Below are 72089 nucleotides of genomic sequence, written 5' to 3' on the forward strand. Positions count from 1 at the left end.
AAAAAGCTCAAATAAATAACTTAATCCTGCATCTAAAAGAACTAGAAAAAGAACAGCAAGTAAAGCCCAGAGGAAGTAGAAGAAAGGAAATAATAAAAATCAGAGTGGAAATAAATTACAATACAGAGGATCAGTGAAACCAAGAGCTGGTTCTTAGAAAAGGTAAACAAGATAGATGAACCTCTAACTAGACTCACCAAGAAAAAAAAGAGAGAGGAATCAAATAAATAAAATTAGAAATGAGAGTGGAGAAATAACAACTGACACAACAGAAATACAAAGGATTGTAAGAAAATACTATGAAGAACTGTATGCCAAAAAATTAGACAACCTAGGTGAAATGGACAAATTCTTTGAATCATATAATCTTTTAAAAATTAATCTGGAAGAATCAGAAAACCTAAACAGACTGATTACAACAAATGAGATAGAAACAGTTATCAAAAAACTGCCAACAAACAAAAGCCCTGGGCCAGATGGCTTCACAGACGAATCCTACCAAATATTCCAAGAAGAACTAACTTCTATCCTTCTCAAGCTATTCAAAAAAAATTCAAGAGGAGGGAAGAATTCCAAGCTCCTTTTATGGGGTGAGCATAATTCTGATTCCAAAACCAGGCAAAGACAACACAAAGAAAGAAAATTATAGGCCAATATCCCTGATGAATTTAGATGGTAAAATTTTCAACAAAATATTAGCAAACCAGATCCAGCAATACATGAAAAAAATCATTCATCATGATCAAGTAGGATATATTCTGGGGAGGCATGGCTGGTACAATATTCACAAATCAATCAGTGTGATTCATCATATAAACAAAAGGAAGAAGAAAAACCACATGATAATTTCAATAGATGCAGAAAAAACATTTGATAAAATCCAGCACCCATTTATGATCAAAACTCTCAGCAAGGTGGGAATACAGGGAACATAACTCAACATGATAAAGGCCATTTATGACAAACCCACAGCCAACATCATACACAATGGGCAAAAATTAAAAGCAATCCCCTTAAGATCAGGAGCAAGGCAGTGGTGCCCCCTTTCATTACTATTATTCAACATAGTTCTGGAAGTCATAGCCACAGCAATCAGACAAGAAGAAGAAATAAAAGTCTTCCAAAATGGAAAAGAAGTAAAACTATCATTATTTGCTGATGATATGATACAATACATAGAAAACCCTAAAGTCTCAGTCAAAAAACTACTGGACCTGATAAATGAATTCAGCAAGGTGGCAGAATATAAAAATTAATACTCAGAAATCAGAAGCATTTTTATACACCAACAATGAACTGTCTGAAAGAAAAATTAAGGAAACAATCCCCTTCACTATTGCAACAACAACAAAAAATAAAGTACTTAGGAATAAATTTAACCAAGGAGGTTAAAGACTTGTACTTGGAAAATTATAAAACATTGATAAAAGAAATCAAGGAAGTTCAAACAAGTGGAAGCATATACCGTGTTCATGGATAGGAAGAATAAACATCATTAAAATGTCTATATTACCCAAAGCAACTTATAAATTCAATGGAATATCAATTAAAATACCAGTGACATACTTCAAAGATATAGAACACATATTTCAAAAATATATATGGAACCAAAAAAGACCACGAGTAGCTTCAGCAATCTTGAAAAAGAAGAATAAGTGGGTAGTATCACACTTCCTCATATCAAGTTAAACTACAAGGCCATTGTACTCAAAACAGCTTAGTACTGGCATAAGAACAGGCATATAGACAAATGCAACAGAACAGAGATCCCAGAAATAAAGCCACACCTTTATGAACAATTGATATTTGACAAAGGAGGTAAGAGCATACAATTGAGTAAAGACAGTGTCTTTAACAAAAAGTGTTGGGATAATTGGACAGCTGCAAAAAAATGAAACTAGACCACCAACTTACACCATTCACAAAAATAAACTCAAAATGGATAGAAGACTTAAATGTAAGTTGTGAAACCATAAGCATCTTAGAAGAAAACATAGGCAGTAAGCTCTTCAACATCTCTCGCAGCAATATATTTGCTGATTTATCTCCACAGGCAAGTGAAATAAAAGACAGGATGAACAAATGGAACTATATCAAACTAAAAAGTTTTGCACAGATAAAGACAATACAAACAGAATAAAAAGACAAACCACACAATGGGAGAACATATTCAACAATATGTCTGATAAGGGGTTAATAACCAAAATTTATAAAGAACTTGTAAAACTCAACACCAGGAATATAAACAATCCAATAAAAAATGGGCAAAAGAAATAGACATTTCTTCAAAGAGATGGCCAATAGGCAGATGAGAAAATGTTCATCTAATCATTAGAGAAATGCAAATTAAAACCACAATGAGATATCACCTCACACCAGTCAGAATTGCGCTCATCAACAAAACAACACAGAATAAGTGCTGGCGAGGATGTGGAGAAAAGGAAACCCTCCTGCACTGCTGGTGGGAACGCAGACTGGTGCAGCCACTGTGGAAAACAATATGGAGATTCCTCAAAAACTTAATAATGGAACTGCCTTTGACCCAGCTCTCCCACTTTTAGGAATATATCCCAAGAACACCATATCACTTATTCAAAAGGAGAAATGCACCCTCATGTTTATGGTAGCATTTTTCACAATAGCAAAGATCTGCAAACAGCCCAAGTGTCCATCAGTGGACGAGTGAATTAAAAAGCAATGGTACACATACACAACGGAATACTATGGGGCCATGAAAAAGAAGGAAATCTTACCTTTTGTGACAACATGGATGGACGTGAAATAAGCCAGGCAGAGAAAGAAAAATAACACATGACCTCACTCATTTGAGGAATCCGATGAATATTATGAACTGAGGAATGGAATTGAGACAGAGAAGGGATCAAAGGAACCAGAGGGAAAGGACGCAAAAGGAAAGGGGATAATAGGATGGGATAATCCTGAAGGGAATGGGGGAGGGTGTTCTCGGGAGGGGGGCAAGGGAGATATTGAGGGGAATATGGAGAGTAGGGATGCATTCAGGGTGACTGTACTAGAATCTATATAAACATAGTAAATTAAAATCAATTATAAAAACATATGGAAGTTGATCAACATAATACACCACTTCAACAAAACAAATAAAAAAAATCATATGATCCTATGAATAGATGTAGAAAAGGCATTTGCTAAGACACAGCATCCCCTGATGTTTAAAACATTCAATAAAGTCAGAATCAAAGGAAATTATCACAACATAATAAAGGTTATATATGACAAGCCATCAGCTAATATCATGCTAAATGAAAAAATGGAGACTTTTTCTCTAAAATTAGGAACAGGACAAGGCTGTCCACTCTCTCCACTCTTATTCAACATAATTCTGGAAGTTTTAGCCAAAACAATCAGGTAAGAGAAAGGAATAAAGTCATCTGTATTGGGAAAGAAGTAAAGGTATCAATTTTTGCAGATGACATGATCTGGTTTATAAAATATCCCAAAGATTCCACCAAAAAACTATTAGAAACATTAAACCGATACAGTAAAGTCACAGGATACAAAATCAACATAAAAAAATCTATTGCTTTTCTATATGCCAATGATGAAACTTCAGAAAATGAACTCAAATAAACAATCTCTTTTACAATTGCAACAACAACAAAAAATACCTAGGAATAAACTTAACAAAGGATGTGAAGGACCTATATACTGAAAACTACAAAACATTATTGAAAAAAATTGAAGAAGGCACAATAAAATGAAAAAAATATTCCATGTTCATGGATTGGAAGACTCAATGTTAACATGGCCATATTCCCAAAGCAATATACAAATTTAATGAAATTCCCATCAAAATCCCAATGTCATTTTTTAAAGAAATAGAACAAAAAAAAAATTACCTGGCTTAGATGGAAGTAAAAAAAAAAACCCCAAATAGTGAAAACAATCCTAAGCAAAAAGTATGAAGCTGGAGGTATCCCACTACCTTACTTCAAATTATACTATAGAGCCACAATAATCAAAACAGCATGGTACTGGCAGAAAAACAGACATACAAACCAATGGAATAGAATCAAGAGCCCAGAAATAAACCACATATATATGGACAAATTATCTTCAACAAAGGAGCCAAAATTACACAATAGAGAAAAGAAAGCCTCTTCAATAAATGGTGCTGGGAAAACTGGAAAGTCACATGCAAAAAAAATGAAACTTGACTATAGTTTGTCCCCCTGCACAAAAATCAATGCAAAATAGACAAAGACCTAAATATAATATCTGAAACAATAAATTACATAGAAGAAAACATAGGTACTAAACTCATGAGCCTCAACCATAGAGAACAATTTTTGAATTTTACACCAAAGGCAAGGGAAGTAAATGCAAAAAATAAGTGAATGGGACTATATCAAACTAAAAAGTTTCAAGATGGATGGACCTGGAAACTATTACGTTGAGTGAAATAAGTCAAGCAGAGAAAGAAAAATATCATATGACCTCAATCATTTGAGGAATCCAAGGAACAATGTGAACTGAGGAATGGAATTAAACCTGAAGGGAAGGGGGGAGGGAGCTGTTGACAAGGGGTAGGGGAGATGTTGGGGGTATATAGGGGAGGGGGGATGCTTTTGGGGAGACGCTAAAATCTATGTAAACACAATAAATAAATTAATAAATAAAAATTAAAAGTTCTTTTACAGAAAAAAAATTGACAACAAAACAAATAGCCAACTAAATGGAAGATGATATTTGCAAACACCAGCTCTGATAAGGGCTTAATATTCAGAATACATAAAAAACTCACAAAGCTCAGCAACAGACAAGCAAAAATCCAATTTAATAATGGGGAGAGGACCTGAACAGACACTTTTCCCAGAGGATATACAAATGGCCAACAGATATATGAAAATATGCCCATGTTCATTAGTCTGTCTGCCTCCCCTCCTCTCACTTAATAATAATAATAATAATAATAATAAATGACCGATCTATATGCTACTTACAAAATACTCACCTTAGATCAAAATACACACAAAGATGGAAAATAAAGAGATGGAAAATGATATTCCATGCAGATGGAAACATAAAGAAAGCAGAGATAGCCATACTTATATGAGATGAAATAGACTTCAAAACAAAGAATTTAAAGAGACAAAAAAGTAAGATGACCAACTTTTTTACAATGAAAAAGAAGACAAAAATAAATAGAAAAAAACAATATCAGAAATAAAAGAAACATTTTATTCATTGCAACATTAATACATTAAATATGATAAATGTATAAAAACATTTTTAATATTTTATATTGTAATTATACTTACTTCCTATTAATTTTTAATAATAATTGTAAGAAAAAAGTACTCATTTAGATACAAATACATTACATCACTTGCAATGGATCAACTCTGCATGGATTAAATATGGACATTTACAAATTAGTCTTCCAATATCAAAAAGGAGGATATTTTTCAAGGGAGAATGGAACTTACAAAAGAAGGACTGTCATCCCTAAAGGAGAACGATTGGTCACCTTAAAAGAAAGGATCCAAAATGGAAACAAAGTAGGCAGACATTCCAATTGCCTTTTCTGAGGACCAAACTGGATTTATAACTAAAATTACAAACAATCATCCTGAAAAACCAACTCAGGACTAAATGAAGAGGAGTCCGTAGAAGAAGACACATCTAGACTAGTAGGAAGGGCAGAGATGTAAAAAAGGCTACCCACACTCCCACAAGTGGCGGCTGAGGTTCCAGAGGGACATCTCAGCTTTGGGAAAGGTTATTGAGAGATGTAGGTCTTAAACCTCAGGAAGGGAGCCCTAGCCTATAGCACCAGAGCCTACAAGAGGTGTCCACATAGCATTTGATGGTGAAAAGAGGTGAGGTTTCTGTCTGCAAGAGAGCAATGGGAGGTTTCAGAGACACAGGGATTCTCTTAAAGGGCCAGTGCAAAAATTCTTGTTCATAGCCACTTACCCTGGGCTCTGATCAAGGGAGGATTGAACAGACTAGAGTCAGGAGAGATGAGTGAGAAATTGGCAGCCCAGGGAGGAACACAGTAGGGAAACAGCCACCAAGACCTCTGTGCTGAATCATTCTCCAATACCACAGTTGCCATCTTTCTTGGGTGGAGCAATCCCCTCCTTGCTGCATCAGCCTGGGGGTAAGGAACTGCTCCACACTAGGGAATATTTCTTGCCCCACCCTATTTAGGTTAGACTCTGCTGAGAAGTAAGCAGCCTTGGCCAAGAAGCAGGAGGCTGAAAAGATTCAGTGGTTGATAGTGACTCAATTGTCTGGCATCGACGCTGGAACTTTTCTGCCCACTTTCTTAAGAATATGACTGGTGCTTCAACCTCATGGGGAGATTCAATAGAAACTGTCCAGAGTATGGGAACATCAAATCTCTGGGTTTTAGAGGCCACACTCATCAGACTCCTAGTGGCCACACCCTACTGAGGTCTGTGAAAAAAATCAAAATGGACTGACATCTGGGGCCCTGAGGTGGTATCTACCCACTACCTTTATTGATACCTGATTAGCTACAGCCTCTATACTTTGTCAGAGTTTTTTTCAGCGGCTAAACTTAACAAGCAGCCAGAAGAAGCAGGCGGAGGATCTCAGGGAACCTTTGGACTTTTGCTGACTTGCTGCCAGGCCAAGTGCTGGTGATAGCCAGACTAGGTTTGCAGCTTGGTCCCTGTGAATGTACATGTAGACTCAGCAAAGGCAGCCACAAACTCTGGATCACTTATAATTCCAAAAAGGTTGCTGAAGTCCAGTCACGATTAGTGTGCTACACTTGATCCTCACCAGGTTTCCTCTTAAGAGACCTAGAACCAATACATTCAGTGGCTGGCTACAGACATCATCAGAGCATGATTCAACTAGCATTACTAGCAGCATATCCAAAGGGAGAACTTGTCAGGCACCACACCGAGCTGAGGTAAATTTCACTCCAGTCCTGGCTGGATAACTCAGTTGGTTAGAGCATTGTCCTAATATGGCAAGGTTGTGGGTTCAATCCTCAGTCAGGGCACATACAAGAATCAACCAAGGAATGCATAAATAAGTGGAACAATAAAACAATGCTTCTCACTTTCTCTAAAATCAATAAATACAACTTTAAAAAAGGTCACCAGATAACATGTGTTGGAAAAGTTGTGCACTGTTGGTGGGGACTGAATAATGGTGGAGCCACTGTGGACAACAAAATTGAGACTTTTCAAAAAACTAAAAGTAAATTTACCCTGTGACCCAGCAATTCCACTTCTGGATATTTATTCAAAGGAAAGAAAAACACTAAATTGAAAAGACATGCACCCCTATGTTTATTGCAGCATTGCTTACAATAGTCAAGATATGAAGGCAACCTGTTTATCAATTGATGCATGGATAAGGAAGTAGTAAAAAAATATGCACACACAAAATAGAATTCTAGTCAGCCATAAAAAGATGAAATACTGCCGTTTGTTACAACATTGATGGACCATGAGGGTATTATGCTAAATGAAATAAGTCAGAGAAAGACAAATACCATATGATTTCGGGTATTATATGTGAAATCTAAAAAAATAATAATAACAAAACAAAACAGACTCATAAAAACGAAGACCTAAGGGATGGTTACCAGAACAGATGAGATGGAAGGGATAAGTAAAAAAGGTAAAGGGGAATGATATTGTAGTAAGTTCACACGCTGACAGATGATTATTAGAATTAGTGGGGTGATCATATTCTAAAATATAAAAGTGCCAAATCATTTTGTACAGCTGAAACTAATAACTAGCATGCCCAATATATTGTATACCAACTACATTTAGAAAAAAGAAGTGCACCTTGTTGAGAGTATTCAGGAACTTGATATCTCTGCACATGATGTACAGGAAGAGAAGTGACCAGCAAAAAATAATGCCTCTTCAGAGCTAAGCCCACATGAATTCCACAGCTCCAGCATCCTTGCCACCCTATCCTTCAGCAGAGTAGGTCAGGATCCAGAGAAAAGAAAAAAGTAGTTGCAAAGACCCTTCTGGTCAGGACTTCCAAGGCTCCCGCCCTCTATGGGACTCAGCTTAGGGAGTCTGAGTTGAGCCAAACATTGCAATGGCTCGCTACATGTGATACTCTCTTTTCCTTACAGTGTAGCTGAGGATTGTGCACTGTGGTCTCTGCTTTCTAGGTGAGAAGGCCAAGACGTTTTTGATCACTGAGGCACTACATGGAATAACATGTAATTATTCCTTATGTAATGACAATTACCTCCTTAGTTCATAGTTTTAAGAAATTCACACACTAACATATGGAGAACTGAAAAGTAGCAAGTGGTAGGAAATAACTTGTCTGAAACTGAAAATAGAGACACAATTTGTAAACTGGTGGTACTTCACCAGTGTTATGAGATTGTAATTTGAATTTGATTTGGTATTGCTATTATTTTAGTTTCAAAAATTATGCCTGCTTTTCGTCTAAAGTGAAAATACTGCAGAAGTGTGTAAAATTGTTTTAGTGCCTTTAAAAAATTTTTTTTTTCTGAAGCTGGAAACGGGGAGAGACAGTCAGACAGACTCCCGCATGCGCCCGACCGGGATCCACCCGGCACGCCCACCAGGGGCGACGCTCTGCCCCTCCGGGGCGTCGCTCTATTGCGACCAGAGCCACTCTAGCGCCTGGGGCAGAGGCCAAGGAGCCATCCCCAGCACCCGGGCCATCTTTGCTCCAATGGAGCCTCGCTGCGGGAGGGGAAGAGAGAGACAGAGAGGAAGGAGAGGGGGAGGGGTGGAGAAGCAGATGGGCGCTTCTCCTGTGTGCCCTGGCCGGGAATCGAACCCGGGTCCACCGCACGCCAGGCCGATGCTCTACCACTGAGCCAACCGGCATGGCCGCCTTTTTAAATTTTTACCTGCAATTCTGAACTGCTAATTGTCAGGCAATACGAAAGAACCCACAGGACTGACCATTGTGAGATTCCATCCTATTGTTGTTTGGAAGTGAAAAAGAATGACTTAACCCTCTTAAGCACATGGACACAGAGCATCCAGTGTTAGCTCTCTGATAAATGCACTGGGAAGACTGGCTGACTCTCCTTCACTCTCAGGTGCTGATGTGGAAGTCCACCCACCATGTACTTTCAGAAAAGGGGAGGAGGCTGTAGAGTGGGTGGATAAGAACACAAATGAAAGCATGATGAGGTGTGAAAAGGTCCATTTCCCATTCATCTGTGTGCAAATCATAAACTTGTTCACCATACAGTCTTTGAAAACACTCAGATGATTAAGAAGTAAAATATGTAAGTCCCTTCTTCCTTCCTTCTACGATCCTCACTATGCGGTATGCATCCCTAGCAAAATCCCTTTGTGCCAGGTCCCATGCCTGCTTCTGCAAGCCTCTAGGCAGAGCATCTGACTGAGTCACACTGTCTCCAAAGGCCAAATTCCTGGAAGCAGCAAGTGTTTATTTCATTAGAATTTATTGACAAACTACCTATGGAATCAAGCCAGATGTATCTGTCACAGACTGCTAGGGTCAATGGGAACTCATGGTTGGACAGAGAAAGAGTGATACAAGACACACAAAGTACAACCTGTAACATCACTCTTTATTATGAAAATAAACAGCTGTCATTAGTGCAGAAAATAAACTGACACTTCAAGTGCTTAGGTAACAGACTTCTTGTCTGCTAGGTCTCCAGGTCATGAGCCTGGTAAAACGATATAAGTGAAGACACAGATGACATCCAGAAGCTATTTTCAAGAGATCTATTTGAAGGCCTCTTCTGGGATCGTGCCCTCGGTCTGCAGGGGAGGAATAAGAATGTCAGAAAAGCCAGCTCTGTAAGTTTCATTCCAGGTCACCAGCCTCCACCTTCTTGGCCTTCCCAAAGACCCCAAACCATCCATCTTTAACCCACCTGATACACAGAACTCACCTTGAACTTAATGAAAACCTCAGCAGCTTTAGTGTAGTTCCAGTCATTTTCCTGTAGGCACCTGGAATGGGAGAAGAACAGGTGATCTTCATTAGTATTACAGGACAGACACGCTGACCATGCAATTCCACTACTAAATCTGCGCCACTTAGTCTATGACGGAACATATGTATCAGAATGAGCACTACGTAATGAGGAAGAAAGACCTAGTGAAACCAAAACCTGTCACTAGCATTCATGCCCACTAGAATTCAAAACAGAAAAATGGAGATATTCAAAAGAACAAGGGAGCTTATTATACATTGATAAAGATGTTTAAGAAAAGAACAAACAGAAACTTAAAAAATATATGCTTTTAATTATATCTTATTGCTATAGTGAACATACCATAGCATTCACCATTTTAAAGTGTACAATTCAGTGCTTTTTAGTATATTGCAAGAATGTGCAACCATCACAAGTAACTAATCCCAAAATATTTTCATCACCTCAAAAAGAAACTCCTTACGCATAAGAGATCATTCTATTCCTCCCCCTTCTGTAGACCCTGGTAATCACAAGTCTGTTTTCAGTACTTATGGACTTGCTTATAATGGACATTTCATGTAAGTAAAATCACACAATATGTGACCTTTTGTGACTGGCTTCTTTTTTTAAATTTTTTTATTTATTCATTTTAGAGAATAGAGAGAGAGAGAAAGAGAGAGAGAAAGAGAGAGAGAGAGAGAGAGAGAGAGAGAGAGAGATGGGGGAAGAAGAGGAAGCATCAACTCCCATATGTGCCTTGACCGGGCAGGCCCAGGGTTTCGAACCGGCAACTTCAGCATTCCAGGTCAACGCTTTATCCACTGTGCCACCACAGGTCAGGCCGTTTTATCTTTTGATACTGGCTTCTTTTATTACGTATAATGTTCTCAATGTTTGTCTATGTCATGACATAAATAAGAACTGTGTTCTTTTTATGACGGAACAATATTCTACAATATGGTTGTACTGGATTTATTTATCCATTCATCAGCTAAAACACATTTAGGCTATTCCTGCCAGTGGTGCAATGGATAAGAGTATCATACCAGAGTGTCATGGTCACTGGTTTGATCCCAGGGTTAATGGCTTGACACCGAGATCATCAGTTGGAACTTGATTCAAAGTACGATTTACTTCTGGACTCTCGATTCTTTATGCTGACATATATGTCTACCCCAGTGTTAGTACCAATACATGCTTGCTTACATTAACTTTGCAGTAAGCTTTGAAGTTGTGGGAATTGAGAATTATGAGTCCTCCAACATTATTCTTCCCATTCAATATTGTTTTTGATATTCTAAGTCCACTGCATTTCCATGTGAATTTTAGAATCACTTTATTAATTTTTTTAAAAAGAATTCAGCTGGGAATTAGATAAGAATGGTGTTGAATTTGTGGGCCAGTTTGAATAGCATTACTATCTGAACAATATTAAGTCTTGCAAATCATAAACAGAGTATGTCTTTCCATTTTTACGTCTAAATTCTTTTTTGAAAAAAAATTAGAAAATTAAATTTTGCAAGGTGACATTGATCAACAAGAGTACACAGGTTTCAGTTAAACATTTCTATAGCATTTGAACACTTGATTATGTTGTGTACGCATCACCCAAAGTCAAATTGTTTTCCATCACCATGTATTTGCTCCTCTTTACAATCTTTTGCCAACGCTCCCCTACATCTCCTCCCCCTGGTAACCACTTCACTCTTATCTATGTCCACGAGTCTCAGTTTTATATCCCACCTATATGTGAAGTCAAACAGTTCTTAGCTTTTTCTGATTTACTTATTTCATTCAGTATAATGTTCTCAAGGTCCATCTATGTTGTCATAAGCTCTTATTTAATTCCAAAAATATTTTGAAGATTTTTAGTCTTCCTAAGAACTTATTCTTTGCGTTTCTATTACAAACAAAATCAGTTTCTTAATTTCACTTTAAGATTATTCATTATATATAGTACATAGAAGTATAATTTTTGTATATTGATCTCATATCCTGAAACTGTGCTACACTTGTTTATCTATTCTAACAGTTTCTTAGCAGATTACTTAAGATTTCAATATAAAAAATCATATCATCTGAATACACTGTCTAAAAAATTTTTACATATAACATCAGAAAATTAGGATATCTTCTTCATGGGCCTACTATTTCTGGAGGCAAAATATCCAAATGTTTATTTTTTTAAATTTCATATGTGTTTATTATTCTTCCCACAACCCGAGCTATGTCCTATCCTGGTGTACACCTAATACTCACTTTTCAGACCATGGCAGATTCATCCCAGATTGGATGGAGAAAACCTGAACCATTTCTTGTTGCTTCTGAGAGAGGGTAGGCCCAGAGCTAGAGGAGGGTGTGGACACTTCGATGGACATTGGAGTCTCCTTGGGGGTGATATCTTTCACAAACAGCTCGTCATTCATGATGACCGCCCTGGAGAAAAGGAGCCCTCAGAAAACTGATGGATGGATAACCTCATCCCTCCAAAATGATCCTGCATCCACAGGATCATTTTCATAGCCTGACTAAGCCTGCCCCAATATTCCTTGCCTGGTAGCTCTGCCCTCCCACTAAGCTCACCCTAGGAGAGACTGCCTACCAGTCTACTAGATACCTACATTAAACCCCATTGCATTTACTCTGCAAGACAGCCCAAGGGAGAGCACAGTCTAATCCCGTTTTCAGAGAAAGACACAGAGAGTTCATGTGATTTCCCAAAGGTATAATTCTAGTGAGGTCTGGGATCACAAAGATTCCAGTGTTCTAAATCCACAGCCCATGTTCTTAACCCCTATGCCAGACTGTTCCTTGGACCCATCTGGTGGATTCCTACCATGAGAAACCCCGAGGACATGCACTGTCACATTCCCACACCCTGTACCCAGGCTGAACTGCGTGTTCCCACCCAGAGCATGGCACTCACCCAGAATTGCTGGCAAGGTTAACGATGAAGGTCCGAGTGAAGGCACGCACAGAACCCTGAGACTTGCCTTCAACTTCAAAAACAAACAACAAGACCCCATTAGTCACAAATGTTTTATATGCTCACACAGCATTCCCAAGTCAGGGTGTTGGGAATAGGAGGGGCGATAACAGGAGCAAACTGAGCCTACTATGTGCTGGACTCCGGGAATACCACTTCAAGTTTATTTCATTCAATTTTTCGTAGCTTCCTGAAAGGTGGATGTTGTTAGCCCCATTTGCAAATGAGAAGAATGAGAGGTTCAGTAACGATTCCAAGTTCACACATTAAGAGTCGGAGATAACAACCACCAAACCTCATAGCTGATGCCCCCAACGCCCCAGCTGTGCAGGACTGACAGGCATGGATGCAGGTCAGACCAGGGAGTTTTGAGGGCAGCGTGGAGGCACGAGAACACAGGGAATAGGAAGGAAAGGGAAGGAACCAGGGAAGCCGTGAGAGTTCCGAAAGGGAGCCCAGCCAGGCACAGGAGCAGTGAGACATCAGAGGTGGGAACTCTACACACACTCACCTTCCTTGAACACCCCATAGATAGAGAAACAGAGCAGGTTTCCCTGAAAGAGAAGAGTGCAGGTGCTCAGTCACTGTCTACGTCACCACCCACCTGCATCTTTCTGGGCCGGCACGAGGGAGAAAGTGGTGCTCACCAAGCTGAGCCACATGTCCACCACAAAGGAGCTGGTGTCATGCTGAGTTTTGGGCAATCGACAGAGAGAGCAAACAATGTCATGTTTTGTATGTTTCAGCAGCTGAAAACACAGGTCTGTAGCGAAAGAACAACAAAGGTCAGGGCTGTGACACTCTGGGCCCTAAGATTGACCCCTTCATGCCCCCTTTCCCTGCCCAACCGTCCTCATCCCACACGCACTGGGGTCCTTGATGTTCTTCATATTCCTGTTATCCTTGAGGTACTCAAACAAGCTGCTTCTAGATGGAAAAAAAGAAAACAAAGTGGAGGTGGTGGTCAGACCAGTGTAGGTGTTTCTATGAGATGGTTGTTTTTTGTCATAGGAACTCAGGCCACAGAATCAGGGTCTAAGTTGTGATACTTACGAGTCTGGTTCCTCAGGGTTGAAGGGAATTGTCAGGGAGAAGCAGGCCTCATCATCATAAGCACCAAGGAGACTCTGTCTGTCTCCAGAGTCATAGACTAAGTAATACCTGCGAGGGGACAAGAAAGAGAGTCTATTTCCATGGTCTGGACCCCAATGATACTTCAAATATTGCATGAGCAGTCCTGTTCCTGGGTGGGCAGTTCTGTCCCAGCCTTCTCCATGCCTGGTGTTCCAGGGGTACTTACTGCTGCAAGAACTGCAAGATTAGATTCTTCACCATCTCAGTTGCTTGACATTTTTCCTGTAATCAAAGACATTTGAGACCATGTGGCTGATAAAGCTTACTTTGCAATACTTACAATGTTGATCTTTCTTACTCACCTTGCTTGATGTTTGTAAGAGTTGTGTGTTAGTATCAGTGGTATTTGGTGGTGATAAATCTTGGCCATCCTGAAGAAAGAAAGAGTGAGTTAGCAGTGTAGACCAGAAAAGTGGTCCTGGATGATTAGGGAAAAGGATGAGCCTAGGAGATAGTGAAGGTTAGAGGTCAGGATTGAAAGGCCCTCGAAATTTCATGAGCAAGATTACAGTGAGCATCTGCATTAAGAGATATTGGAACTTTCTATTGCTTTATATAATTTGTGTGTGTGTGTGTGTGTACGTGCGTGTGCGCCTCTGTGCACACGCGCGCACACACACACACACACACACCTCTCCCTTCCTGTCCTCCTACAAGTTTTCACAGAGATAATTTGACTGTCTTTTTCAAAAATCCATGTCCCACAAAATAGATAAGGGTCTGAAGCAAACATGTAATCTATGTAAAACACAAAGGTTTGAGGGCAGGTCTGGAGGAGGACAATGCTACTAAGAGGATGAGGAATGTAGGTACTTACCAAGCGTAACAGCTCGGGGAAACATTTCCTGATGGCACTGTCCAAATCCAAAAACAGAAAGTAGTGGTTGATAGTTTGGGTTGCAGCACTTCCGGTTAGTTAAAACACCAAGAGCATGAAGAGACACAGGTGTTCTGCCCACCCAGGAGCCCCCTTTGCCCTCCTCAGCCTCTGACATCCAGAGTTCTGAGTCCACTTCTCTGTTGAGCCCTGACCATCTGCCATACGGAATCTCTGAAATGTATCATCTCTGTCCACACCTTCACATTCATATTCCCTCCCTCTCTCTCACACACTTTCCCCCCACCATTATCTGTCTCCCTCTCCATCCCCCTGGTTAGATCCCGCCTACAAGGTCCTTTCCAGTGCCACAGGACACAGCATTTGATCCCAGACTCCAACACTTCATCCCCTTCCCTGTCTCCCTGCCTTCCTTCAGGTCCTCATCGAAGACTCCAGAAAGAAGAGACAATGGGGTGGAAGCCCAGGGCTCTGCTATCACACTGGGGGTCCAGCACCCTGCCAGGACCAGGGCACATCCTGGGATGGCCCAAGGTGCTGGGGTAGGGAGGTGAGTGTGGGAGGCATCAGGGGGCAGGAGAGAAAGGAAGGGGGAAGAAGACAGAAAGGGAGTGAAGAGAGGAGCAGACATGGGGAGATGTAGAAGAGACAAAGGAGAAAAAGCAAGCAAAGCAAAGGGAAGCGAAGAAGCTCTACCATGGGGTGGGATCAGGGAAGTAGAGAGAAGGGGGCATGGCTCTCCTGAAGCAGCCCTGTCCTTCCTCTTCCTCTGCCTCTAGCTGGCCCTGGGTCTCCAGATAGGAATCGAAAACGTGCCCTTGTTGGCCTGAGCACCATGGCATGCTGGTGGAGTCTTTGTCACCTGTGGGAGCTCAGTCTGAACCGGGCATAGGAAATGCAGCGGCTAAGGGATCGGGACACTTTCCTCAGTAATAAAGGTCAGCCCTCACCTCAGCATGAGGTTGGGAGTCTGTGGCCCCCTCCTTTGATCACTGCCTTCTCTCCTCATGGCCCCCATGCACATGTACCTGTCTTAGTTGTTCATTGCCTCAAATATCCCACCTGGCTCAGGCTACCCAGGGCTCCTCTGAGGGACTAGCAAGGGATATGACGTGTGGAGAGAAGGAGTGTCCCTGAGAGGACTGCCCTTCTGTCTCTCCTGCCCTCTGCCCTCTGCCTTCCACTGCTGCCTCGGGAGGCCCTGTGTTCAGTGATGGCGTCCCACTTCTGGCCCCATCTCAGGAAATGCTGGATTCTCCTAAGGATTGCCCATCCCAGGCATTGCACTGGAAAGAACAGATGTCTTGATGACAGTCACCTGGGGCCTGGGCCCTTGGTATGATGTGGAGATACCTCATGTTAACCTGGAAATCGAGTGGAGACCCTTTTGAAGGAAGGAAAGGAAGGCTTCTCCCACAGTAAGATAGGAACACTGGTATATTCTCAGAACCATGACTCTGTGGTGGAGGATGTTCCTTAGTTCGGGTCAGCAGTGTCTGCCTTGAAACTCGACACTCTGAGTCCTGGTGAAGAGGGGGACCCCTGCGTCCTGGGGCACATTCTTGGATGCATGCTAGAGAAAACTAAATGCAGACTCGAGAACCAGCCCCCAGACCAGAACAGGTGAACAGGTCAGAGGACGGATAGGAGACTTCTAAGCACAGGCCGGGAATATAGAAATGGGAAGGTGGGGCTGTGATCCTCCCAGAGGACTAGGCTGTCTGTCACCTTTTGTGGTAGGGAACTGTCAGGGATAGTTCAGGCTGCTGAGGTGAATGGAACCGAGGAAGCTGACAGGGCTGATACTGACCTTATGTAGGAGGGCTGGTCTGGGAAGGTGCCACACAAAGGGTTCCCTTCCAGCCAGAGCTCTTTGAGCTTTAGGCCTTTGATCTTCTCCAACTCACAGGCTGAGTTCAGCTGAGGAATATGGGGAGGTAACTGAAAATAGTCTCAGGGGAAGAGGAACATCCAAGCCCCTGCCCACCATCAACACTCTGATATCCACTATCACCCACACTCGACCCAACTTTGATCTGTCCCTCTTCTCACCTCATTTTTGGACAGGTTCAGGATCTTGATTGTGGGAGCTATGTCTATAATGCCAGATAAGCCATCCAGCTGGTACAGCCTGTTCTTGCGCAAGTTCAAGGACAACAGCTTTGGGGAAGAAGAGTTAGAGTGACAGTTACTATGACCTCAAAGACAAAAGTACCCTCTGTCCCATCTGCTGCACCAGCACTGGTCTAAGGCCTCACCTCGGGGAAACTCTTTTCAATGATCTGCAGGGTGGCCGCCATGCAGTTTCTCCGATTCAGGATTATTTCAATTTCAAGACATGCAAGGCCTTAAGGAAGATGAGAGAAGGGAACTATACATCTGAGAAGCATTCAAGAGCAACACCAACCAATCCTACTGTTACCAACCCTAAGCCTACCCCCACATGGAAACCTCTTCTCTCACCTTCCCTAGAATTACTTCTTTCAGCCGTACCTGGGTCAAAGCGAAGACACTGGAGATCAAGAGATTTCTGGGAGACATCATATCGTTTGCTCATGATCAACTGCAGAGGGACATAGAGAAAGAGAGAGCTCTGAGGCTGTGGTGGTGACAGGGAAATTTGGGACTTTAGAAAGAACAAGTGAGTCTGAGTGTGTGCACATACATTCCTTTTGTCTGCTTTACCTTTAGCTGTTCCATTTCTTTTGGCTCCAACTTATGTTGCACAGAGTGGGGTACAGAAAAATTATTGATAAAGATAGGTATCTGCAGGAAGAAAGGGTAGGATAAGCACCAGGAACTTTAGTTCCAAAGAAGCTGATCACAACTGCTGGTCCTCCTGCCCAAGCACTAAGTACAAATAATGACCTCAACACATACCTTTCGGTTCTCCTCATCACGAATCTTATAGGAGACATCTCTCAAGGCATAAGCAGCACTAGCATCTTGGACAAAGAATTGGGCCCTGTTTTTTACGTAGTGAAACTGTAGAAATTGAAGCAACAATAGTGTTAGAGGTAGGTGGTCCCAGTTGAACCAAGTCACTCCCCCTTGCCTGTGCACTCTCATCTGAATCCACCAGCCTCTCTTACATCCACTGGAGTGAAGCTGACACTGCAATGGCTCTGGAGTAAATGTATCAGCCATGTCTTATCATACTGTCCTCCATAAGGAACCTAAGGGTCAAAAGAAAGGCATGAAGACAGGATGGTTAATATGAAATAAGGTTGCAAACTCAACACAGTGTTCTTTTCGTACCTTCTACCAAGATTTACGGGGCTTCTAACAAAGGGACCACTGGCATGGCTTATTTTTGCACCAAATATGGATTTCCTAAACTTTCTCTCTCTTCCTTCAAAATCTCACCTCCAAATAATCAACATAAGGTAGTTAATGTAGTCTTCCTTTTATAAATTCCAGGATATCTATCTAGTGCAGACCTTACCAAGATACAGTACTCACTATGATTTTGAACCATGTTTCTGTAATTTCCTCTTGTGAGTTCTCTATTTCTCTCTCCAAGGATTTTCTATCAGTCTCCACAGTAATATTAAGAGAGCCTTCATCTTGCAATCTCACTCTCCTCTTGTGTTGTCCCATGGTACTGTGGAGAAGTTGAGAGAAACTGGGTAGACATAAATGTTAAGAAAGTTTTCTATACTCCCTTACCTCTCTGACACCAGGATTGCAAAACGATGATTTCACTTCTGGTGTTCTTTATTTTTCCACGAAGAGAAGAAAAATAAAACCATGGAGAGTGAAAGAGTTGCAAAGACCTATGGGCTGCTAACCAGACTACCCGGTCACTTACTGTCCTACTTCGTACTTCTGGACATCTCTCATTTCCACATTTTCATTATCCTTATGGAAGTGTGATGTCTGAAGCTCATATCCACCGTATGGATAACTGCGATTCCGCCTTCCAAAATTATCTCGAAACGAGTTCCAATTCATTCTTCCTCGAGGTGAGCAAACACCATGTCTGTCTTCTGAAATAAGGAATAAAAGTACAAATTTGGAGACACATCTATGTCCACTAGCTGTGTACTGTGTCTCAGGTTAACACCACGGTAAGGCAAGCAACGTGCCAACCTGCCCTAAGAAAGAAACCCAACCCCACAAACCCCAGAAAGAAACTCCTCTCTTCAGAAAGAAGAGCCTTATCTGACAGATGGTGCCATCAAGTGAGAAATCGTGCAGGAGGAAACTGTGTTGTATCTTTAAACAAATAAAGCAGAATTTATAAGAACAGAGGCATATGTCGCCATGGATTAGACTGCATGTCAGCCATACTTCAGCAAGGAATGCGAATCTTGCCCCTCTCAGGGCTCTCTAACAACAACACTAGTACCTGGGAAGCAAATTCCCTCATGCTCCCCAAATCCAATCAGCTACCAAACCGATTCCAATAACACTCAGTAAGTTGTGGTTTCTTTGTCAGTGTAGTACAAGCTTTAATGTCAGGTGGAACAGAAGTAACAGCTTCCTAAACTGTGCCCCTCCCCCCCAGCCTTGTTCCCTTGTTCAGCTCTGTTTGAAATATCCAGAGTGAGCTTTCACTTTGCCCAGTCTGAAGTGCTTTTGAGTTCAAAGGGAACCTCTTTTGAACCTCAGCTCTCCTATAATAAAGATTGAGCTACAAATTGGAATGATGTCTCAAATACCATTTCCAAATCTCTAAGGATTCTTCTTTTCTCCTTGTATCATTAATTTCTAATTTGATCCCTTTACGGTCAGAGAACGTATTCTGTGTGATTTTATTTCTTTTTAAACTTGTGGAGATTTGATTGATGTCCCAATAGATAGTCTATCTTAGTGAATATAGATATTTGAAGAAAAACCATTGTACTCTGCTGCTGTTGCATGGAGTGTTCTATTTGGTGTGTAGATCCTATTAGTTTATTGTGTTATTCACATCTCCTATAAGCTGATGTCTCTCTAGTAATTCTGTCACTTGCTGAGAGAAGATGTTGAAGGCATCAACTCTCACTATGTACTTGGCTATTTCTCCTTTCAGCGCCATCAGTTTTTGTTTCAGGTACAGCACTTTTTGGCTCTGGTTTTTTTGGCGCATACACCCTTAGGTCTGTTATGTCTCTCTGGTGGATTGTATTTTTTTTATCATTATGTAATGCTTCTCTTAATAAGTCTGTTCTTAATTTTCTAATTTATTGGAGATTGAAGCCACGAGTATGCTCATAAAGTGACTGGTTGTATTGCACTATGTATTCACTCCTAGGAATGGTGTTTCTCTCCACCTTCTCCCCTACAAACAATCCGCCAACATATGTAATTTACCATGTGGAAAGACTTGGCAGTATTTTGGGTGCTACAGAAATAAGGAATTCTTCATCCTTTCTCCTATATATGGATTTACTAAGAGCATTTCATTTTTACCACATTCAACTGAAACAGTATAACAGCAGACAACAACACTAGTGGTTGGGGGGACAAGAGTACAGGAATGAGACTGTTAAAAACCAGCTTCCTTTGAAGTCTCATATGTAAGGTTCTCTAGGTTTCTGTGTTATACGTTTTGTACATTAATTACCCAATATTTTCTCTGGGCCACTGTGAGTAAAATCATGTTCACTTCTGATCATTCCATGATGTACTGATGTCAACTAGGCCTCAGATAACCTCTTCTGGGGAGTCATTGTTCTCACTGTGTGGCCCGCTGTCACGACAATCTTGTATCGCACAGCCTTTGAGACCTTCCATGTGTGGCACTGGAAGTGAACCTGAACCTGGGTGGAGCATGTGACCCATAAATAACATTTGCTTAGTCCCTAAAATTTGGAGGTAACCTGAAGTGCTCTCCTCTCACATGTCCCATCCCAGTGACCACAGAATTCACGGAGGCTCCCCCCCAAATATATTCAGAATCTAGCCACTTCTCACCACCTCCATAACTATCCACCAAGGCCAAGACAGATGGTAAGGGGCGAGAATGAAAGCAGAGGGATGAGTTGGAAGGCAGTATAATCCAGGAGATACACGTTTGGGCCTTAGCCAGAACGTAAGTCAAATCACTTCACATTTCTGCTCAAAACCATGGAACAATAGTTTGAAACCTATCAACACGTTATAAAAAACATGACTTTGCAATAACAAACTAGTAAACAACAATAACAACAAAGAGGGACCATATTGGTGACCTTTGGTGAATGCCAAGAAATCAACTTATTTTCATAAAAATCTATCCATGATAAGTAAAAACATAAATATTAAAGAGAGGAGTAATGGTAGAGAGTCAGTAAGTATATGATGTATAAGAATAGCCACAGTCATTTTCGAAAACTGACACTACTTCATAAATAATGTGGCCAAGAGGAGAGTGTAAAAGTAAGCTAGTTGACAGCTTTATCAATCTCCAGACTGACCAACTAAGTAAGCAAGAGAGGTGCCTAAATAGGACCAGAGCCCTTACTAATCAAGGTGATTCAGACACAAACTACCTTAGGCATGGCCTTGTTTTAGAAATCTCTCAGGAAAATGAACATGTGACAAAAACCATAGAAGGACCCCCAACACACACACACATATCCACTTACTGAATGAAGGTTTGCATCTTAGCACAATCCCTGTCTCACAGTCTTGCTACCAGAATCAAGAATGAAAAACAGGGATAGTATAAAGTAGCTAGTGCTTTTTCACCCAGGAATCCTAGGTTTCCTCTTAGGCTCCAATAGGTATTAGCTGATCCTTCCACAGAGAAATAATTGTGAGTACCCTTAAGACATCATATGCTTACATATGACCACTTCCTGTATCATTTTGAAATTCTGCCAACATCCTTGCTATGCCACCAGCGATCTGTTGTTGCCCTTTCTGCCAAATGAGGACACAACAAGAAAATTGCCTCTTATGAATCAGGAACTGGGCTCTCACCAGACATTGACACTGTCCATGTTTGTTTTTTAATTTCCCAGCCTCAATACTGGAGAAATCTCTGTTGTTTGTAAGCTACCGGTCCTTTGTGTTCTGTTATAGCAGCCTGAACAAACCAAGGCACTACTCCTCTCTTTGAGATTCAAGGTGATTATTAACATATTATCTTTAAAAATACTATAATATAGTCCTGGTCAGGTGGATCAGTGGAGAAAGCATCGGCCCAGCTACTCAAAAGCTGTGGGTTCAACCCTGGTCAGGGCACTATGAGAAGCAATCAATGAGTACACAACTAATACATGACACAACGAGTTGACGCTTCTCTCTCTCTCTCTTTTTCCTTATTGCCTCCCCTTCCTCTCTCTCTTACTCTCTCAAATCAATCAAAAATGTAAAAAATACACAATATGAAAATGCTTTTACCTTCAAATCTGTATGTCCTATGTCTCTTGAATGGAAGAACATATTTTTTTTGTTGCTCTCGCTCGGACATGGTGTTTCTTAAAACCAACGTGGAAGTACTGGAATGAAAGAAAAATAAAGTAGATATAATATAATAAAAATAGACAAGTGATAACACTCCTTAATCACTTATCAGACAATATTTATGTCAACCATAAATATAAATACAATCCTTTACTTGCTGGATTCTATTCAATCAGTATAATCCATATATAAATATTTTTCAAGAACAGGTTGCAGACCAGCGCCGATTGGTGGGCCAATGGCCAAAAAACACTGATTTATATAATTTTTATGAAACGTATCCCATATAATTTTACTTAAGATGCTATTCTCAAATAAATTCTCTATGGTTTTCTACATGAAGAAAAGCACGGAGTTTTCAAATAGTCTAAGGATCAATGGTTAGAAAATCAAAGACTAATTAATGGTGCTTTGTTAGACCAGTTTAAACCATTTAGGGAAACCAAGCACAAAAAAACCCACAGCATCCCACCCCACATGCATTTTAAAGAAACTACTGAGCAGCAAAGTAAATATGAAAAATAAATTCTGAATCTTCATATGATGCTACTTTCACACTTTCATTGAAAAAAAAATTCCTGCCTGACCAGGTAGGGCAGTGGATAGAGCGTCAGACTGGGATGTGACCTGGAGGACCCAGGTTCGAAACCCCTAGGTCACTGGTTTGAGTGCGGGCTCATTTGGTTTGAACGCAGCTCACCAGCTTGAGCCCAAAGTCGCTGGCAAGGGGTAACTCGGTCTGCTGTAGCCCCCCCCCCCCCCGTCAAGGCACACATGGGGGAGCAATCAATGAACTGAGGTGCGGCAACGAAGAATTGGTGCTTCTCATCTCTCCCTTCCCGTCTCTCTCTCTGTCACACACAAACACACACACACACACACATTCCTTTTAAAAATTATTTTCCTTTCCTTCTTTCTCTCTGTATAGGAGCAAATAAGGGTCAGAAATCAAAATAAGATTTGGAAAGGTTTATACAGACTGGCATCTAAGAGTTCGCTGGTGCCCCTCGTCACGCACGGTCAGAGGGGCAGAGCACGCGACCGTCCTGCACGGACGGGAGTATGGCGGGTGACAAGCAAGAGCCGCGGGTGACAAGCGGGAGCGGGGCTCTGATGTGGGGGCGGGAAGAAAAATGGCAAGGGAGGGCCTCACCCGACTTCTGGAGCCTGGGCCCTGAGAGAAGCCCGTCACACCCCCTCGGGAGCTTCCCGCCGCCAGTTCTCTGAGGAAACTGTACAGATCCGTGACGCTCCTATGCCCCCTGCCCGGTTGACACCCCTTCTACCTGGGCACCGCCCACTGCTTACCTGACAGGAACCAAATGGGTGGTATCGACCTAGAAATGATCCTGAGCCAGGGCCCGGAACCACCGCTCTAAAAGTTTACGTCAGAAAGCTCCATAGTTACGGTTCAGGAGAGTTCGCGGCACCGCGCGCGCACACACACACACACGCACACACACACACACACACACACACACACATGGCATACTATCATAAACGCCCATACCACAGGGGTGGGGGATTGGCAGTGGAGTTCAGGGGTATCACAACACTGAAGGGTCCCTGTAACCCTCAACTTCAGAACCCTACCTGACATCCAGCGTCTTCCGTGGGGCTGAGAATATGGCGGAAAGATCCCGGATGCAGCAGCCGTTAATATTCGCGTGGCTGATAGACCTGAGTCTCGCGAGATCATAAGCTGGTACGTGACAATAGGATACATGTGACCACAGAATATACATGGCCAACAATGATTGGTTAATGGTAGTGCTCAAATGTCTACAAAGTCTTTACCTGCTCACAATAGTAGGAGGCACATGGCTGACGATAAATTTATCTGTAGTGGTAGTCCACAAACTTCCTGTGATAGAGATCATGCACACTGACGTGGGAGAACTCACTTTTTTACTTTGAAGGCTGCAGCTTCCACATGCTGATAGTACTAAGTGCTACATGACGGGAAGAACTCACATGCTCTAGTGACTTGAAAAGCTTGATATACCATGTGACCACAGTTCCAACAGGTCCAGAAAGTCGGAGCTCAGGTGATGACATGACTAGTAGCTCTGGGCTTTTCACATCACTACAGCGTCCACATGATGATAGTCCACATGACCACAACTTTAGCAACTACAAAATATACATTTCTTTCAAGTGCTAAGGGAACACTGCAGAGCAGAGCACATGTTGTCACAAAGCAAGTGTTAACAAATTTAAGAAGATAGCAAACATACCAAGTATCTTCCAAACACAATAGAGTGAAACAAAGAATCAATAGCAGAAATGGCCTAAAGATACATAACAATAAAAAATTTTAATTAAAAATAAAAAAAAAATCAGTAGCAGAAAGAAACCTAGAAAATTCATAAATAGATAAAAATAAAACCACACAATTTTTCACATCTAATGATTCAAAGAATGACTCAAAAGGCAAATATCTGGAGATAAATGAAAAGGAAAGCCCAGTATACTAAAATGTATGGGATGCAACAAAAGCAGTACTAACAGGAAGTTTATAGGGAAAAAACATTTACACTAAAAAAGTAAGAACTCAAATAAATAAACTAGCCTTATAATTCAAGGAAATATAAAACGAAGAACAAACTGAAGAGTACACATGATTAAGCTAGGTTGACTATAGATGCAGCTTAAGGCAAAATGTGAGCAAAACCCAAATACATGGCACATTTGTCTATATGATATAAAACATCTTTATTAAAAGTTTACATTTTTATTTTGCTATTTTGTTTTCAAATCCTTGTATTTGTAGACTGAATTCTTACTGTAGCCTGACCAGGTGGTGGCGCAGTACATAGAGCATGGGCATGGGACGCTGAGGATCAAGTTCCAAATTTGATCACTGGCTTGAGCACAGGCTCATCCAGCTTGAATGCGGGCTCACCAACTTGAGCATGGGATCATAGGCATAACCCATGGTTGTGGGCTTGAGGCCAAAGGTTGCAGGCTTGAAACTAAGGGTTGCTCACTTGAGTCCAAGGTCTCCAGCTAGAGCAAGGAGTCCCTTGCTCTGCTGTAGCCTCCCAGTCAAGGCACATATGAGAAAGCAATCAATAAACAACTAAGGTGCCACAAGGAAGAATGAATGCTTCTCATATCTCTCCCTTCCTGTCTGTCTGCCCCTGCTTATCCCTTTTTCTGTGCTTAAAAAATTAAAAAAAAAGATTAAAAATTTCTTTCACATGCATATGTTGTGTTTAAGAGAACTTTTCCTGTTAATATATTTATGAGAATTTGCATTAATGGAAGGTGTTATTCATTTTTAGTGCATTAGAAGACTGACTTTCTTTTAAAGCCAAGAGCTTGTAACGATATTCCATTTTGCAATTTAATGACACTATAAAGAAAAGGCCAAGAGAAACGTCTGAAGATGATCCAGCTTCAGTTGGGAGAAGCTATCCAAAAGACTAGCCCTGGGGATGTGGATCATCATGAAATTAACCTGTTTACTCATTTCCATTAGTAGGTAAGGAACTGAAAGCGGTTCCTTGTCCAGTGATGTAAGCTCACCTCTTGGAAGAATTCTAGCTCCAGCTTTCCAAGGATCTCCTCAAGGCTGTAGAATGGCATGGGATGAGTAATGACTTCTATCCTATATCAGAGACACAGAAGCCCTGGTGCTTCTAAATATCTGATATACGCAAAAAGGAAACACAGAAAAGTGTAAAACCTTAAATAAGCGACATACAAAATTGTCCATGTATATTTCCACAGTTTCTAAGTTATACTGAGGCCCTTGCCTTAGGACTTGGCCATGAGTTGGTCTGCACCTCTCTCTTCAGTGTCTGAGTAATGACTGTGGTTACAAATGAAGGTCTCACTTCAAACCTCTTCTTTGGAGTTTTTAAGTCATAAGTTAACGTCAATCCCTGAAACTTTGACTTCTTGTGAGGAAACAAGGGGATGGTTTGCGATATTGATTTTAGGTTAAGTGCAGCAAAGAAACTATAAGATCAGTAGTCAGTGGAACTTTGGTCCCCTTTCCCACCAACTCATTGCCCATCCCTGTAGTGACCATCCTCCATCCACTTTATCTTTTTTTTTTTTTTTGACAGAGACAGAGAAAGTCAGAGAAAGGGACAGATAGGGACAGACAGACAGGAAGAGAGAGAGATGAGAAGCATCCATTCCTCATTGTAGCTCCTTAGTTGTACAGTGTTTGCTTTTTCATATGTACCTTGACCAGGAGGCTAGAGCAGAGCAAGTGACCCCTTGCTCAAGCCGGTGACCTCGGGGTGTCAAACCTGGGCTTTCCACATCCCTCTCTGATACTCTATCCACTGTCCCATCGCCTATTCAGGCCACAATATCCTTTTAAATTTTCCTCAGCATCTCTTCCAGACCAGCTACTGCCAAGAACATTAATACTTTTAGACACGTCAACTTAATATTTAGTTTTAAGCTACATCAGATCCTTTTTTCTCTAAAGGATGCAAAACAATGGCTTAAAAGACTCTCAATGATTCCATGTTGTACCATGGATAGATTTGGGCACACGCTTTTATGCTATTTATTTATTTATTTATTTATTTACAGATAGGTGGGGAGAGAGGTACAGGAACACTGAGCTGTTCTTGTATGTGCCCTGACCTGGGAATCGAACCAGTAACCTCTACACTGTGGGTAAACACTGCAAGTAACCAAGCTCTCCAAACAGGGCTTAATATTTTTTTCTTTTTGACACGGAGTGAGAAAGAGAGAGTGGAAGGGAAAAGGAAGCATTCATTTGTTGTTCACTCATTGGTTTTCTATTCCCCCTGGTTCCAGATCACTTTCTTTAGGTTGAGGGCATTCAGAAGAGACCCTACAGATTTCTTCCAGGGCACGTGCGGCTGAGCGTTCCACAGTCAGCACACTCTGCATTGCATGACCTAAGAGACTGAAGGAATCTTGTCTGTTCCTAACCATTGTGAGAAAAGAGCAAACTCAGAGAGTATCTTCACAGTGCTCAGATTTTTTCCTGGGTCAGGCCAGATCAACCCTTCACAGTGGTGAACTCAGGAGAGAACCTCAATGTCCTCTCCTACGCCTCTCTCCATCCTGCAGTTATTGACTAGAAATCTATAGTTATTTCTCTGCCTATGCCATCCCTTAGTAGTCTAGGCCCTGCACTAGGTAATTTACATGTGGATCATTGCATTGGTTAATTTTATGTGTTGATCTGACAGAGTCACAGGGCGCAGAGATATTTTGATTAAATGTTATTTCTGGATGTGTCTGTGGGGATGTTTCTGGGTGAAGTGAATGTTTGCTATACTAACTGAATAATGCATATTTTGCTCTCCAATGGGGGTTGGCATCTCTCAATTGGTGGAGTGCCTTAATAGAACAAAAATGCAGAAAGATATGCTCTCTTTCTGCTGGGGCATTACACTAAGACAATGGTATACTGCTGCCCTAGAAGTAGAAATTACATCAGCATTCTTGGTTCTCAAGCTTTCAGAAAGATTTGGACAGGAACGTATGCAGTCAGTCTCCTGGTTCTCAGATTTTTAGACTCAAAAAGGAACCACTCCAACAGTATCCCTAGGTCTCCAGTTTGCAGATAGAAGATGAGTGACTTTTAAGCATCCAATGATGTGTAAGCCAATTACTTATAACGAACTTCTTTATTTAGATCTCTCTCTATCCATTTGGCTGTCAGTCTGTCTGTTTATAGAATCTATTGATTTTGGTTCTATAGTCTAGAGAACCATGACTGATACAATTGTTAAGTAATAATTTTGTTTCTGTGTTTGCCTGGATTCAGAGAGTAAAAATTACTCCACATATAATTTATTAGCTTTTCCTCAGAATAAACATTATGATTAGGAAGGTCATTTTAATGAAAACCCCTTGACATCCAAACATTTATCCAAGTTCTTTTGGTAATAAAAGTCCATGTAATGAGGTTTTCTTTGCCCTCTTTCACAGAGCAGTGCTTTTAAAATAGTAATGGTCCTTTCCCACATGTTCAGACTATCCTTCCTCTTCACTCATTCCAGCATATTCATATTCACTAATTTGGTTTTGGTTCTAGTTCCCATTATAACAAAGAGATGAGAAAAACTTATCAATAGAGTAAAAAGAGATTTAAAAAATCCTCTCTTATGAAAAGAAATATTCTCTTATGAAGCTAGCAATATTGGACTCTAAACATTAGAAAAAGACAGTATGAGTATTGAAAATTATAGTACATGGGTATAATATAGATGCACAATTTCTAAATAAAATATTACCAAGATGAAATTAGAAATGTCTTGTAAAGGAATATGATCAGAAAGGATTTATTCCAGAAATGAAAGGGTCATAGAATATTCAAAAATTTATCAAACAACCTCTGATGATTTCTGGAAAATATAATACAAATGTTTTTCTTTTTCATTCTCAGCAGAAAGCTTCGTACAACGACGTATAGGAAGAAAAGAAAAAAAAGTAAGAAGTTTGAAAAAGGAGCATCAGATAAAAATGTAAGTGAAGTTTTGGAAGCTGGAAAACAGATAAATTAGTAGTAACTCCTGAACAGACCATAAGAGCTGAACACCAAGTCTTCAAGAAACAAATTGTAGAACCCTAAATGACTGGGAACTGGAAGAACAAAGTATGTTCCAATGCAGTGACCAGAGGGTCGGTCTGATTATTGGAGGACTCATGGGACCATGTTAGAAAGAGCATGTAATCTCCCCTATGTTTTGCACCATCTGAAGCAGTTAGAATTCCTACCTCAGGCACATCAACCCCAGTTTCCTTCACACCCTCCCTGTTTCACTAGTCCTCGTAACATCCATTGCACTTCATCCTACAAGGGTTTATTCTTCCTTTCTGTAGGTGTCAGGATAGGGGGAAGTTGGTAATGTTGATTTTAAAAATCAAGCTGCCCCCAAAAAACTGACCAGACCCATCTAGGTCTATTGCTTTAGGCCTGGTGAGATGCTGATCAGACACGCATGACAGAGGGGCCAGCACAGGACAGGAGAGAAAAGCAGCAGGCTCCTATTAGAATCCACCCAGTGCTTTTAAATCCTGTCCAAAGGAAACTGGAGCATCTGCTGCAGATGTGCTTGTGGCCAGTTTCTATCTTATCTCTCTGCTTCTTCAGAATCTTTCCATTTCTCTGAAGTTAAGCCCATATGAAAACATGTAACTTCTGCTGAAACAATGTGCAACAGTAGCAATTACCTTATGGAAGCAAGATGTCTTTGGGACATTAAGACGATGTTTGCTCTTGCCTCATCTTTGAGAGCAGGTCCTGAAATTCATCCCCACATTTCAGCCAATGATAAATGTAATTACAAAAATATTCAAAGTGTTTTTTATCGATATCCTCAGGGAAACAAAGGAAGTGGTTCCTTGGCATATTGCACTGCAAAATTTCTTCAATCTCTTTTCATTGGACAGATTTGCCCCCATTCCCTGCATCCTGATGAGAAGCTCCCATTCTTCCTGATCAATCTCTTTCTCCCCAAATCTCTGGTGTAAGTTGAGCCATTTACCCCTCTCTGCTTCTTATGACAGAATCCTCACATACGTCACCTTGTTCAGCACATAGAGAATTGTTCTTGCAAGACTTTAGTTGTTCATTGACTGCTTTCTCATATGTGCCTTGGCCGTGGGCCTCTGGCAGGCTGAGAAACCCCTTGCTCAAGCCAGCAACCTTGGGTCCAAGGTAGTGACCTTTTGCTCAAACCAGATGAGCCCTAGATCAAGCTGGTGACCTCGGGGTCTCGAACCTGGATCCTCTGCATCCCAGTCCAACGCTCTATCAACTGTACCACTGCCTGGTCAGGTGAGGATCGTTCTTTATACCCCTATTCTTTAAAGTATTGGACAGTTATATATTGTATATAATAAAGGTTTTTCACATTGCCACTTTGATTTTCTCATTACTTTTTCATAACCTCAGATACAGCTCTTCCTCACCTCAGGAATTTTCAACACATGGCCCACAGTGTATCTTTTCAGCACATGGTGTGGGCTGGAGCTTTGTTTCCTGTCTCTAGCCACCATTTCCGCAAGTCCCTCTTTTGCTCGTGAACTATCAAGGATGTGATTTGCTGCCTAGATGTGGCCAGATCAGAGCTGTTTGTCTACAATCTGTTCTTGTACTCCAGTTTTTAAAAAGGGTTAGGGTGGGGCTGTGTTCAATGGGTCTTCTGTACAAAAGGCATGGGTGTGTGGGTAGCCATGTTTCTTAAGTTCATTCCTAAGACCCCCAGAGAGTAAACATTCAGGGGTCTGCTTCCTGATTTGTGAAATGTAGAAGAGAGAATATAGTTTTTCAGGCAATTTGGGGGAATGAATGTATAGCTTTATTCTTTTATCTAATCAGTGATTATTTAAAAATATTTTTGGTGTATAAATTATGCAACTTTTTATGACATATGGAACAACATATGGAAACACCCATTATTCCCTAATCAGTATAAGGATAATGTGCATATCAATTAACTACTCTCAAAATTTCTCATTCCCTTTCTAATTCCTCTCACTTCCTGTTGTACCCCTCCACTATTCCCAAACAACCACTGATTTGTTTTCTGTTGCTAAAATTCAGTTTGCATGTTTTAGATTTCTATATAAATGGAAGGAGTTGTGTGGAGTTGTGGAGCTAAAACGTCTTACCAGACTTGCCAAGTATTCGGCCTCAAAGGGTAGGCCTTTATACCTTATGTCCATCAATGAAAAACACCACAGGGAGTGCATGACTATGGGCAAGACAGCTGTCTGCAGCTGAGGTTACCCCTGAAACCATTGACAGCTGAAGGCTTCATGCTGTCGATGCCAGCAGGGTGGGCGACTAGTCCATCCTTGAAGGGGACACCTAAGGAGCATGACTCTGTGTTCATCACAGACTACCTTATTTTCTGATTGGATCCATTTCTTCACATATCTCCAAGGAGCAAATTCTCTAAAATCTGGAAAGTCTGCTTTACGGCAAGACACTCAGAAGATGAAAATCATGCTACAGATGATCTTGCAGTCACAACTAATATCTCCTTCTTCCACTGTCCATTCGAGATTCCCTTTAAATTCAGTATGAGTGGCATTATCCACACTCTCATTCCTGATCACCTTAACTTTCCCTGGATTGGGTTTCTCCTTTGTCCTTCTGCTGTCAAACTTGACAGGAGTGTACCAAAAGCACTCAAAGGATCAATTTGAAACCTAGGATTTGTTTCTCAATGTGTAATATTATCCTTACTCTCTCCTGATGATCAGAGTCCATTATCTCTGCCAAGAGGCCGCATCTTCTTTCTGAAGGATGATTGGTGGATACAGGAGGACAAAGTGCAAAGTGTCATTTGCAGCTTATGCTTCCACACCCCAAAGTTCTAGGAGCCACACACCCAAATTTACCACCCACGGCAAGTGGAATGATGGCATGTGCGGTGTCTCCCACTCATACCCCTTGTTTCTTAGATCCATGTAGTATTCCTTTTGAGAACCAGAACCATGCAAAGGTCTTTTACTCATGGTGTATAGTGAATCTTACAGGATGACTAGTAATGTTACTAAAATATTAGCTGCAAGCAAAACTTTACCTGGGCATTTCACTATCCATTCCAATCCTCTATTAAGTAGCAGCTTTTGGGTGGAACAAAATGCCATATGACCACTGGACTCTATGTCCCCTGGTTCATTTCCATACATTGTTGCTGTATGGTCTACTCATCAGATATTTTTTCTGGGAATCTCCTGACAGTGAATAAAGCACTGTGTATGCTCTCAGATAAAGGTCATGGCTGAAGTCGTGCAGGCAAACAATTACCTGAGGTATATGTATATTCATCTAAATGATTGACCTTATCCGGGTGAAAAAGTCCAATCTATTTAACTATTCTCCATATTTTCTGCTCATCATCAGTTTCTATGATTTATCTCCAGTGCCTCTCATATCATCGATAAGCAATAGATGTGTTGAATGAATGAGTGAATAAATGAATGACATAGATTTAATATACGTATGTTAAGTTGTGGCAAGCCAGACACATTCTGGGGCAGGAGATTTGGAAGGATGGTGGAGCAAGCTGGAGTGTCATAGAAGAAGCACTTTTGTTTGGAACTGCAAAAATTATGGATAGAAAATTGAGTAGAAAAGACACGATAATTGAGGGTGTGTTTCTAGCTGCCTTGGGTGTACAAGCATAACATATATTTTATACTAATTCTCTATCTTTCTGAGTAAGAGAATCCTAAATATGTTTGGGATTTTAATGTTCCCAATAAACGTCCACATCTGTAGCCCCCTTTTCAGCTAGGTGTGGCCATATGTCCAAGAGCTGCTCAATCTGGTGATTGCAGAAGTAGTATATGGTACTTCCAGGAGGGCAGGTAAAAGGTAGCTCAATTTCTCAGATCAAGTTATCTCTCACACCATCTCTTGTGAACTGAATCATGTCCCACCAAATTCATATGTTGAAGCTCTAGTTTGCAGTATCTAAGGATGTGCCTATTTAAAGATAGGGCCTTTAAAGAGTTGATTAAATTAAAAGGAGACCATTAAGGTGGGTCCTAATCCTATCGGATTGGTTTTCGTTTAAGAAGAGTGTAGGGCCAGTAGTCATGGCCGCCATTGTGGCCATGCAGGTTCTCCTGGGATTCGGGCAGATGGTAAAGAAAGAGTGGAGCAAACAAATGGTGGGCCATTCCTTTATTAAAGCCTCGCACCAGCCGACGAGCAACCACACAAGGAAAACACTTTCCTTTCACTCAGGGTTCCCAAAGCCACTGACACATTCTCTGGTTCCACAACCAGGAGAACCTTCTCAGGTTTCTCCTAAAATCAAAGGCCTCTCCAGTCTCAGCAGAGCTCACAAAGCCCCTCACCTCTGGTTTCCCATCTGCACACCTTCTCTCTCTCTGCACAAATTGGCTTCTTCTTCAGCACTCTGCATTCTCTCTGCTCTCACTTTGCAAACATGGTTTCACTCTCTTCTCCTTCTTTTCTCTCTCCATCTTATCCTTTGATTCTAGGAGGAACCAGAGAAAAATCTCCTGGTTGTGGAACCGGAGAATGTGTCAGGGATCTGGGCGCTCTGAATGAGTGAAAGGGAAGTAAGTATTTTCCCTGTGTGTTTGCTTATAGGCCGGTGCAAGGCCTGAATAAAGGAATGGCCCATCAGTTTTTGGCCCCACTGTTTCTTTACCGTCTGCCCGAATTCAATGGGAACCTGCATGTGCATGGCCATAGAATGAGTTTAGGACACACAGGGATACCAGGACTGCATATACAAGAGAGTTGACCATGTGGAGAAGGCGTAAGAGGGTGGCCATCTGGATGCCAAGGAGAGAGGCTGCAGGAGAAACCAAACCAGTGGACTTGCAATTTCCAGAAATGTGAGAAATAAATTTCTGTCGATTAAGCCACTCAGTCTGTGCTATCTTGTTATGGCAGATCCAGAAAAGTAATTCAAATCAGAGATGGCTTTCAATTTTGGCAGGTCATTGGATATACTCACAACTGGAACTCACTCTAGAGATTCTGATTCAATTACTTCAAGATGGAGATGAGAGGGCATTTTAATGGATTCTCAGTATTGAAACCCACATGTCTAGGAGAATAATTTTCTCGACCCTATGGAGCGGCATGTGAGTAATGCATCTAGCATCACTTAGAAGATATTTTCTCACATATATCCCTCCTTCCACAGTTTTCGCCCCAGCCATAGCTCCTTTCTTTTCCTGCTCTATCCTGATCCCCACGGATGGACCTAGAGGTTTCTCCATTAGTCCCATTCCAAGTCCAAGATCAATCTTAACTCAGAATACATTAAGCTGTTTCAGCACCATTCTTCCCTCCCAGCTAAGAAAAGTGAGTGTAAAGAGACCTTATTTTCTCTTATTCTGCCCATTAGCCTGAGCCAGCACAGCTCTCTAGAACTACATCCGGCCACTTAACCCAACTAGAAGATGAGTAGAAAAGAAGACTAAACAACTTACAGATGGTAAATTGTTACATAAAAAGATACTCACCTTCTTTAGCCTTCATGGAAATTCAAACTAAACATACAAAGAAGCATTCAAGACACTTGTCAGAATGGCTAGAAAACATTAACACCGAATGCAGGCAAAGCTATGGCTAAAGTGAGTCAGGCTTGCATTGCTAATGGGAATGCAAAATGGTAAAGGCAATCTGCAAAACAATTTGCCAGTTTCTTTCAAAACTAAACATGCAGTTACCACATGATAGAGCAATTACACAATGGACAATTCACCCATAGAAGTGAAAATTTGTGTTCATGGAAAAACCTGTACACGAATCTTGCTAACAATTTCATTCGCAATAGTTAAAAAGTGAAAACAACCCAGATGTCTTTTGACAGGTGAATGGTTAAAGAAACCGTAGTATATTCATGCCATAGCACACACTCAGCAATAAAAAAAGGAGACTATCAATACACTTAACTTGCATGGCACTCAGGGGAGTTATGCCGAGTGAAAGCAATCCATTCCAAAAGGTTGCACACTAGAGGATTCCAAGTAGATGACATTTTGGGAATCACAAGAGGTTTTGAAACAGGTGAGAAATGTGGTGCTGTGGAGAAGCTGTACTTTGGTTTAAAGGGTAACATGAGGGAGACCTGTGGCGATGGAACAGTTTTGTATCTTGTTTGTGGTGAGAGTGACAGAATCTACAGAACTGGACAGAGTGCCTGGAAATGAGTGCATGTAAAACTGGTGAAATCTCTGTTAGCTCTGTGGGCTGTACCAAGGGCCATTTCCTAGTTTGATATCTCACAACAGTAATGCAAGATGTTATCATTGGGAGAAGCTGAGTGGAGGATGTACATGACCTGTTTGCATATTTCTTGAAACGTTTTGTAAATTGATAATTATTTCCCAATAAAAAATTTAGAAACTAATCAAGAATCATGGGGAGAAATAGAATTAGGTTCACAATGCTAAAAACTTTACCAGTGACATTTTAAAAAATAAGAAGCTAATAAAAAGGTTAGAATGACTTTAGACCAGTTAAATGGGTACGAAGTCCATAAATACTACAATAAGGATAGCATACTACTTGATAAAGATGGCAAGTTTGTTTACAGAAGTGAGTGTCATAGCTTGCGAGTTACTATGAAGTGATGGAGAGAAGGTTACCAAGATACAGGGAGCAAAGCTTCGATTTTAAGGGAGTCCAGGAAGGAAGACCCAGCTCTATAATTTTCAAGCACTGTGAAGGCCAACTTACACCATACACAAGAATAAATTCAAGGTGATGGGTATGCAACATAATTGAATGACAAGATAACCTAGACATGTTTTCTTTGAATATATGTACCCTGATTTATTAATGTCACCCCATTAACATTAATAAAAATTTACTTAAATTAAAAATAAATAAATAAATTAAAGATTTAATGTAAGTCACAAAACCACAAAATCCTAGAAGACAACATAGGTAGTAAAATCTCACACATTTCTTGTTCCAGTGCGTTGGCTAACATATTTTGTTGGGCAAGGGAAAAAAAGGAAAAAGAAACAAATGAGACTACATTAAATTAAAAAGCTTTTGCACAGCAAAAAAAACAACAACAAAACAAAAAACAAAAACAAAAACAAAAAAAAACATCAACAAAATGAAAAGGCTACCAACTGATACATCTGGTAAAGGATTAATATCCAGTATAGATAAGGAACATATACAACTCAACACCAAGAAAACAAGCATTTCAATGAAAAGATGGGCAATGGATCTTAATAGATACTTCTTCAAGAATACAGACAGATGGCCAATAGACATACAAAGAGATACTCAATTTCACTAATCATCAGAGAGATGCAAATTAAAACCTCAATGAGATATCACCTCATGCCTGTCAGAATGGCTATCAGGAATAAATCGAAAAACAAGTGCTGGCGAAGGTGCAGAGAAAAGGGAATCCTCGTGTATTGCCGGTGGGAATGCAGGTTGGGGCAGCCACTGTGGAAAGCAACATGGAGTTCCTCAAAAGATTAAAAATGGAACTGCCTTAGGACCCAGCAATTCCACTTCTGGGAATATATCCGAAGAAAACTGAGATAGTAATTCCTAAGAATATATGCACCCTTACGTTCATTGCCACATTATTTATAATAGCCAAGATTTGGAACCAGCCCAAGTGTCCATCAATGGGCGAGTGGATAAAACAGCTGTGGTACATTTACCCAATGGAATACCATGCAGCAGTATAAAAAGAAGGAAATCTTACTTTTTATGATGGCGCGTGTGGACCTGTAGAACATTATGCTAAGTGAAATAAGCCAGTCAGAGCAAGACAAATACCATATGACGTCATTTATATGTAGTACAAAATGAGCAAAATAACTTAACAAACAAAATAAAAACAGAAGCATGAGTATATAGAACAGCTGATAGTTGTCACAGGTGAGGTGGGTTGGAGGTCTGCCTGAAAAGTGGTGAAGGGATTAAGCAACAACATTAACACACAGAGAGAAAGAGATAACGATATGCGTATCTATGTATCTGTATCTCACATAGACACAGACAACAGTGTGGTGACAGCCAGTGCAAAAGGGAGCGGAGGCTCGGTAGAGGCGGCCAAAGGGGGTTGATTGGGGATGAAAAGAGATCATGGTTTCGGCGATGGGCACACGATTCAATATGCAGATATTTGGTTGAGTGTACACTTGAAACCTGTATGGATTTGTTTACCAGTATCACCCTAACCTATTTAAGAAAAAATAAATAAATGCTAGAGACTTCCATGAATGAAGGGGCAGACTGTATCTTGTGGTCCCTGCGCCGTTGGTTCATGGTGGGGACAGGGAATAGCAATCCAAGACACAAAACATACAATGTGCAATGTAACTCTTTAATATAAAAATAAACAAGGATCATGAGTGGGAAAAAGACAGAACAACTGGCAGGCTTCAAGGTAAACTTTGGCTTCCTGGTCAGTCGGGCTCCAACCTTAGTTACAGATGTGGCCTCGGGTTGGAGGAGAGATATAACAAATATGATGAGCATTAAAATGAGAACACCCAAGGGCCCCTTTCCCAGGCTACTTTTATAAGATCCTAGGTCACCACATGAAGGCCTCCTCTGGCATCCTGCCCTTCATCTAGAGAAAGTCAAGAGAGAGCATTGGGAAGACATCAGAGCTAGGAGCATTGGGACTCATCCCTCGGACACCTGACTTCTGTTCACTTAGCCTGGCTGAAAGCCTGCAGACCATTTCCTTTTCTCTCTGAAGTCTCAGACTTGCCTTTTTGGTGTGTAAAGAATTTTAAGTTCTGGTATCATCTCATCACTGTACTTAAAGCACCTGTGGTGAGGGAGGACGGAAAACCTCCCTTAGGCCCAAGGGTGAGGCCCTTTGACTACACAATGTCACTGATCAATCGATGCTACAGAAAGAACTTCCAAGTTTACCAGATGTATGCACCAGAATGACCAGTTGGTACTGCATGTGATGCTGAAAAAAAACAGTGAAAAGACAAATATCTATGGTTTACTAGAATTCAATTGTTTAATACACAAGTGTCAGCAGGAACAAGGTAGCCTAACATATACTGAGAGGAAATTATACAGGTGCTAATTGTTAATAAAGAAAAGAAGTTTCAAAACAGTAAGTACAGTAGGAAAAATGAGTTTTATAATATATTTCAATGTATTAGCATAAAATTAAGGTATTTTCCTCTGTTTTAAAGATTTTTATTTATTTATTTTTAGAAAGATAGGAGAGAGAGCAAGAGAGAGAGACAAAGAGAAGGGGGAGGAGCAGGAAGCATCAACTCCCATATGTGCCTTGACCAGGGAAGCCCTGGGTTTTGAACTGGCGATCTCAGCATTCACAGATCAATGTTTTATCCACTGCGCCACCACAGGTCAGGAAAAGTATTTTTCACATATGAACTTCACAAGAAAAAACAACAACAAATGGATCTAAAAATAACTGTGCCAGTTCCCACTATTCAATCCTCTGCTCCTCCCAGCTCCCTCCTGTCCCCATGCACACACATCACTCACTTCTGAGACAACTAGAGGCTCATCTGAGACAGGCTGAGAGTAATCTGTGCCATTTCCTGCTGCTCTTGAGAGAGGGTGGACCCTGAGCTGGAAGAAGGCATGGACGCTTGAATGGACAATGCACTCTGAGTCTCTGTGGAGGTGACATCCTTCACAAACAGCTCATCGTTCATAATTAACATACTGGAGAGAAAAAGGGTCTTCAGGCAACTGACAGATGGACAACCCGACACCAACAATCTGCTTCCACTGCCAACTCCTTCCATAGCCTGACTAAGCCTGCCCCCCTCATTCCTTGCTGGTAGCTCTGCCCTCCCACTGAGCTCACCCTAGGAGAGAGTACCTTTAACCCCATTGCACTTACTCTGCAAGACAGCCCAAGGGAGAGCACAGTCTAATCCCATTTTTTCAGAGAAAGACACAGAGAGTTCATGTGAGTTCCCAAAGGTATAATTCTAGTGAGTGCTGGGATCACAAAGATTCCAGCGTTCTAACTCGAAAGCCCATACTCTTAAACTTTATGCTGGAATGTTGCTTCGAAGTATTTGTAGGCTTTCTACAACAACGAAAAAACTCTGAGGACATGCACTGTCACATTCCCACACCCTGTACCCAGGCTGAACTGCGTGTTCCCACCCAGAGCATGGCACTCACCCAGAATTGCTGGCAAGGTTAACGATGAAGGTCCGAGTGAAGGCACGCACAGAACCCTGAGACTTGCCTTCAACTTCAAAAACAAACAACAAGACCCCATTAGTCACAAATGTTTTATATGCTCACACAGCATTCCCAAGTCAGGGTGTTGGGAATAGGAGGGGCGACAACAGGAGCAAACTGAGCCTACTATGTGCTGGACTCCGGGAATACCACTTCAAGTTTATTTCATTCAATTTTTCGTAGCTTCCTGAAAGGTGGATATTGTTAGCTCCATTTGCAAATGAGAAGAATGAGAGGTTCAGTAACGATTCCAAGTTCACACATTAAGAGTCGGAGATAACAACCACCAAACCTCATAGCTGATGCCCCCAACGCCCCAGCTGTGCAGGACTGACAGGCATGGATGCAGGTCAGACCAGGGAGTTTTGAGGGCAGCGTGGAGGCACGAGAACACAGGGAATAGGAAGGAAAGGGAAGGAACCAGGGAAGCCGTGAGAGTTCCGAAAGGGAGCCCAGCCAGGCACAGGAGCAGTGAGACATCAGAGGTGGGAACTCTACACACACTCACCTTCCTTGAACACCCCATAGATAGAGAAACAGAGCAGGTTTCCCTGAAAGAGAAGAGTGCAGGTGCTCAGTCACTGTCTACGTCACCACCCACCTGCATCTTTCTGGGCCTGCACGAGGGAGAAAGTGGTGCTCACCAAGCTGAGCCACATGTCCACCACAAAGGAGCTGGTGTCATGCTGAGTTTTGGGCAATCGACAGAGAGAGCAAACAATGTCACGTTTTGTATGTTTCAGCAGCTGAAAACACAGGTCTGTAGGGAAAGGACAGCAAAGGTCAGGGCTGTGACACTCTGGGCCCTAAGATTGACCCCTTCATGCCCCCTTTCCCTGCCCAATCGTCCCCATCCCACACGCACTGGGGTCCTTGATGTACTTCATATTCCTGTTATCCTTGAGGTACTCAAACAAGCTGCTTCTACGAGGGAAAAAATGAAACAAACTGGAGGTGGTGGTCAGACCAGTGTAGGTGTTTCGATGAGATGGTTGTTTTCTGTTGTAGGGGAACATTCTCCAAATCAGAGCCCAAGCTGTGATACTCACGGGGCTGGGTCCTCGGAGTTGAAGGGAATTGTCAGGGAGAAGCAGGCCTCATCATGATAAACATCTAGGAGACTCTGTCTGTCTCCAGAGTCATAGACTAAGTAATACCTGTGAGGGGACAAGGAGGAGAGTCTATGTCCACGGTCTGGGCCCCAAATGACACTTCAAGTATCTCATGAGTAGTCCTGTGCCAGGGTGGGCAGCTCTGTCCTAGCCTTCTCCATTCCTGGTGTCCCAGGGGTACTTACTGCTGCAGGAATTGCAGGACATGACTCTTCAGATGATCCGATCCTTTATACCTTTTCTGAAATCAAAGACATTGGAGACCATGTGGCTGATAAAACCTCTCTTGCAATACCCTCAATGTTGATCTCTCTACCTCACCTTACTGGGTGTTGCTAAGTGCTGTCCCTCAGTGTCAGCGGTAATTGCTGGGGGTAAATCCTGGCCATCCTGGAGAAGGGAAGAGTCAGTTAGCAGTGTAAAGCAGGGAGGTGGTCCTGGATGATTAGGGAAAAGAGTAGGCCCAGGAGATGGTGAAGGTCAGAGGTCAGGAGTAAAAGGCCCTCTAAATTTCATGAGCAAGATTACAGTGAGTGTCTGCATTATGAGGTGCTGGAAATCTCTACTGCTTTATGTAATTTGTGTGTGTGTTTGTGTATCTCTCTCTTCTTATCCTTCTTATAAATTTTCAGAGATAATTTGACTGTCTTTTTCAAAAATCCATGTCCCACAAAATAGATAAGGGTCTGAAGCAAACATGTAATCTATGTAAGACAGAAAGGTTTGAGGGCAGATCTGGAGGAGGACAATGCTACCAGGAGGATGAGGAATGTAGGCACTTACCAAGCGTAACAGCTCGGGGAAACATTTCCTGATGGCACTGTCCAAATCCAAAAACAGAAAGTAATGGTTGATAGTTTGGGTTGCAGCACTTCCGGTTAGTTAAAACACCGAGAGCATGAAGAGAAACAGGTGTTCTATCCACCCAGGAGCCCCCTTTGCCCTCCTCAGCCTCTGACATACAGAGTTCTGGGTCCACTTCTCTGTTGAGCCCTGACCATCTGCCATACGGAATCTCTGAAATACATCATCTCTGTCCACACCTTCACATTCCTATTCCCTCCCGTCCTTCTTCCCTCCCTCTCTCTCTTACGCACTCCCCCCCACCCTTCTCTCTGCCTCCCTCTCCATCCCCCTGGTTAGTTCCCGCCTATAGGTCTTGGTGCTTTTTCCACTGCCAGAGGACACAGCATTTGATCCCAGACTCTAGGGTAGAGATCGGGAACTTTTTTGGCTGAGAGAGCCATGAACGCCAATTACATATTTTAAAATGTAATTCCATGAGAGCCATACAATGACCTGTGTACGTTAAGCATTATCCAATAAAAATTTGGTGTTGTCCTGAAGGACAGCTGTGATTGGCTCCAGCCACCCACAACCATGAACATGAGCGGTAGAAAATGAATGGATTGTAATACATGAGAATATTTTATATTTTAATATTATTATTTTTTATTAAAGATTTGTCTGCAAGCCAGATGCAGCCATCTAAAGAACCACATCTGGCTCACGAGCCATAGGTTCCCGACCCTTGCCCTAGGGCTTCGTCCCCTTCCTTGTCTCCCTGCCTTCCTCCAGGTCCTCATCGAAGACTCCAGAAAGAAGAGACAATGGGGTGGGAACCCAGGGCTCTGCTATCACACTGGGGGTCCAGCACCCTGCCAGGACCAGGGCACACCCTGGGATGGCCCAAGGTGCTGGGGTAGGGAGGTGAGTGTGGGAGGCATCAGGGGGCAGGAGAGAAAGGGAGGGGGAAGAAGACAGAAAGGGAGTGAAGAGAGGAGCAGACATGGGGAGATGTAGAAGAGACAAAGGAGAAAAAGCAAGCAAAGCAAAGGGAAGCGAAGAAGCTCTACCATGGGGTGGGATCAGGGAAGTAGAGAGAAGGGGGCATGGCTCCCCTGAAGCAGCCCTGTCCTTCCTCTTCCTCTGCCTCTAGCTGGCCCTGGGTCTCCAGATAGGAATCGAAAACGTGCCCTTGTTGGCCTGAGCACCATGGCATGCTGGTGGAGTCTTTGTCACCTGTGGGAGCTCATTCTGAACTGAGCATAGGAAATACAGTGGCCACAGGTCAGGAGACCTTCCCCAGAAAGAGTTAAGGGTCAGCCCTCACCTCAGCATGGGGTTGGGAGTCTGTGGCCCCCTCCTTTGATCACTGCCTTCTCTCCTCATGGCCCCCATGCACATGTACCTGTCTTAGTTGTTCATTGCCTCAAATATCCCACCTGGCTCAGGCTACCCAGGGCTCCTCTGAGGGACTAGCAAGGGATATGACGTGTGGAGAGAAGGAGTGTCCCTGAGAGGACTGCCCTTCTGTCTCTCCTGCCCTCTGCCCTCTGCCTTCCACTGCTGCCTCGGGAGGCCCTGTGTTCAGTGATGGCGTCCCACTTCTGGCCCCATCTCAGGAAATGCTGGATTCTCCTAAGGATTGCCCATCCCAGGCATTGCACTGGAAAGAACAGATGTCTTGATGACAGTCACCTGGGGCCTGGGCCCTTGGTATGATGTGGAGATACCTCATGTTAACCTGGAAATCGAGTGGAGACCCTTTTGAAGGAAGGAAAGGAAGGCTTCTCCCACAGTAAGATAGGAACACTGGTATATTCTCAGAACCATGACTCTGTGGTGGAGGATGTTCCTTAGTTCGGGTCAGCGGTATCTGCCTTGAAACTCGACACTCTGAGTCCTGGTGAAGAGGGGGACCCCTGCGTCCTGGGGCACATTCTTGGATGCATGCTAGAGAAAACTAAATGCAGACTCGAGAACCAGCCCCCAGACCAGAACAGGTGAACAGGTCAGAGGACGGATAGGAGACTTCTAAGCACAGCCCGGGAATATAGAAATGGGAAGGTGGGGCTGTGATCCTCCCAGAGGACTAGGCTGTCTGTCACCTTTTGTGGTAGGGAACTGTCAGGGATAGTTCAGGCTGCTGAGGTGAATGGAACCGAGGAAGCTGACAGGGCTGATACTGACCTTATGTAGGAGGGCTGGTCTGGGAAGGTGCCACACAAAGGGTTCCCTTCCAGCCAGAGCTCTTTGAGCTTTAGGCCTTTGATCTTCTCCAACTCACAGGCTGAGTTCAGCTGAGGAATATGGGGAGGTAACTGAAAATAGTCTCAGGGGAAGAGGAACATCCAAGCCCCTGCCCACCATCAACACTCTGATATCCACTATCACCCACACTCGACCCAACTTTGATCTGTCCCTCTTCTCACCTCATTTTTGGACAGGTTCAGGATCTTGATTGTGGGAGCTATGTCTATAATGTCAGATAAGCCATCCAGCTGGTACAGCCTGTTCTTGCGCAAGTTCAAGGACAACAGCTTTGGGGAAGAAGAGTTAGAGTTACAGTTACTATGGCTTCAGAGACAAAAGTACCCTCTGTCCCATCTGCTGCACCAGCACTGGTCTAAGGCCTCACCTCGGGGAAACTCTTTTTAATGATCTGCAGGGTGGCCGCCATGCAGTTTCTCCGATTCAGGATTATATCAACATCATGGTCCACCAATTCTTCAAGAAGGCAAGAGTAGAAAATCACAAGAGTGAGAAGTATCTAGGATTAGCATCAACCCCTCTCGATGTTACCAACCCTAAGACTCCCTCCCCAGTGGAACCCTCTGTTCTCACTTGCCCTGGAATTACTTTTGTCAGATGTACCTTGGTCATAGCGGAGCAACTGGAGGTCAAGAGATTTCTGGGAGACATCATATCGTTTTCTTAAGATCAGCTGCAGAGGGACATAGAGAGACAGTTCTAAAGTTGTGCTGGTGACAGGGAAATCGGGTGCTGAAGTAGGGACAAGTTGGTGAGGGGGCAAACATGTATCCTTGAGAATGTTACCTTTAGGTTTTCTACTTTTTCTGGCTCCAACTTATACCGCACAGAGTGGGGTGCAGCAGAAGTAGTGACAAAGATCGGTATCTACAGGACGAAGACGTGAGGTAAGCACCAGGAATTCTAGTCCAATCAAACAGACTAGCTTTGCCTGTCCTTCTACTCCAGCATTAAGTACAGATAATGACCTCAACACAGACCTTTCGGTTCTCTTCATTATAAATCTTGTAGTTGATTTTCTTCAATGCAGAAGCAGCGCTAGCATCATGGATAAAGAACACTGCTCTGTTTTTCACATAGTGAAACTACAGCGGTTGAAGCAACAATAGTGTCAGAGGTCGGTAGCCCCACCTGAGCCACACCGCTCTCCCTTCCCTGTGCCCCCTCATCTGACTCCACCAGAATTTCTTACGTCCACTGGAGTCAAGGGAACTCTGCAATGGCTCTGGATTAAATTCATCAACGATGCCTTGTCATACTTTCTTCCGCAAGGAACCTAAAGGTGATAACAAAAGCATGGATACGGGACGGTCAACATGAAATAAAGGTGGAGAACAAACCCAACACAGTGCTCTTTTCCTACCTTCTACTGAGCTGCACAGGGCTTATAAAGAATGAACCACTGGCTTGATTTCTATTTTTGTGACAAACTTACTTTTTAAATCCATTATCTGTCCATTCAAAGCTCATACACAACTTAAGGTGTTAGACATTTTCCTCCTTTTATAAAGTTCCAGGAGATCCTATCTAGGACACACTATTTGCCACTCTGAGAAGTTTTCCAGAAACTCGACCCCCATCTCCCACACTCAGCTTGAGCCAAACTGAGACATCCAGTGTGGACATGTGCCATTTTCTTGACAGTTTTTTTTTACCTTTGCTTTTGGACAAACCTCCTTTGTTTTCTATAGTGATTCCTTGTACTGTTTCTCTGAATTTTCAAATAGATGAGTAAGAATATTAACTCTTAGTAATAAAAAGGACAGATCATAAACTACCTCCAGCAAATTACCAAGTGTCTCTTCATGAGACCAACATAAATCCATTCAACGTTTCTTTTTGCACACTCCATATATTTTTTCAAGACACTCACTGTGATCTTGAACCAACTCGGCAGGGTTTCATCTTGTCTGTTATCCTCCATTTCTCTCTTGGGATGTTTTCTGTTAGTCCACAGAGTAATATGGATTTTGCCTTCCTTGTCGCATATCACTCTTCTCTTGTCCTGTCCCATGGTATAGGGAGCACTGTGGAGAAGTGGAGAAAAGGAGGGTGGACATAAATGCTAAGAGTCTTCTATACTCCCCTTACCTCTCTGACACCAGGATTATAATCAGGATTACTCACCTATGATTTCAGTTATAGTGTTATTTATTTTCCCAGGGAAAGAAGATAAACAGAACCATAGAGTGAAACAGTTGTACAGTTCCATGGGTGGATACATGTAAACCAGACTGCCAGGTCACTTACTGTCTTAATTGGTACTTCTGGGCACCACTCATCCCCACATCTCTACCATCCTTCTGGAAGTATGATGGCCGAACTTCATATGCACTATGTTGATAACTACGATTCCTCCTTCCAAAATTATCTCGAAAAGAATTCCAAAATTTCATTCTTCCTCGAGGTGAGCAAATACCATGTCTGTCTTCTGAAACAAGGAACAAAAGTACAAATTTGGAGACACATCTATGTCCACTAACCATGTACCATGTCTCAGGTTAACACCACGGTAAGGCAAGCAACGTGCCAACCTGCCCTAAGAAAGAAACCCAACCCCACAAACCCCAGAAAGAAACTCCTCTCTTCAGAAAGAAGAGCCTTATCTGACAGATGGTGCCATCAAGTGAAAAATCGTGCAGGAGGAAACTGTGTTGTATCTTTAAACAAATAAAGCAGAATTTATAAGAACAGAGGCATATGTCGCCATGGATTAGACTGCATGTCAGCCATACTTCAGCAAGGAATGCGAATCTTGCCCCTCTCAGGGCTCTCTAACAACAACACTAGTACCTGGGAAGCAAATTCCCTCATGCTCCCCAAATCCAATCAGCTACCAAACCGATTCCAATAACACTCAGTAAGTTGTGGTTTCTTTGTCAGTGTAGTACAAGCTTTAATGTCAGGTGGAACAGAAGTAACAGCTTCCTAAACTGTGCCCCTCCCCCCCAGCCTTGTTCCCTTGTTCAGCTCTGTTTGAAATATCCAGAGTGAGCTTTCACTTTGCCCAGTCTGAAGTGCTTTTGAGTTCAAAGGGAACCTCTTTTGAACCTCAGCTCTCCTATAATAAAGATTGAGCTACAAATTGGAATGATGTCTCAAATACCATTTCCAAATCTCTAAGGATTCTTCTTTTCTCCTTGTATCATTAATTTCTAATTTGATCCCTTTACGGTCAGAGAACGTATTCTGTGTGATTTTATTTCTTTTTAAACTTGTGAAGATTTGATTGATGTCCCAATAGATAGTCTATCTTAGTGAATATAGATATTTGAAGAAAAACCATTGTACTCTGCTGCTGTTGCATGGAGTGTTCTATTTGGTGTGTAGATCCTATTAGTTTATTGTGTTATTCACATCTCCTATAAGCTGATGGCTCTCTAGTAATTCTGTCACTTGCTGAGAGAAGATGTTGAAGGCATCAACTCTCACTATGTACTTGGCTATTTCTCCTTTCAGCGCCATCAGTTTTTGTTTCAGGTACAACACTTTTTGGCTCTGGTTTTTTTGGCGCATACACCCTTAGGTCTGTTATGTCTCTCTGGTGGATTGTATTTTTTTTATCATTACATAATGCTTCTCTTAATAAATCTGTTCTTAATTTTCTAATTTATTGGAGTTTGAAGCCACGAGTATGCTCATAAAGTGACTGGTTGTATTGCACTATGTATTCACTCCTAGGAATGGTGTTTCTCTCCACCTTCTCCCCTACAAACAATCCGCCAACATATGTAATTTACCATGTGGAAAGACTTGGCAGTATTTTGGGTGCTACAGAAATAAGGAATTCTTCATCCTTTCTCCTATATATGGATTTACTAAGAGCATTTCATTTTTACCACATTCAACTGAAACAGTATAACAGCAGACAACAACACTAGTGGTTGGGGGGACAAGAGTACAGGAATGAGACTGTTAAAAACTAGCTTCCTTTGAAGTCTCATATGTAAGGTTCTCTAGGTTTCTGTGTTATATGTTTTATACATTAATTACCCAATATTTTCTCTGGGCCACTGTGAGTAAAATCATGTTCACTTCTGATCATTCCATGATGTACTGATGTCAACTAGGCCTCAGATAACCTCTTCTGGGGAGTCATTGTTCTCACTGTGTGGTCCGCTGTCAGGACAATCTTGTATCTCACAGCCTTTGAGACCTTCCATGTGTGGCACTGGAAGTGAACCTGAACCTGGGTGGAGCATGTGACCCATAAATAACATTTGCTTAGTCCCTAAAACTTGGAGGTAGCCTGAAGTGCTCTCCTTCTCTCACATGTCCCATCCCAGTGACCACAGAATTCACTGGGGCTCTGCCCCCAAATATATTCAGAATCTAGCCACTTCTCACCACCTCCATAACTATCCACCAAGGCCAAGACAGATGGTAAGGGGCAAGGATGAAAGCAGAGGGATAAGTTGGAAGGCAGTATAATTCAGGAGATACATATTTGGGCCTTAGCCAGAACGTAGGTCAAATCACTTCACATCTCTGCTCAAAACCATGGAACAATAGTTTGAAACCTATCAACATGTTATTAAAAACATGACTTTGCAATAACAAACTAGTAAACAACAATAACAACAAAGAGGGACCATATTGGTGACCTTTGGTGAATGCCAAGAAATCAACTTATTTTCATGAAAATCTATCCATGATAAGAAAAAAAATAAATATTAAAGGGAGGAGAAATGGTAGAGTCAGTATATGGTATATAAGAATAGCCACAGTCATTTTCGAAAAATGACACTACTTCATAAATAGTGTAGCCAAGAGGAGAGTGTAAAAGTAAGCTAGTTGACAGCTTTATCAATCTCCAGACTGACCAACTAAGTAAGCAAGAGAGGTGCCTAAACAGGACCAGAGCCCTTACTAATCAAGGTGATTCAGACACAAACTACCTTAGGCATGGCCTTGTTTTAGAAATCTCTCAGGAAAATGAACATGTGATAAAAACCACAATAGGACCCCAAATACACAGACACATATCCACTTACTGAATGAAGGTTTGCATCTTAGCACAATCCCTGTCTCACAGTCTTGCTACCAGAATCAAGAATGAAAAACAGGGATGGTATAAAGTAGCTAGTGCTTTTTCACCCAGGAATCCTAGGTTTCCTCTTAGGCTCCAATAGGTATTAGCTGATCCTTCCACAGAGAAATAATTGTGAGTACCCTTAAGACATCATATGCTTACATATGACCACTTCCTGTATCATTTTGAAATTCTGCCAACATCCTTGCTATGCCACCAGCGATCTGTTGTTGCCCTTTCTGCCAAATGAGGACACAACAAGAAAATTGCCTCTTATGAATCAGGAACTGGGCTCTCACCAGACATTGACACTGTCCATGTTTGTTTTTTAATTTCCCAGCCTCAATACTGGAGAAATCTCTGTTGTTTGTAAGCTACCGGTCCTTTGTGTTCTGTTATAGCAGCCTGAACAAACCAAGGCACTACTCCTCTCTTTGAGATTCAAGGTGATTATTAACATATTATCTTTAAAAATACTATAATATAGTCCTGGTCAGGTGGATCAGTGGAGAAAGCATCGGCCCAGCTACTCAAAAGCTGTGGGTTCAACCCTGGTCAGGGCACTATGAGAAGCAATCAATGAGTACACAACTAATACATGACACAACGAGTTGACGCTTCTCTCTCTCTCTCTTTTTCCTTATTGCCTCCCCTTCCTCTCTCTCTTACTCTCTCAAATCAATCAAAAATGTAAAAAATACACAATATGAAAATGCTTTTACCTTCAAATCTGTATGTCCTATGTCTCTTGAATGGAAGAACATATTTTTTTTGTTGCTCTCGCTCGGACATGGTGTTTCTTAAAACCAACGTGGAAGTACTGGAATGAAAGAAAAATAAAGTAGATATAATATAATAAAAATAGACAAGTGATAACACTCCTTAATCACTTATCAGACAATATTTATGTCAACCATAAATATAAATACAATCCTTTACTTGCTGGATTCTATTCAATCAGTATAATCCATATATAAATATTTTTCAAGAACAGGTTGCAGACCAGCGCCGATTGGTGGGCAAATGGCCAAAAAACACTGATTTATATAATTTTTATAAAATGTATCCCATATAATTTTACTTAAGATGCTATTCTAATCAGAAAAAAACTAAGAACTATACGATTCCATACATAAGTGGGACATAAAAATGAGACTCAGAGACATGGACAACAGAGTTGGGGTTACAGCATGGGGGGGAGAGGGAGGGAGTTGGGGGAAGGGCACAAAGAAAACCAGTTAGAAAGTGACAGAAGAGAATTTTATCAATGTCACCCCATTAAAATTAATAAAAAAAAAAAGAATTTGTCTCACGGCTAATTCAGGCAGTTAAAAGTATAGTATAATGATGCTAATTCTGCTTCTCAGGCCACATCCTACAAAAGGGGCCCCAAGAAATTTGGTGATTTGGCTCCTCTGATTTTGCCAATTGAATTTTATAAAATAGGTCAGGAACGCCCTGAAATGGAACTAACAATGCATGAGCATAAATTTAAAGGAATTTTCGATACTGGAGTGGATATATCTGTTATTGCTAAGCTACATTGGCCTCCTTCCTGGCCCACTAATGCAGCAGCCACAGAATTACAAGGTTAGGGCAGAGTAAATCCCCTCAACAAAGTTCTAGTTTTCTACATTGGGAAAATTAAGAAGGTCATTCCGGATTTTTTAAGCCTTATGTGCTCCCTGGATGGCCAGTTAATTTGTGAGGTAGAGATTTTTTGAAAAATATGGGAGCGTTGCTTGTCAGTCCTAATGGTATAGTCAGTACTCAGATGCTTGATCGGGGGTTTTGGCCCACCAAGGGACTAGGGAAAGAACAGCGAGGAATTCTCATTCCCATAGAAGTGGCACCCAATACTAAAAGGTGTGGATTAGGATATCAAAATTTAGCATAGGGGCCTTGGTAGCTCCTGCTACCTCAATAATGCATTGTGCAGACCCAATTACTTGGAAATCAGATAACCTTGTATGGGTATACCAATGGCCCCTTTCTCAGGAGAAACTTAGGGCAGCTGCTCAATTAGTACAAGAGCAGCTACAGCTTGGGCACATTGAACCATCTAATAGCCCATGGAATACATTTCCATATTTTGATCTTGTCACCTCCTGAACTATCAAGGGGCATAGGTGACCCTTACAGCTTATAGGTTTTGATCCTCAAAATTATTGCTGTTCCTGTTTTCAAATGATCAACAACAATGGCTCTGGGAAACTTTCACTAAATAGCAAATCGCTCTTGCAAATCAATGTACAACTTTATATTGAAACTGTCAACTTAAAATCAGCTCAAAGACTAGAATTATATGCCATTATCATGGTTTTTCAGCATTTTCCATATTCCCCCTTTAATCTATATACAGACAGCAAATATTTACTTATGGTGTTTCCACTATAAAGACTGCTGTCTTAAGGACAAATGCTGATGAACTATTTCAGCAGTTCCTCCTTCTTCAAAGACTTGTATGTCAACATAGAGCTCCATGTTTTATAGGACATACTCGAGCTCACTCCATGCTCCCTAGAGCTTTAGCACAAGGAAATGCCCTTGTTGATCAAGCTACCCAAAAGAAAATTATTTGGAGCAACCATGAAAGATCGAGCAATTCAGTCTCGTACTATTCATCACCAGAACGCTGCAGCCCTGTGTAAACAGTTTCAACTTTCTCGGGAAGCAGCAAGGCAGATTGGGAAATCCTGTCCAAGGGGTCCTATACTACAATCTGTCCCTTCATTTGAAGTTAAATCTCAAGGACCCCTACCAGGACAACTTTGGCAAATGGATGTTACTCATATACCTTCACTTGGCAAACAGTCCTATGTCCACGTTACAGTGGATACATATTCCGGATTTATAGTAACCTCTGTCAGAACAGGAGAGGCTGCTAAGCATGTTATAGCTCATTGTCTGTATCCATTATTCTATTCTTGGATTTCCTATGCTAGTTAAACTGACAATGCTCCTGCAAATGGAGCAAAAAGCATTTACTGTATTTTGTCAAACCTTTTGAATTATGTGTATTTCTTACAATCTTTAAAGTCAAGGTATTATTAAAGTGTACCCAGCAAATATTTTAAGGTCAATTTAAAAAAATTTAAAAGGAGGGAGTCATACCCTGGAACTACTACGGGTCTACCATATCATGCTTTTTACTTAAAAAAATTTAAATTTCTTTTGAATGCTGATGAACAGGAGATGCCAAATTTTTTTCTCCTGCAAACTTCTACCTTCTTTTATTTGATCCAGCTAATAACACTGTTTTGTCTTTTTCCAAATAGCTCTAGATATATGGGAAATGTTTATATAGGTGAATGGGGATCCTGAAACCCCTCAGTGAGATCTTCTGAGCATGGCTTTTAAGATACCAAGAGGCAGAAAAAGCCCAATAGAGATGAGGGGAACTACCAGCTTTTAGGATACACCCTTAAAGGCTTCAACGCCCCAAACGGGTTTCATAGGATGCCATCTGGGTCCTGCTTCAATAGTGGAAAGGAAGGTCATTGAGCTAAAGCCTGTCAGACTTACATGCCTCTGCTGTGAGGAAACAGGGACACTGGAAGGTAGGCTTCCCCCTCACTCCTCTAAGGGAGGGTTCAGTCTCTTCCAGCCCTGCTCCAGCCACCTATGACCTAACCTTGCCCAGAATGCTGGGGTTTGCCACTGAAGGCTGAAGGGGCCCAGGGCCGTTGGCCCCATCTACAACACTGTGGACAAGCCTAGGGTATTTCTTCTAAGAAGCAGGTAAACTGATCTCATTTGCACAAGGGCCACTTAACTATGTCTTGCCTGAATAGACAGGATTTTTATTCTTCCCTCAAAGATCTCTGTTGTGGGTGTTGATAGTCCTATTTTCTGCTGCTTTGTTTAATATATAGTGTTTCCTTTATTCCTCCTACCTCAATGCCCCACTCATATTTCAAGTTGGGACCTACTCCTAATTTAGAGCTCTCTTTTCCCCTTTTGCCAACTTCTATTATGAATCTACCTTTGCCACCCAGCTTAGTGTATCCCAAGGTTCTCTTTACCACGCCACAGTTGCAGAGCTCCAGGGAAAAGCAACCTGGGCTCATCTCTCCAGGCAGAGAAGAACAGAAGCTCCATCTCCACACATGCTGCAGATGGCTTTTCCAGTCTACCTGAATCATTACCACCTAGAAGCAGCAGTCATTGGGACTTGGATGTGAGCTGCAAAGTATAGAATTGTTACAACAATTCCAGTGCCATGCAGACTTTTCCTGGATGTGGACTTTTCCTGGACTCCTGCTCCTTGTGACCTCTTCTAACAAACTGATTTGGGGTTGAGTTGCATTTTGCAGGGATTTGGCATGGTGATGGTGCCAACTTGGACTTGGTGAACATGTTAAGGACACCACTCTTTTATAGATTCTTGGTGTAGTGGCCAAGAGTTTGCTTGAAGGCTTTAATTACTGTAAATATATATATATTTTATCCCCATCCGCCTATATAAACTTTTTCCATATATCTAGAGCTATTTGGAAAAAGACAAAACAGTGTTATTAGCTGGATCAAATAAAAGAAGGTAGAAGTTTGCAGGAGAAAAAAATTTGGCATCTCCTGTTCATCAGCATTCAAAAGAAATTTAAAATTTTTTAAGTAAAAAGCATGATATGGTAGACCCGTAGTAGTTCCAGGATATGACTCCCCCCTTTTAAATTTTTTTAAATTGACCTTAAAATATTTGCTGGGTACACTTTAATAATACCTTGACTTTAAAGATTGTAAGAAATACACATAATTCAAAAGGTTTGACAAAATACAGTAAATGCTTTTTGCTCCATTTGCAGGAGCATTGTCAGTTTAACTAGCATAGGAAATCCAAGAATAGAACATATATGTGTGTGTGTGTGTGTGTCTGTATAAACAAGATGTGGCACATATACACTATAGTATACTATTCAGCCATAAGAAATGATGACATCGGATCATTTACAACAAAATGGTGAGATCTTGATAACATTACACAAAGTGAAATAAGTAAATCAGAAAAAAATAAGAACTGCATGATTCCCTACATTGGTGGGACATAAAAAACGAGACTAAGAGACATGGACAAGAGTGTGGTGGTTACGGGGGCGGGGGGAGGGAAGAAGGGAGAGGGGAAGGGGTGGGGGTGGGGCACAAAGAAAACTAGATAGAGGGTGACAGAGGACAATCTGACTTTGGGTGATGGGTATGCAACATAATTGAATGACAGGATAACCTGGACATGTTTTCTTTGAATATATGTACCCTGATTTATTGACGTCACTCCATTTAAATTTATAAAAATTTATTTATTTATAAATAAATAAATAAAAGATGCTATTCTCAAATAAATTCTCTATGGTTTTCCACATGAAGAAAAGCACGGCCCTGGCCCATTGGCTCAGTGGTAGAGCGTCGGCCTGGCATGCAGCATTCCGGGTTTGATTCCTGGCCAGGGCACACAAGAGAAGCACCCATCTGCTTCTCCACCCCTCCCCCTCTCCTTTCTCTCTGTCTCTCTCTTCCCCTCCCGCAGCCAAGGCTCCACTGGAGTAAAGTTGGCCCGAGCGCTGAGGATGGCTCTATGGCCTCTGCCTCAGGTGCTAGAATGGCTCTGATTGCAACAGAGCGACACCCCAGATGGGCAGAGCATCGCCCCCTAGTGGGCGCATGCGGGATTCTGTCTGACTGCCTCCCCGTTTCCAGCTTCAGAAAAATAAAAAAAAAGAAGCATGGAGTTTTCAAATAGTCTAAGGAGCAACGGTTAGAAAATCAAAGACTTATTAATGGTGCTTTGTTAGACCAGTTTAAACCATTTAGGAAAACCAAGCACAAAAAACCCACAGCATCCCACCCCACATGCATTTTAAAGGAACTACTGAGCAGCAAAGTAAATATGAAAAATAAATTCCGAATCTTCATATGATGCTTTTACACTTTCACTGAAAAAAAAAATTCCTGCCTGACCAGGTAGGGCAGTGGATAGAGCGTCAGACTGGGATGTGGCCTGGAGGACCCAGGTTCGAAACCCCGAGGTCACTGGTTTGAGTGCAGGCTCATTTGGTTTGAACGCAGCTCACCAGCTTGAGCCCAAAGTCGCTGACTCACTCGGTCTGTTGTAGCCTCCCCCCCCCCCCCGTCAAGGCACACATGGGGGAGCAATCAATGAACTGAGGTGCGGCAACGAAGAATTGGTGCTTCTCATCTCTCCCTTCCCGTCTCTCTCTCTGTCACACACAAACACACACACACACACATTCCTTTTAAAAATTATTTTCCTTTCCTTCTTTCTCTCTGTATAGGAGCAAATAAGGGACAGAAATCAAAATAAGATTTGGAAAGGTTTATACAGACTGGCATCTAAGAGTTCGCTGGTGCCCCTCGTCACGCACGGTCAGAGGGGCAGAGTGCGCGACCCTCCGGCGCGGATGGGAGTATGGCGGGTGACAAGCGGGAGCAGGGCTTTGATGTGGGGGTGGGAAGAAAAATGGCAAGGGAGGGCCTCACCCGACTTCTGGAGCCTGGGCCCTGAGAGAAGCCCGTCACGCCCCCGCGGGAGCTTCCTGCCGCCAGTTCTCTGAGGAAACTGCTAGTCCAGATCCGTTAAGCTCCTATGCCCCCTGCCGGGTCGACACCCCTTCTATCTGGGCACCGCCCACCGCTCACCTGACAGGAACCAAATGGGTGGGAAGGTTAGGTCTGAGGTAGTTTCATAAAAATTCCCCGAGCGACCTGACCAGTTGGCTCAGTGGTAGAGTGTCGGCCTGGCGTGCAGGAGTCCAGGGTTCGATTCCCGACCAGGGCACACAGGAGAAGCGCCTATCTGCTTCTCCACCCCTCCCACCCCTCCTCCTCTCTGTCTCTCTTCCCCTCCCGCAGCCAAGGCTCCATTGGAGCAAAGTTTGCCCGGGTGCTGAGGATGGCTCTGTGGCCTCTGCCTCAGGCGCTAGAATGGCTCTGATTGCGGCAGAGCGACGCCCCAGATGGGCGGAGCATCGCCCCCTGGTGGGCGTGCCGGGTGGATCCGGGTCAGGTGCATATGGGTGACTGCCTCCCGGTTTCCAGCTTCAGGAAAAAAAAAAAAATTCGCGAGCCAGGACACGGACCACAGTTTTTTTGTTTGTTTGTTTGTTTGTTTTTGTATTTTTCTGAAGCCTGAAATGGGGAGAGACAGACAGACTCCCGCATGCGCCAGACCAGGATCCACCTGGCACTCCCACCAGGGGGCGACGCTCTGCCCACCAAGGGGCGATGCCCTGCACTACCAGAGCCACTCTAGTGCCTGGGGCAGAGGCCAAGGAGCCATCCCCAGTGCCCGGGCCATCTTTGCTCCAATGGAGCCTCGGCTGCGGGAGGGGAAGAGAGAGACAGAGAGGAAGGAGGGGGGGGTGGAGAAGCAGAAGGGCGCTTCTCCTGTGTGCCCTGGCCGGGAATCAAACCCGGGACTTCTGCACGCCAGGCCGACGCTCTACCACTGAGCAAACCGGCCAGGGCTACGGACCACAGTTTTAAGGGTTTTTTGAACCTACAGGTCAGTCTCCTCAGAAAGCTAAGCGGAGCTACAGTGATGCATTAACACACACTTAAATGGCGGACATGACCGTTATTAGGTAAAATGGCTGTGGCATCCATGTAACCTGCAGTTGTGGAGCCTTACCTGACTTCCAAGTTCTTCCCTGACAGGAACCAGAAGACGGAAAGAGACAGGGTTCAATAGTCCTCAATTTTCACGTGACTAAGGGAGCTGAGTTTAGTGTGATCATATTTTGATCCTAACGTGGTACGGGACCATAGGATTTATGTGATCCACAGTGATTGGGTAGTGATGAACCCCACAGGACTGCAAGGGCTTTGCCTACCCTGTGATGATAGGAGTTGCATAGCAGATAACTCATCAATGTGCAGAGGCCCGTTGCCCCCATTTGATCCAGATGGTTGGGTCTGACGTTAGACCATAAGGGATATATGACCATAGCATCTATACCATCCTATGAAGCCATTCATTTATGTTGTTTTTGAAGGCTGAGGCTTCCACATGCTATTAGCTAGTAAGGCCAAGAAGAATCCACATCGTGCGCTGGGTTTTTAGGAGTCCACGGGCTAGATTCACCTCCTGACCATAGTGGCAACAGGTTCAGAGAGACTATATGAGTTCAGTTGCTGACATGACCAGTGGTTCTGGGCCTGCCACATAACTACAGTGTCCACATGATGGCAGCATCCAGTGACCACAGCTTTAGGAACCTACGATGTTCACAAACTGAGTCCTCTTCATGACAGTAGGGTAACGATGACAATAAGGTTCTCCTGATCTGTGTGTCTTAAGAAACCGTTCTCTTCATGAGACCTGGGTATCTCAGATTGCACACATTCCTGGGCTCCCTAGTGATAGTGGTACCTCTGTGTGACCTTCCTCAGTGTACAAACTTGAGTTTCACCTGCCCTTGAATCTTATTGTGCTAATTTTATGAGTGTTTTCTGATATATGAAATGTAATAGATAAATTAATTCATGGCAATGAAATAGTTCTCCCTAAAGCCATAACCATTGCCATATTGTAGGGATTACTTCAAAAGACTAAGTTATGGGCAATAAAAGCTAAATATGTGTACTAATCATCTTAAAGACAAACTTTAAAATTGTACCAAAGTGTCCCTGGCTAAAGAAGATGTAGTACATATATACACTGGAATACTACTCAGCCATAAGAAATGATGACATAGTGTCATTTACAACAGCATGGATGAACCTTGAAAACATTATACTGAGTCAAATAAATCAAGAAAAGCTAAGAACTGTATGATTTCACACATAGGTGAAATATAAAACAGACTCATGGACATAGATAAAAGTGAGTGGTTAAGGGGGGGGAGTGTGTGGAGGAAGGAAATGTGGGGGAGGGTTGAGGGAAGGGTGTAAAGAGGAGCAAGTATAGTGACAGAAAATGGTTTGACTTTGGGTGGTGGGCACACAACACAATGAACTGTTCAAATGGTATGGAACTTTTTACCTGAAATCTATGTCCTCTTATGAATCAATGTCACCCTGTTAAATTTAATTTTCTAAACAAAAATTTAAAAAATCCTACAAAACATGTACTTACCTTAAATGTCAAAGAATATCTTTACATGTGGAAAATGTTTCTAACATTCAGATTAGGTAAATATTAGCAGTGTTTTATGTTAGTAAACAATATCTGTTTTAAAAATTATTTTATATAAAGAAAATACAATTAAACCTGAAATTCTATTGAGGGGGGAAGACTAAGCTTTGAGTACAGGTAAGTGTTCACTTAATTTCATGTGAGTCTAAAGAAAATATATTTCTGAGTACTCTTCCTGATTTATGTTGTTTCAAAACTCTAAATACTATCTTTCTTTAGACTTGTTTTCAAATTCTAAGTTAGGTTAGAATTTCCATTTACTTTGTGTTTTTCTGGTGTGTTTGTATCCTACAGGTCTTGTCTTCCAAGGTGTTACTTTCCTTTAGAAGTTTATTTTGCTGTCATAATACTTCTTGGAATTGGTGTTCTCTGGATTCTTCCTCCATGAACTACTAGCTTTCTCTGGATTTTCCCCCTGCCCCTTACCCACAATGTGTCTGTTCAATTTGATTTCAGAAAATAGCAGTTTTCTTTTGGTTTTCTGGAGGAAACTGTATGTTTGATAGTCCTGAAATCTTCAAGGACTTATTTCACTACACTACACCATTCTGATCTGTTGCTGGTTTTGTGCAGCTTTGTCTGTACACCTGTATTTCAGAAACTGTGATGACTTTGCCCAATGTTTCAGTTACTTTCAAACTTTCAAACCTATTTTTTCAGTTTGATCAAAAACCAGAGGCATGGATACATGGAAAGACTGACAACTGTCAGTGGAGGGGAGACTGGATGAAAGATGAAGGGATTAGCCAAACACACACACACACACACACACACACACATAGATATAGACAACAGTTTGGTGATAGCAAGAGGAAAAGGGGGGTGGGGGTTAGGTGGAAATGGGAAAAGTGGGGCAAATGGGGACAGAAAGAGACTTTGCTTTGAGCTATGACCATGCAATGTGGTATGCAAATGATGTTTTGTTGAGTTGTACACGTGAAACCCGTATGATTTTGCAAACCAATATTACCCCAATAAATTCCATAAAAAGATGTTATATACTTTATAAAAAATCATAAAAGTATACATTTGTTTGAAAATGTGGCTTGTAGTGATCCCTTCCCCCAAAAGAAATAATGATGTTTCAGATTACAGTGGTGGCAAGGACGATGAAAGGAATTGGACATTAAGAGGAACATTTTGGTGAGATGATCAAGGGGAATTGCTTATGGTCTAATGTAGGATTGAAGAGGTGCTCAAAATGGTATGTGGTCTGAGCAACTGGATGGAAATTTTACAAAAGTGGGAAAAACTGGGAGAATGATTGATAACGGCAGAAGTAGACACTATTTGGCTACATTAAGTTTGAAGTATCTAAAGATAGCCACCTGGGTATATCAAAGAAATTGTCTTTGAACAGAGAGGAAAAGGTCTGTTTAGATGTCACCTTCTTTGAGAAGCCTTTCCTGAATGTCCACTTCCCATCTTTTTAACCTTGTTACCCTTGCTATCCAGAGCATCCACCATCACTTCTAGTGTAGTCTTTATCAAATTTATTTTGCAATTTCCTGTTTATTGATCCATTTTCTCTGTCAGTGACCATGAGCTGTTTGTGGACTACAACCTGTGTTCTCATATTTTTCTCAAGTTCTTTCCTGGCTCAATGCTGAAAGCCACCTCTTGTTTGTTCAATGCATGCATATAACAAGATAGTCAATTCCATTTTTTTCTATATCACCAATTATTGAAAATAGTTTTCAAATTCAGCCAAAATTTGCTTTTTTCTATCTTCTATTCAGTTGAGGATATACCTATGAAGTTAGATGCTACTAATTTGTCTGAATACTGACTTCAACAATTTGCCTTAGATCATATGTGATCTCTTGCCTGGATGAGCACACTACTCTTTCAGTCAGGCATGTGATAAACACCCAAAAATCGTTTCCACATGTAATATCTTAAGGTATGCTTCCTCAAATATGTTCTTATATTGTCTTCCATAACCAAATGCAGGATTTAATACTTATACTATTTAATTTCACTTTATTAGTTTCAGCACTTAACTCCAGAAATGGAGATTATTTTTTATTCTGTCTATATATATTTAAATATCTTGACTTACATGTTACCTTTTAGTGTTCAGATGTATAAGTTGAGAGCGAAGAAAATGTGCCAAAGTAGGGTGGCATGCCCTTTTCCCCAGCTTCAACCAGAAAACAATGCTTTCTGGTTAACAGAAAATTTATTTTATAGTAGGTTAACAGAAATTTTATTTTTGGTCAAAAATTTTTTGTCTAAAAATTTTAAAAACCATGTTTTAGAGCAAGTCACTGGTGCCTTCCTCAATAATTCAGTAAATACCACACCCATATTCTTCCCCCAACTTGCCACACCATACAATTTAAATACTTTCAATGTTTAAAATTTGTAGTATTTACCCAGTATTAATTAAAATTATGTGGCCAATTTTAATAAATCACTGCTCTATTTAAGTTTTTAAAAATCACAGTAATTTTGTTAATTAATGAATATTCTTATGATATATAATTTTGAATTTCCACCCCCAGCTTTAAACACAAAATGGACTTGTGCAAAAAAATTTATCAATTTTAAAAATGCTTACAGTTCAATTTATCTTGTCTTAAAAAATACTGTTTTGGCATGGCAGAAAAGAGAATTTGTCCTTTTTGGGGATAACTGACAGTCTATTCACTTGATTCTGGTTCTTTTCTCCCTTTTCTCCAGTACACCAGATGTGTTAAGAACAGGGAAAGTGGTACTATAGCTCTAAATAATCTTATGTCAACAGTCTTGTGGAATAAAAGTTAATTTGGGGATCATCTAAATCCCTTTTCATTCAACCAGTTATAAACCCAACCAATCATATTATGCTCCAGCTAGTATTTACCATTTTATTCAATTCTCAAGAAAAAAACAACTATTAAATGTCTTGCCTAAGTGCCAATACATCACCATCTAAACTTATTTACTTTTTTCGATAGAATTAACACATCAAGGAAATACTATAGCCTATTTTTCCCAGTTCTGACACCATGTTGAACTCTGATGGTATCCCCACAAAGTCACACAGAAATTTGATGGTACAACTGAAACCAGAATCCTGAGATATGGGTTCCCAGGCTATTAATCCTTCTATACTATGTCAATCCTCAAATGCTTACAAGAGGTGCTTATCATGAAAACAGAAGCACTGGAGTAAGAAAACAATCAAGATGAAACAATTTAAAGGTAATGTACCTGCACAGCCCTCTCCTGCTTATAAATGCTTCCTTTTTCAATTTCAAGTATATACTTAGTCATATTTATCTAATGTAACACTGAGCTCTAGTCTGAATATCAACTTCTTTTTTTTTTTTTTTTTTTTTTTTTTTTTCATTTTTCTGAAGCTGGAAACAGGGAGAGACAGTCAGACAGACTCCCGCATGCGCCCGACCGGGATCCACCCGGCACGCCCACCAGGGGGCGACGCTCTGCCCACCAGGGGGCGATGCTCTGCCCATCCTGGGCGTCGCCATGTTGCGACCCTCCTGGGTGTCGCCATATTGCGACCAGAGCCACTCTAGCGCCTGGGGCAGAGGCCACAGAGCCATCCCCAGCGCCCGGGCCATCTTTTGCTCCAATGGAGCCTTGGCTGCGGGAGGGGAAGAGAGAGACAGAGAGGAAGGCGCGGCGGAGGGGTGGAGAAGCAAATGGGCGCTTCTCCTATGTGCCCTGGCCGGGAATCGAACCCGGGTCCTCCGCACGCTAGGCCGACGCTCTACCGCTGAGCCAACCGGCCAGGGCTGAATATCAACTTCTATTAAGCAAGACGTAGAAGAAATAAAATTCTTACAACTTTATAATGTGATCTCCCCAGAATTGAAAACTGTTTATTTCTCCTCTCCCAAAATAAAATCATTTTTGGCTGGGAAATGATCATTTACATAAAAGAATATGTAAAAATTAAAACACTTTAATATAATATAAACATTTCCAGAATATAGACTGATTTTGCATCAGTACTTTTAAAACTATATATCATCTAAGATTATTATAGACGGTTTCATTTTCCACTTTCAGAACTATAAAATACAAAAATACACTGCAAATTAGATTTAACAAACAAAAAATCAGTCTAAATCTCTTCATACATTTTTCTTGGAAAAACTCAAGAAATAAACAAACACATAACAACAATAAAATACCACCAACACTAACACAAACTCAAAGAAAGAATAGATTCTGTAATGACTGGTCATTCTTGCACTGAAAATAAATTATTTCCCATGGGTAAATAATTCACTATCACAGCAATCTAATGAATAGGAATAGAGACAACCTCATTAAGGGAAATTACATTATATGTAAGAAACATGTAATTTATCTCTCACTTTTTTTTAAAAAAAAAGAACGAGAAAAAGTAACTTGACAAAAAGGCATACTGAATACTTTTACTTCACTTGGTTTTTGTTAAAGTTTAAAGTCACTGTCCACTTAGGAAAACCCAAATAACATAAATTTCTTGAAAACAAACTTTTCAACTTATTTCTTCAATTCAACTCTATGGTAACAGAACTGAAGTTCAAAATCCAAGAGTCGACTTGCCCCAGAGAACGACTGTTCTGTCTTTTTTTCAACATGTTTCCTTTTCTTTTACATTCTTGTATTATCTTCTTCTTATGTTCTTTCTTAGAGACTAGATTAGGATTGTTTCTTCTTTTACTTTACGTTACGTCCAATTTTACACAGAAAATCTAAGCCTTCCTGAACTGACAGTGACTGTATGCATCTCTCTTTTTCTTCATTTAATGCTCTTTTGTCTAAATCAATTTTCTTTTCTGAGTTCTTCAAATTATCTTTGGCTAAACAATATTAAAAGTTCAAATTCCTAGAACAGACTCATCACAAAGCACTGACTTCTGTTTTTTTCAATAGGTTTTGTTTTGTCCTATGTTTTTCTTGTGTTCTTATGTTCTCAGAGGCTAGGGTTAGGCTTGTTTCTTTTTTAGATCATTTCAATGTTTATACAGAAGAAGCTTTCCTGAACTGACAATGACTGTATCCACCTCTCTCTTTATTCATTGATTGTTTCTTTTTCTAATCCATATTCTTATAAAATGTCCTCAACTCATTTTTGGGTAAATAAAACTAAAAGTTCAAAATCCAAGAATAGACTCATCCCAAAGCATTTCCTCTTCTGTCTTTTCTTCAACAGATTTCTTTTTCTCTTTTTTGTGTTTACGTTCTTCTTTCGTAGAGGGTATAGCATGGCTTTTTTTCTTTTTTCGGTGTTTAAGCTTTCCTGAACTGACACTGACTTTATCTCTCTCTCTTTTCTTTTGCCGGATGCTCTTGTCTTTGTCGAGATCTATATCCCCATCGCTCTTTTTCCTCTTATGCTTAGACTGGTCTTTCCCTGTCTTTTCTTCACCTTCCTCCAAGTGCCTTCTTTTCTTCTGATGTCTCCGTTTATGACCTGCTTGAGGGTCACTGGTATTTTTTTCTAGAGAGAGGTGCTTATAAACTTCAGATTCTACACTATGTAAGTCATAGTTATTTTCTTGCTCACTAAGGCTTAAGGGTACTGGATTTTCTGGGAAATAGTCTCTGGTCAGTTGACAGTAGGTCATAGAGTCTAGTTTCTGTTTGTTGTCATGAGCTGGTAAGTAATGAGGTAACTGATTGTCCACTGCTTGTGAAACACTGTATGATTCTGGGTAGGTCTGGAAAGTCTCAAGTAGTCTTTGCTCAGACATTCTATGTCGAGGTCTGGAATCAACCATTTCCTTGTAGTTGTGGGTTTCCGTAGAGCTATCACTTATCTTTCTAAAACAAGTCTTCGGATGTAGTCCTCTGGCTTTCTGCACTTTGATGTAATCTTCAAGTTCATCTTGGAAAGAATCATATGTCCTCTTTGAATAAGGTGGTAACCAATGATGTGACTGGCCTTCTACTGGTGAAATATTGTATGGTTGTTGGTAGGTATGCGAAGTCTGAACTGAAAATCTTTGCTCATACATTCTTTGTCTGGATTCAGAATCAACTTTGTACCCAGGGGTTTCCATAGAGTTCTCTCTTATTTTTCTGAAACAAGTCTTTGGATGTAATCCTCTGGCTTTCTGCACTTTGATGTAATCTTCCAATTCATCTTGAAAAGAGTCATATGTCTTCTTTGAATAAGCTGGCAAGTAATGAGGTAAATGGTTTTCCACAGTTTGCGAAATTTGGTATGATTCTGGGTATGGGTATGTCGAGAAAGTCTCACGTGGGTGTCTTTGTTCATACATTCTATGTCTGGAGCGGGAATCAACCACTTTTCTATACCCATGTGTTCCCAACGAACTCTCTTCTACCATTCTGAAACAAATCTTGTGGTCTGGTTCTCTGACTTTCTGAACTTTGACATAACCTGTACTTTCATCTTGGTAAAAGCCTTGTGTCTTCTTTGAATTTTTCACTAGATTGATAATAATGGATTCTCTGCAAAGAATATAGTAGAAAGTTCATGTTACTTGATATTTTATTCTAAATGGTGTTTTTTTTTTTGCTTTCAAAAGGATTAGTCTAAAAAATTAAAAAAAAAACAAAAGCCTAAACAAATTTTAAAAACATACCTCAATATAAAAGCTATAAACCACAACTTTTTATGCCCAAAAGAAGCAGCAAGGATAGTTGGATATCTCCCAGGTATCTCTCAATATTTTATACATAAAAATATTTTAAGACCTGAGAAGATGGGTACAAAGAAGCAGACATATCTGATACTGTTGTAGTACTTAAAATGTAAGGCATGTTGGGATGTGTGGAAAAGGACCAATAATATACAGTGCCCTGAAAATGGTCTCATCTGAATGTCATGTTGTTTTAAAAGTTCTGATTAGTCAGTTCCTTGTATAGATATTTTAAATGTGACAGCTGTTTATTCTGGAACTCTGAGATTATTTTTTCAAGTCTAAATGAAGGCTATTTGGTGAGTCAGCCAATTTAGCTCCTAAGTACTCAGACTCAATGGTAAAAATCCTTTCTACTAGAATAATGTAACACTATGCTTTGATTTTAAAAGCAACAAACCAATATATAATAGTTAAGGGTTCCTCTGTCCTGCTACCTGACTTACCCAACCCCTAATTGTCCACTTCATTCTTTCCTCCTTAAAATAATAGAGTGGAATAAACATTCATTGAGCTCCTACTATGTTCCAGGTCAGGCACCTTACACATATTTTTATATTTCATTATAACCACTTTATATCAGAGCTGTCCAAAGTTACATATTTGATAGGAAGACAGATCTGGTATTTCAATCCAGGTCTGTTTAACAGCCAAACCTTAGTTATTAGCCACCATAGTTCATTGGAAAGATGATAACCAGATCACTGAACTCCTGGAACTAAGCCACCTTTAGGGATTAACTAAATTTGTACGGTTAGTTGGAGAATGATCTTTTAACATCTCTCCAAAGAAGTACGATGCTATCTGGTAAGGAGGAGAGCATTAGCCAGCTCTTCCAGTATACTATCATGGTTAGAGAACTTCCTGGGGGATGCTACTAGCATGCAATATGTTACATACCTTCAATCATACCGATATTAACTCATAAAGAAATGAATGCCTAGAAAATTTGTAAAATACATGCATAGGTACTTGTCAGAAGCCCTGGTCTTTGGTGTCACAGGAACATTTTGGCAAAAAATACTTACTTAAGTTGATGTTCACTTCCTTGCATATGGGATCGGAACATTTCTAATGATGTAAAGGTGATATTACAAATATGGCAAACGTAGGTTCTCATATTAAATGCTGAAAAAGAGTTCAAGTTAAGAAGATCAATACGGATACACTTTGAATCACATAGCTGGGCAGGAATTTACTAGACATCATCTACTTGAACTTTCTCAGTTTAGAGATAAGGCCCAGAGAGGTCAAGTGACTTGGTCAAAGTCACAGAGCCAGTTAGTAATAGAGCCCATGTCTCTTAATTTAAAGCCCAGAATTCTTTTCACAATGCCAACTGCTTCTCAAGCCTTGACCTCTTTCCTAAAAATCTACTATCTGCCTGCTTAATCTTTCTAAATGCGAGTGCAGCATGCATTTTAAATTCATCATGCCCAATTAACCTTTGCCTCTTAACCCTTTAACCAACTCTTTTTGTTTGCTCCTAATTCTGTTTACACCCAACCAAAACCTGGAATATACCAGAAGATTAAATAAAAACAAAAGCGTATTATCACTCTCTTACCTGAAATCATGGTAGTAAATTAGATTACCAAAAGTAATTTTCACAGATAGATTTTAGAAAGAGAGAGATTTAGTGAAACCCACTCTCATGTAAAAGCTGAAAGCAAAATTCTAAAACAAAACTATTAATTACCACTTCAAAAGAGTCAAGAACTACAGAATAGACATACTAACTACCTCTCTATTTTATTTCTTAGGTAAAATTGAAAATGGGGATAAATTAATTTTTATTTTCTTATAATCTCAACATCTTTCCAATTTCCCCTTGGTCAGAAGCAGCAAATAAAAAATTTCATAAACCAAATATAAAAACAATCCCACATTTTAAAAAGAGGCACTAAGTTGGCAGCTGCAGAGATTTTAGGGTCATACAAGGTCATCTTTGAAATCAAACAGTAACTTAATCATTTAAAGGATGCAAAAATAATCACTATCAAGTGTATTGATCTTTCCCATGCAAAGATTATTCACAGAAGCAGGAGACTACTGTTAAGGGGAAAGAAAGATGCCGACTTTGGAGGACGTGGGGACTCTGCTCACTTTCGGCATATACTCTGTGGTGGGCCCAGGAGAGCTCAGCAGGTGATGCCAACATTTGAATGAATGATTCCTCAAAACTATCCTCTGTCTGTGTTCTGATTTTGTGCTCGCTAAGTCACTTTGTGATTATAACTCAGTTTCCCATATTCTTTGATACCAAAAAGAGGATACCCTGGGTGATAGATATTTAAAAAAAAAAAAAACCATGAGAACCAGAAATATATATTTAGGGTGAGAAAAAAGTAAGTTTACAGTTGTGAGTATACAAAACACAGTTTATTCCTGTATTATTAACGATTGTGTTATTGTCCATATGAACAATGGTAAACCTACTTTTGCCCCACCCTGTATATAGCCATTCCTACTGTAAATCAATACCAGAATGTCAGTTTATTAATCTACAATGATTCTCAGACTTCTCTGATAAGAATCACCTGGGGGTGTTAATTTAAAATATAGATCTCCAGGCCCTTCCCTTGGAGAACATGAGTTGCTGTCTCTGGGCAGGAATGTGTATTTAATTTTTTTTTTAATTATTGGTTTTAGCCAGAGAGGAAGGGAGGGAGGGGGGCTGGGAGGGAGAGAGAGAGAAGGATAGAATGAGAGAGGGAGAGAGAAAGAGAGAGACAGGAACATCAATCTGTTCCTGTATGTGCCCTGACTGGGGATTGAACTGGCAACCTCTGTGCTTCGAGCTGATACTCTAAACCAGTGGTCTCCAACCTTTTTTGGGCCACAGACCGGTTTAATGTCAGAAAATATTTTCATGGACTGGCCTTTAGGGTGGAATGGATACATGTATCACGTGACCGAGACAAGCGTCAAGAGTGAGTCTTACACAGATGTAACAGAGGGAATCTGGTCAGTTTTTAAAAACAGAACATCATTCAGACTTAAATATAAATAAAACAGAAATAATGTAAGTTATTTATTCTTTCTCTGCGAACCAGTACCAAATGGCCCATGGACTGGTACCAGTCCACGGCCTGGGTGTTGGGGACCACTGCTCTAAACAACAGAGCTATCTGGCCAGGGCAGGAATTTGTATTTTAATAAGACTCCAGGCTGTGGTTATCAGAAAACATGTGAGAAATACATTAAACAAATACTTTCCAGTTTCTTAGATATTTATCAGCATCTTCAAAGTACATCTGAGGTTAGGTTAAGTCTCTTATTTGAGGCTGATCAACTCTGAAGATTTGGGATGCCTTGCAAAGCTAAGGACTAAATTCAGGACTCTGCATGGTCACAACAATGATTTTTAGGAAATTATCACTATCCTTATTTAATAGGTGTGTAAATTAAGTCTCAGATTCATTTGGCCAACATCATACATTTTAAGGGCATCCAAGTTATGCAAGATACGCAGGAGTCCCAGTTTCCTCTAAATTAGTGTTTCCCAATGGTACTTGCACATTAGAACCCCGTGGAGAATTTTAAAACTTGTCATGTCACAGTTCACATCAAACCCATTTAGTCAGACTCTCTAGGAGGGAAACCAGGCTTTCTTACTTTTTGAAAGCATTCTAGATTTTTCTATGCAGGCATTATTGAGCACCACTGCCCTAGATTATGGAGCCAATGATCTTTATTATGATTATAAACTCAGATTGTATTTCAGAGGTTTTACATACTATTAGTTTAGTGCTTTTAAGGTGTAAGGTATATAATATTCTCCTCAATTCATCCTTTGTTTCTTCAAAAATTAGATCTGCAAGTCACAGATGAAAAGTGCAGAGGCAATTCCGAAAATGTGGTCTCATTACTATTAACTTAGTCATTGTTTTTTTCACACACTGATAATCCTTATCTTTTTCTATGATACCAACATCTCAGGAAAAAAATGTATAAAAACGATGTAAACCCTTTCTGTGAAAATACAAAGCCTATTTTTTGGCCCCAAGATAAAAATCCCAGATCTAATCCTCCTGGAACCTGCCTCCATATGTTTCCTTCTCTCCTAAACCTCCTCTCTGAATCTACTTCTTGGCCCTGTCCAGCTTTCCTGCCCTCAGCCCTGCTAGGATTCCTTGTTTCTAACTTTGCCTAGAAATTCAATCTTCTTTCCATCTTGTAACTTTCAGAATCTTCTATAACCACTGCCTACATTTCTCATAACCACAGCCCAATCTCATAACTCCCTTGATTAAGGTCTTTGTTTTCAAAACATAGATTAGGGAAGTGTATGTCTTTATAGCCTAACACTGTGGTTTTCAATCTTGGCTCTATGTTGTAATCAACTGGGGAGTTAAGTAAAAGCAAAACACTAATGCATAGGTCCCAGGGATTCTAATTCAATTGATTTGAGGGATAGCCTGAGCACTGGGATTTCTAAAAGTTCCCTGCATTATTCTAATGTGCAGTTAAAAATAAGAACCATAGGTTTAATGTCTTAAATGGGAAAAAAATCAGTTAAGAACTATGTATAAGCAAAAATGCAACTTAATATGGGACTTAGCTTATTGTGAAGAAAAATAAAAAAATTTTTCATTTTACCAGTTTTATTTTTTTATCTTATGACAGGAGAACAAGACATTTTTAAAAAAATTAACATTTGTTCCGTCAGAGGACGAGTGGATTAAAAAGCTTTGGTACATATATACTATACCATAAGAAATGATGACATCGGATCATTTACAATAACATGGATGGACCTTGATAACATTATACGGAGTGAAATAAGTAAATTAGAAAAAAAACTAAGAACTATATGAATCCATACATAGAAGGTACATAAAAATGAGATTCAGAGACATGAACAAGAATGTGATGGTAACAGGGGTGGGGGGTGGGGGGAGGGGGGATGGGGTGAAGAAGGAGAGAGGGGTTGGGGAAGGGGAGGGGCACAAAGAAAACCAGATAGAAGGTGACAGAAGACAATTTAACTTTGGGGGAGGGGTATACAGCACAATCAAATGTCAAAATAATCTAGAGATGTTTTCTCTCAACATATGTACCCTGATTTATCAATGTCACTGCATTAAATTTAATAAATAAAAAAAATTAACATTTGTTGAGGACCTAGTCTGTGAAGGATACTCAATTTACTGCTTCATTTCACCCCTTTTCAATCCTGTGAAGTAGCTTTATTTTCATTTTATACCTTAGGAATCTGGAGTGCAACTGGGCAAGTGACTTCAAACATATCTCTGAGAGTCTATATTTATCCCTCAACATGACACTGCCTCTCAATAAATAATTAGCAAATATTGAGAAAAACTATATAGTAATTACCATATAAAGCACTGAGAAGGATACTGCTGAATAAAATATAATCCTTTGTTTCAAGGAGGCTAATTCAGTTAAGCAGCTACAGTTAACACAATTGTTAATAAACAGTAAAGCCTACGAGAAATCAGAAGAAGGGGTTAATACCAAGAGCTAAAGCAATGAGGGAAGTTATGATGGATCTTGGAGTACAAGAAGGATTTGAACTCATGAGGAAAGCAGGTAAGGGCATCCCAGTGGATGGAGACAACATCACATATGGCAGAGTCATAAATGAGTACTGTTGAATTCAAATAATTTGTCTAGCAAACATTGAGTACCAAATGTGGCACCAAGCTAAATAAATACTAAGGGTACAAAATGAATTAAAAAGTCAGATTGTTTACAAATCCAAGTAAGAGATGCATGAACAGAGGACTTCAATCTCATTTGGAAAAAGGTAAGAGAGGTATGCTTAATGTGGTCAGGAGCTCAAAGAAGCAGAGGCAATGAGATCAATATGGGATTCTGAAGAGGGCTTCCAGAAGAAATGATATTTTAGTTAAAGTTGGAAGGATAAAAAATAGTTAACTTGATGAAAAGAGTTGAGAAGAGTATTGAAGGCAGAGGAAATAGCATTGAAAAAATCAGACGATGTGGTACATATATGTATAAAATGAAATAATACTCAGCTATAAATATAAGATGAAATACTTCCATTTGCAACGACATGGATGGATCTTGAGAATATCATGCTAAGCAAAATAAGTCAAAGAGAAAAAGCCAAAAATCAATTATTTTATTTATTTATATAAATAAATATATATGTAATATATATGTAATATAAATATATGTAATATAATATATATGTAATATAAACTGAAAGCAGCAAATGAACAAACAATACACAAACAAAAACTCACAGAAAAGAGTATCATGGCTACCAGAGGAAAGGGTGGTAGGGGTTAGTAAAAGGTAAAGGGGTCAAATATATGGTGACAGAAAGGGTGGTAAACACACAAACAATATGCAGATGATGTGTCATAAAAGTGTACACTTGAAACCAATGTCACCCCAATAAATTTTTGCCCCAATAAATTTAATTAAAAAAAAAGAAAAACTACTAAAGTGTTTGCAGGAATTTTTTAAAATTTAGAATTGTTGTAGAATTAAATATTAGGGGATGAGAAGAGAGAGGAAATAGGGTGTTAGATCAAAGAAAGACTTATACATATACTAAAGTACTTAGATTTTTTATTTTGTACATTGGGAACTTTGAAGTCATTTAAGCAGTGAGTGACATGATCAGTTGTGTGTTTTAGAAAAATCTTTTGTGGCCCTGGCCAGTTGGCTCAGCGGTAGAGCATCGGCCTGGCGTGCGGGGGACCCGGGTTCGATTCCCGGCCAGGGCACATAGGAGAAGCGCCCATTTGCTTCTCCACCCCCCCTCTCCTTCCTCTCTATCTCTCTCTTCCCCTCCCGCCGCCGAGGCTCCATTGGAGCAAAGATGGCCCAGGCGCTGGGGATGGCTCCTTGGCCTTTGCCCCAGGCGCTGGAGTGGCTCTGGTCATGGGAGAGCGACGCCCTGGAGGGGCAGAGCATCGCCCCCTGGTGGGCAGAGCTTCACCTCTGGTGGGCGTGCCGGGTGGATCCCGGTCGGGCGTATGTGGGAGTCTGACTGTCTCTCCCTGTTTCCAGCTTCAGAAAAATACAAAAAAAAAAAAAAAAAAAAAAAAAAAAAAAAAAAAAAGAAAAATCTTTCGTCTAGCTGCAATATGAAGGATTAATCTGAGAGGAGCAAGCCTGGAAGTAAGGAGACCACAGTTATGTAAATATATTAGACCAGGCAAGAGATGTGAATGGGCTAGAAAGGTCACAGTAGGGGTAGAGAGGAACAGGGAGACTGGTGAAATATTTAGCATTAAAACTGGCAAAACTTAGTGACTAATTGAATGTGGGAGATAAGGGGAAAGGAAAAAGATTGAGGAGTCTAAAATAACTTTCAGCATCTTAGTTTGGCAACTGAGTGTTTGGCGATCCTGTTAACTGAAATTGAAACTTCAGAAGAAAGTGTTGTTTTAATAGGTAGGAGAATTAGCCATGGTGAGTTTGAGTTTTGATACAGAGTTTGAGATATCTGTTATATTCCCATGGAAAGGTTTCTAACAGGCAGTTAGATAGAGGAGTTTGAAAAGTAAAAGGTCAGAGTGATTTTGGAGAAGTCAGAGCATGGGGGTAATTAAAATAATCAGAATGGATGAGGTTCCTGGGGTATCTACCTGGTGGGTATTGAAATCGCAATGTAATGATAAAACCCTGGAAAGTGACACTCTTGAAACTAAATTGGTAGAGAAGGAAGGGGTCATGTAAAGGTCATGAAGTAAAGGACAGAGTTATAAGAATTATAAGAATGAACAGAGTGGTGTCAAAGGGCCTAAGAAGTTAGAGGTTTTGAATGAGTAGTGAATGGAATAAAGCTGTCCACTGGACTTAAAATTTTAGAGGTCACCATGACCCTGTGAGAAATAGTTTCAGTGAAGTCATAGAATAGTGGTGCGGAGCAGTAGGGGAATGTGTATCAACAAATGGTGGTTACAGTGAGTAACAGGTGAGGAGTAACAGTGAAGGCATTAAGAACTTACATATTTGAAACAACAACAAAAAAGCTTGGTTAAGAAGGGAAAAATAAGTATAGTAGTTAAAGGGGAACTCATGGTTAAGGGATGATTTGGTTGAGGCAAGAGATTTGGTAATCCACATTTGATGGCCAATTTTTTCTTGATGAAATAAGGAATAAGTTTTCCTGACAGGTGTAAGGAGGGGGAGAGTAGAATAGTGAAAGGGTGTCTTAGAGAGTGGT

At 41.0% G+C, this 72089-nt stretch overlaps 3 protein-coding genes across 6 annotated transcripts in view; all 3 read right to left on the minus strand.

Annotated features, from left to right (window-relative positions):
* Window positions 1-9737: 9737 nt before the first annotated feature.
* Window positions 9738-23995, minus strand: LOC136317675 (nuclear RNA export factor 2-like). The gene is made up of 21 exons (XM_066250467.1): window positions 23863-23995; window positions 18719-18881; window positions 18355-18517; window positions 17985-18068; window positions 17773-17877; window positions 17578-17658; window positions 17386-17455; window positions 17151-17239; window positions 16945-17052; window positions 16703-16812; window positions 14872-14908; window positions 14357-14425; window positions 14221-14276; window positions 13974-14081; window positions 13789-13847; window positions 13568-13683; window positions 13432-13474; window positions 12861-12933; window positions 12194-12370; window positions 9908-9968; window positions 9738-9773 (listed from the first exon to the last, which is right to left on the minus strand). Exons 1-21 carry the CDS (start codon window positions 23993-23995, stop codon window positions 9738-9740), a joined length of 1941 nt encoding a protein of 646 aa, XP_066106564.1.
* Window positions 23996-24177: 182 nt separating this feature from the next.
* Window positions 24178-47288, minus strand: LOC136317676 (nuclear RNA export factor 2-like). Its single transcript, XM_066250468.1, is given in 21 exon segments — window positions 24178-24402; window positions 25801-25882; window positions 38243-38425; window positions 38897-38969; window positions 39468-39510; window positions 39604-39719; window positions 39825-39883; window positions 40009-40116; window positions 40257-40312; window positions 40393-40461; window positions 40855-40891; window positions 43045-43154; window positions 43287-43394; window positions 43493-43581; window positions 43729-43798; window positions 43912-43992; window positions 44106-44210; window positions 44318-44401; window positions 44999-45152; window positions 45376-45556; window positions 47234-47288. Coding segments are annotated over 21 exon segments (2088 nt in total).
* Window positions 47289-61651: 14363 nt separating this feature from the next.
* ZMAT1 (zinc finger matrin-type 1) overlaps window positions 61652-72089 on the minus strand; it is a 61385-nt gene continuing 50947 nt past the window's right edge. For all 4 annotated transcript variants that reach the window (XM_066250175.1, XM_066250174.1, XM_066250173.1 and 1 more), the window contains 2 exons: window positions 64945-65044; window positions 61652-63725 (listed from right to left, as the gene is read on the minus strand). In XM_066250175.1, the coding sequence (XP_066106272.1) occupies window positions 62402-63725; window positions 64945-65044 (1424 nt within the window). In that variant the 3' untranslated portion in view covers window positions 61652-62401. The remainder of the gene's footprint in view (window positions 63726-64944; window positions 65045-72089) is intronic.

Source organism: Saccopteryx bilineata, chromosome X (genome assembly GCF_036850765.1).
Source record: "Saccopteryx bilineata isolate mSacBil1 chromosome X, mSacBil1_pri_phased_curated, whole genome shotgun sequence".
Taxonomy (NCBI): Eukaryota; Metazoa; Chordata; class Mammalia; order Chiroptera; family Emballonuridae; genus Saccopteryx; species Saccopteryx bilineata.

Coding starts and splice junctions, on each gene's coding strand:
- LOC136317675 (XM_066250467.1), bottom strand. CDS start 23,995: ATGTATCCTATTGTCACGTACCAGCTTATGATCTCGCGAGACTCAGGT. Junction 18,882..23,862: donor CGGAAGACGCTGGATGTCAG/GTAGGGTTCTGA, acceptor TCCTTATTTCAG/AAGACAGACATGGTGTTTGC. Junction 14,082..14,220: donor ATCTTGCAGTTCTTGCAGCA/GTAAGTACCCCT, acceptor GTCCCCTCGCAG/GTATTACTTAGTCTATGACT.